The 67,314-nt window shown below is 63.6% G+C and overlaps 2 protein-coding genes and 1 pseudogene across 10 annotated transcripts; 2 read left to right on the forward strand and 1 right to left on the reverse strand.

Moving 5' to 3' along the window:
* The first annotated feature begins 16,032 nt into the window (after positions 1-16,032).
* On the forward strand, positions 16,033-29,059 carry AGPAT2 (1-acylglycerol-3-phosphate O-acyltransferase 2). The gene is made up of 6 exons (XM_032866177.1): positions 16,033-16,292; positions 25,129-25,262; positions 25,718-25,893; positions 26,133-26,228; positions 27,875-27,947; positions 28,787-29,059. Exons 1-6 carry the CDS (start codon positions 16,111-16,113, stop codon positions 28,960-28,962), a joined length of 837 nt encoding a protein of 278 aa, XP_032722068.1. The 5' UTR covers positions 16,033-16,110; the 3' UTR covers positions 28,963-29,059.
* Positions 29,060-29,909: 850 nt separating this feature from the next.
* On the reverse strand, positions 29,910-38,905 carry EGFL7 (EGF like domain multiple 7). 9 transcript variants are annotated; one of them, XM_032866185.1, is made up of 9 exons: positions 38,729-38,904; positions 37,203-37,294; positions 33,553-33,641; positions 33,179-33,295; positions 32,274-32,389; positions 32,012-32,107; positions 30,939-31,003; positions 30,291-30,453; positions 29,910-30,110 (listed from the first exon to the last, which is right to left on the reverse strand). In XM_032866185.1, exons 1-8 carry the CDS (start codon positions 38,765-38,767, stop codon positions 30,330-30,332), a joined length of 738 nt encoding a protein of 245 aa, XP_032722076.1. In that variant the 5' UTR covers positions 38,768-38,904; the 3' UTR covers positions 29,910-30,110; positions 30,291-30,329. The 9 variants fall into 9 exon arrangements, with proteins under 9 accessions (XP_032722076.1, XP_032722074.1, XP_032722073.1 ...); XM_032866183.1 differs by having other exon boundaries at positions 37,203-37,297; XM_032866182.1 differs by lacking the exons at positions 37,203-37,294; positions 38,729-38,904 and adding an exon at positions 31,708-31,872 and having other exon boundaries at positions 33,553-33,802.
* A 3,134-nt stretch (positions 38,906-42,039) lies between these two features.
* Positions 42,040-44,041, forward strand: LOC116872883 (annotated as a pseudogene).
* Positions 44,042-67,314: the final 23,273 nt, after the last annotated feature.

Raw genomic sequence — 67,314 nt, forward strand, 5'->3', positions numbered from 1 at the left:
CAGGGGTCACGTCATCCCCTTCAGACAGGCATTCTGGGAGGGGTGGAGAATGGGGGCCTAGCACATGGTGGGGATGCCATCAGGCCTGGGGAAGGCGATGTCCGCACAGAGACCTAGAAGAGGAGGGCGGGGGTGGGGCCAGGGAGGAGCGGGCTTCTAGGCAGAGGAACAGAGTGCGCGGAGGCCCGGAGACAGCCGCTTGGACCAGTAATGGAACTGTACGCGTTCCAGCAGGGTGTGGAGGGGGAGGACTCAGCTGGCAGCAGTGTCCTGAGGAGGCTTGGTGGGGAGTCTGGACGCGGAACTTCAACCCAGGGAGCCTAGGATTCCGTGGAAACCTGCCCAGACCAAGGGCCAGTGCCCCAGAGGGCTCCCTCTGGCTAGGAAACGAGGCTGGAGCACAGGGTTTTGCCCGAGGGCCGCTGGTAGCCCAGGGCCCCTCCCCAGCAGGGCTGTGCATTGTACGCATGCAGAGAAGGGACACTCTTTCAGTGCGGGGTGCGGGGGGTGCTTCTGGAGAGAAGAGGACGCTTGGGAGATCTCAGGACAGTAGGGGCACCCCTCCAGGCCAGAGGGATGGGTGCAGGGGTTGGGGGGGGTCGGGAAGGACGGGCTGGATACTGTCAGGAGCAGAGGGCCACCTCCCCAGGCACTTGGGGTCATCTCTGTCTGCCCGGGGACAGCCAGGGGTAGGAGTCACAGGGCTCCCAGATGACAGTCCCACTGTGTCCTGTTCTCCTCTCAGAAGGGCGCCGGCTGGGATGCAGGGCCCATCCAGGCAATCCAGGGTTCCCTCCCCGGAGATCCTTGGTCATCTCTGCGAAGGTCACCAGTAAGGTCACACCCCTAGGGGGACATAATTGCCGTGTGGGAGCGTCATTCCTCCCACTACAGGGACAAAAACGAATTGCAAAGCAAAGCCGCGTGTGTAGAATGAGACTGTTTGTTTGTCACGAGCCTGTGTGTTGTTAGTAAATGTGCGTGTGCACGTGTGTGTGCGTGCACACTAGAACACACGTGCACATGTCTGCCCTGGCTAAGGACGGGCCACGAGAAGGTGGCCAACAGCCGTGGCTCCTTCAGGGGACGCAGAGGGCTGCCGTCCCATCTGGAGTAACACACGCTGGATTCAGTATTTCTAAATGATCAGACCTTGCTTGTGTACTTCAGAGAGAGGCAGGCGGAGGGAGGAAGGGCCACCCCCGGCTCGGCTGAGGGTCTCACAGCTCGGCGTGCGGCAGAGCTCGGGTCCAGCTCTGTCCACGACGGCCGCGCCTTCCAGACCTCACACTGGCAGAGACGGCGTCTGGTGACCAGTGATGGGGCAGAAAACCATGTGACCGAGACAGATGGGCGAGAATAAGCATGACCGTGACAATTTCCACAGTGATGACTTCGGTGTCGCCTGGGGATAGACTGGCAAACGTCCATGTGATTGTGGGATTTTTTAGGGGCATGCGTGTGTGTCAGCTCTGCGCCCTGCGCAAACCCTGTCATCATTGCTGCTGATTGCAGCCGTGCTTACTTTTGGTTACTGGGGCTGGATCCTGTCCCCAAATGGACGTGTTGAAGTTCTGACCGTCCCCACGGGATGCTGTTAGGAGGGGGTCCTTGGGGCTGGTGGGGTTAGTGCCCTTGTGAGCAGAGACCGGAGCTCTGCCCCCCCCACCCCGCCCTGTCTCTGTCTGTCTGTCTCCCCACCTATCCCCACCTGTGAGGGCACAGCGAGATGGTGGCCCCACAGCAGGCCAGGAGAGCTCTCCCCGGGAGCCCACCCGGATCCCACGACCTGACTCCAGAACCCTGAGGAGTGTGTGCCTGGGGCCTGAGCCACGAGGCTGGGTTGTTCTGGGCGGCCCGACCTTGGCCAGCGGCGCGCCGGCCTCTCTCAACAGAATCTGAGTCCTCTGGGCCCTTCCTGGGGGCTTGCTGGTCTGAGCGAAGTTTTAAGTGTGTTTTCACCTTGATGGTACATAAAAGAACTTGTCCGGTCGTGGTAACAAAAATAAGCTTCCCTCCGACGCCGGACAGACTAGTTTCTGCCCAGCATCTTGGGTTTCTCAAGGGGCTTCGTGCTGGGCTGTGGCCCTGGGGGGTGGAGGGTGGGGGTCCCAGGGCAGACCCACAGGGCCCCGGAAGACGGGCTTCTCCTATAGAAGGGGCTCAGTTGGTCTGAGCGCCCATTTCATGGGCTGCCCCAGGTTCTGTTGCCTGAATGGATCCTAATTTACGTAACCCATTGCCTCCTGATGGGCATGGAGGGTGGTCTGAGCGTCCTCCCTCCTGAGCGAGGCTGGGTGAGTGGCCTCCTGGCTGAACCCATACCGATTCTGCAATTATTAGCTTGAGGACAGGTCCCTGCGGGTGACATTCTGGGTCAAAGGCTTTATCTCCCTGGCTTCGGTGATAAACAGTCTGCAGAGCCCCCCAGCTGCCCCACTGGGGCCCTAACTAGTCCTGGGGGCGTCCAGCTGGCTGCTCCCCGCCCCCATGCCCATGCCCACCCCATTCTTTGTTCAGTCCCAGAATGCATCTGCTCTCGCCTGCCTCTGAGCTTTTAGGGATGCTGTTCCCTCCGCCGGGACTTCCAGGTACCTCCCACCCCCACCCAACAGAGGTCCTTCTGGTCTGACAGGTCGCTGGGCCCTCTGGATGCTGGGACTCCCCGCAGACCTGCCCCACCCCCACCCACGTCAGGGTCTCCACGGGACTCTGAGCTCCCTGTGCCCAGGGCCGTGTCTGCCTCTGTCCCAGACCTCCTTGGACCTTGGGAGCTCTGGACCTCCAAGACTGATCTCCTCCACCCAGGAGAAGCTCCTGCAACACTGGGGCCGGTGGGGGGGGCGGTGGGTAGCGGTTTAGAGAGGGAGGGGGAGGGGGAAGGGGAGATGGTGGAAGGGAGTGTGGAGGGAACCACGAGATTGGAATAAGAATATTCGCGGGGCAGGCTGGAGGAATGGGACCCCTGGCAGCCGTGGGGGGCGCGGGGGTGTGGGGGGCGGCCTCAGAGCAGGGCTGAAGGCTGGGATGGCCACCTGTGGCCCTGAGGGATTGCTCATTGCCTCTGAGACCCAGCCCGGCCACCCGTAAGGCAGGGAGGAACAGTCTCTTTTAGAGCTCCCTCGAGAGCCGGTCGGGCCGTACGCCAGGTTCTCACGGGCTCTGAGCGCGCAGTCTCTGGGCCGTTACATTCCCACCCAGCCAGCTGCGTGCCCCAGCCTCCTGCTGGAGATCGGTGGTGGCCCCCAGAGGCCCCGCTCTGGGCAAGCGGACGCGCACGTCGTAAGGACCCTCAGGCAGCCCCGCGGGGCAGTCCGAGCGGCCGGGCCGCAGCCGGCACCAGCCCGGGAACGCCCCAGCCCCAGCGAAGAGGACCACGTGCCTGGCTGACCTTTTGTCACAAGGTCAGAGTGACCCCGAGTCAAAAGCACATCACCATCTGCTCCTGAATTCTGGATCATAGAACCCTTCCGGGCTTTAAGCTGCTCTAGCTTGGGGTCAGCAGCGGCGGGTAGGGGTTACAGGACAGTTTTAGAATCGGACGCGCAGAAAAGCATCTTCCATGGGGAGAATGTCCTGAGAAACAGAAGAGCAAGGGACCAAGAGTCCAGGAGGCATTTTATCTTATTTTCTCTAATTTACTTGTTTTTAGAGAGGGTCAGGGGAGGGGCACGGGGAGAGAAGGAGAAGCAGACTGCACGGAGCGCTGACCTGTCACAGGGCTCTGTCTCACGACCCTGAGATCGTGACCTGAGCTGAAATCAAGAGTCCAATGCCTGGGGCGCCTGGGGGGCTCTGTGGGTGAAGTATCTGCCTTCAGCTCCGGTCATGATCCCAGGGTCCTGGGATGGAGCCCCGTGGCGGACTCCCTGCTCGGCGGGATGCCTGCATTTCCCTCTCCCTCTGCTTGTGCTCTCTCCAGCCCCTTTCTCAAATAAATAAAATCTCAAAAAAAAAAAAAAAAAAAGAGTTGGACACTTAATGACTGAGCCCCCAGGCGCCCCAGAAAGGCATTTCGAGAGAACTCCTCAGCACCCGGAGAAGCAGACCGCTGCACACTCTGTGGCAGGAGCTGGCTGCCTCCCGGGGTCAGCCCCACCAGCTCCCACCCCTCTCCACTGGGCCCCAGCGCTGTGTCCCATGCCAGACGCACACAGGACTTTTGGTCCTTGAGAAGCTCCCGCTCTCTTCTCTGGCCTAAAGTTCTCTTCCCCGACTTCTCGCCCTGGTGTTCGTCTGTCAGGCCGGGGAGACCACACCTCCTGCAGGTAGCCAGCCTGGGCTGCAGCGACCGCCTTCCCCCCATCCCGGCACAGCCAGCTGCTGGCCAGGGCCCCTGCCCTCTTAGGCCCACGAACAGTGAGCTTCCCCAGGACCAGCACCAGGCATCTTATGCTCTGGATTCTGGAACCAGCACGGAGAGAGCCGTGAGTGAATTTTCCGGGGCCTCTGCAACGAATGACAAGAAACGGTCACTTAAAACAGCAAAACTGTATCCTCGATGTTCTGAGGCCGGAAGTCCAAGCTCCGGGTTCGGGCAGGGCTGTGCTCCCTTGGGAGGCTCTCGGGAGGGTGCCGCCTGCCTCTGTGGGCTCCCCTGTCTCCTGGTGCTCCTGGGCTCTGGCCTCTCCCTGTGTCTGTCTCTTCTCTCACATCTCCTACAGGGACACAGGTCCTCGCACTTAGGCCCGCCCAGATAGTCAGGATGACCCGCTCATCTCTATATCCTTAGTTCAATGTATCTGCAAAGACCTTTTTTCCAAATAAGGTCCCCTTCCTGGGCACTGGATAAGGAAGCGGACACCGTCCATCCCACTCTAGGTGGCCAGTGTGCTAGACACCCACGAGCCCCTCCCGCTGTGGAACCACTGAACTCCGGGGTCTGGAGCCCAGCGGACTCCTAAGACCTTCTCCACCAAGGAGGGAACAAACTGACGTCTGTCGGAGCAGGTGCCTGGTGGGCGGGGGGAGGCTCCAGCCCCTGAGGGCGGGTGCCCCAGCTCTGTGGGGCTCCCCCACGCCTCGCCCACACGGCTGCCATCTCCCTCAGCAGCCCTGATTTAGATCAGCAGGATTCCCGCAGAGTAAGGTCGGGAAAACCCATATTCCAAGGTGCACAAGCCTGTGGGCAGTGACCCACCGCTCGGGAGAGGACACAGGAAAACCAACGTCAGACGTAGGCCCCCAAGGACCTCAGCCCCGGGGCTGGTGGTCGCAGGACGGCCAGGGAAAGCCCTGCGAGGAAAGGGGGAACCTGGGGGTAGCAGAGCAGCGCCAAGGAGCTCGGGAGATCCACCCCCTCCGGTCCCCGTGGCCCCCGTGGCAGGGGTCTGCCAGGCAGGCCGTTCACAGGGTCTGGGGGCCCCCCTGGAGGAACAGGTGCTGGGTGGGAGGTGTTGGGTGACCCCGACTGACGCTCCCGCGCTGGGAAGCGGCAGCCCCTAGGAAGGGTCTGGGGTTGGATGCCCGTGATTTCCTCATTCATTCAGTATTTACTGAGAACTCCACCATCACTCGGGACCTGGGAATGGAAGGTGAGCGAAACCTCGGCCAGAAAAACCCGCACCTCACGATGTCGCAGAGACAGACTTGAGTGGGTTTGGCTGTGCACGGAGCGATGAGAAAGTGTGAGTCCAGGGCGGGGGGGCAGTCCCAGGGAGGACCCCATCCAGGCAGAGGCAGTACTCGGGGCCTCACCAAGGACTAGGATTCTTCAGGGCAAGGAGGGACCCACGGGCAGGGGACAGCTCCGGGCAGGTGGCAAGGTGACTTGCTGGCATGCAGAGCCCAGGCTGCAGAGGGAAACCTAGAGGTCCCGGTTCCTCTAGGAGAGGAAGTGAGGGGATGTCGGGGGTGAAGGGATGTCGTGGAGCAGGTCGCTCCACGGAGTGGGGGGAGGGCCCATCAGGGAGGTGGCCTGCCCTGCTCCCTCCCAGCCCTGCCAGGGCTCCTGGGACATGGAGAACATGCAGCGGCTGCCCGATGGCCATCCATGCCCCTTGGGACAGAGGGCTCCGGCCCCCTGGCCACAGGTGCACTTGGCACATGAGAAGACAGGGTGAGTGGCTCCCACCTCACCTCGTGCTCCAAAGCCCTACAGGATATCAGTGATCTCTGGTTGGTCCTGGAACTCAGTGCAGTGGTCTCCAAGAAGCTGCTGGCCAGTGCCCGAGATGCAAGTGTGAACGCCACCTCGCCCTGCACAGACGGAGACGTGCAAAACTGTAGATAGGTGAAGGCAGGAAGGCAGGTGTGCAAAAAACGGGGCTCACCTGAGCTGGGAAGCCCAGGGGGGCCTCCTGGAAGAGGGAGCTCCAGAGCTGGGTCCTAGACGAGATCTAAGGGAACTGAGGAGGGGAGGCACCAGTCAGGAATGGGGTCAGCAAAGAGACCTGGCCAGGACACCTTGTCTCTGTCTGTCTCTCTGTCAGTCTCTGTCCCCTCTCCCCAGAGCCACACTCCCCACTCATCCTACGACCTGTCCTCTGGCCTCCCAACCAGCTCCCATCCCCAGGGCTGCCCCAGCTGCCTTGTGGGGAGTGGCGACCCTTGGCCACCGTGTGGGGCTGTCATCTGTTCAAGGTTAACATTCAAGAACGGTGCAGTCACGGCTCGTGCTGATGTAGAATGAACACATGAGTCAGAGCAGATGAGGGAAAGGGTCCGTGTCACAGACCGTCCAGGGCACACACTTGGCGCTGGCATTTCTTAAAAACGACCACGGGTCTACCTGTTTCATTTCAGTTCCCTGCTCCGAGTCCCCCGACAACAGCTGCAGGATCTGCGGCTTCCACAACCGCAGATTGAACCGACCTGCCGGTGTTGAGGCCTGGCTTGGGCGGGGGAGGAAGCACCCCCCCGCTGCCCGCTGCCTTTATAATCACTACGTGTACTGTGTGGCAGCGCACATGCGACCTAGAACTTGCCCTCTTAACTGCTGTTGGGCGCACAGCTCAGGGGCGTCAGACACACTCCTCGCGCCCCTCCCTCCGTCACCAGGACACTCCACCTTCCCAGACGGAGCCTCTGTCCCCTAGGAACAGGACCCCTCCCTTCCCCTGCCCCCACCCTGTATCTGTCTGTCCGTGGGTCCAACTCCTTTGGGGCCTCCTGGGAGTAGGTCCCCCAGTACTGGTCCCTCCGTCCAGCTGACCTCTCTCAGCCTGCCCCTGTGGGCTGCGGGGGCTGACGCTGCCGTGAAGGTGGCCACTCGGGGAAGCTCGAGTCCCGTCCTGTCACCGGAGGTGGATGCCAGTCCCCCTCCCGTGAGCCCTCCCAGCCTGCACACGCCCTGCGGAGCCACTGCAGGGTTTGACACTCACAATGTGGCTGAGATGCGCCCCCCGAGGACTTCTCCCCCCACGCTCATTTGCCATGGAAAAAGGGGACAGGCTCTGTGTCCCGCTGGCTGGCCTGATGCGGAGGAGCTGCAGGAAAATCGGCATCAGGGGCCCCGTGTGTACAAGGGGAGCCGCGGGTGGGTAGGGGTCGTCAGCACCCACGGGAGGCGGTGGGTGCCCTGGCAGCGTCCCGGGGGGGGAGTGGAAGGGGAAAGGGGAAACTTTATCTGAAGGTCTGAAGCTAACGAAACACTATATGTGAATTAATTGTACTTAAATAAATTAAAAAAAAAAATAGACCCTCCCATAGTGCCACCAACTGCAGCCGGGCAAGGACAGGGCTTTCCAAACACAGGGAGGAGTCGCGGCCCAGGGCTTGGGTCTCACCCCTGCGACCAGGCTCTGCGGTGTCTGGGCGCTGCATCAGGCTGGGAGGACTCAGTGTGCTCCCCGAGGGGCCCTGACGAGGGCAGGGGAAGCCCTGGCCCAGGCCGCCTCCCGCCTGCCTGCCTGCCTGCATCAGGTGCCCCGAGACCTCATTCTTTGCAGATGGCTAGGCTCCTTACCCCCAGCAAAGCACCTGGAGCCCTGCCCTGGATGCTGGACCTGGAAGGGAACCCAGGGGAGGGGCAGGCAGAGGGGAGCGCATCTGCCCCCACCCCCAGCCCCCTGCCGGCAGACGCCAGCTTGGGCCCTGGTTTCCAGAGCCACCATCCGTGTGGGGCAGGGCTCATGGCTGCTGCACTGTTGTGGTCTCAGGAAACCTAGGGATCAGGCTCAGGGTCTCCTGGGTGTCAGGCCCCCCCAGGGTACATGGGGAAAGGCCCTCTGCCAGCTAGAGACCCCGTGGGCACAGGAAGCCATGCTGCCGGTCCACGCGCACGGCCAGGGCCTGGCCAGGAGCAGCCTCGGCTGGTGGGACCCACAGATGCTCAGCGCGTGGTGCTTGTGCCAGGCCCAGCTCCACGAGGCTCATGGCTCAGGACCCACGGCCCCAGGTGTTTAGGGGTCCAAAGATGTGTTTTCCTTGTCTTTCAGAAGAGAAAAAAAATGAACTTTTATGGTTGAGTATGACATCCATCTTTGGACCAAGGCAGTCCCAGCGGATACTCTTCAGTATGTCTTTATGGAGGAAGGAGGCCTCCGAGGCCACATCCAGGGCCTCCACAAGCGCCACTGTGCTGGGGCGCCTGCACCGTGGATGGGAGCCAGGGAAGACGCGTCCGTGCGGAGCTGGGACAGAAAGGAGGGCAGGAGGAGAGAGGAGACGGGATGGGCACCAGGGAGCCAGAGGAAGGAGGGCGTGGGGCAAGGAGGAGCTACTGTCTCCCCCGTGCTGGACACTGGGGGCAAACAGGGAGCAAGCCAGCGGCCTCGGTGGCTGGCTGGGGTCTCTGCTGCCCCTGCCTCCAGGCCCCCCCTGCCCCCGGTGCCAGCAGCCCCGGCCACCTGGGGGAGCAGAGGGGCAAGTGAGAGATGTCTGTGCGGAGGGCCCGTGGGGCTGGGCGGTTCAGAGGGAGGCCATGAAGCTCTAAACAGGGCAAGCTCCTGCAGAGGCCCCTACCCCCAGTACCGCACCCATCCTGGCCCTTGGAGGCCCCTTGGCAGTCTGGTCCAGACAGAGCTCCGAGGGTCTGCAGGCCAGCATTGAGCACCATCTGGGGCCTCTGGGTGGGTCCACCCTGCTTGCAGTCCAGGGGTGATGGGTCGGGGCTGCCGGCCCTGGGCGGCTGTGGGGCTCTGCTTTACCACCCAGTGTGTGTCCCCTGCAGGCAGGGGGCAAGAGCCCCGGGAGCGCCTCCTTCCACTCTTTCCCTGCAGCCTAGGCTCCTTCCCCCTGCGGCGGTCTTTCCACTAGAGGGCAGGCTGGTTGGGGTGGGGGCAGCGAGAGCGGGGACGTGCATGGGGAGGACCCAGGGGTGGGCACAGGGGATCCGCCCCTAGTCTGGGGAAGGGGTCACCGGATCCAGTGCAGGACGCCCAGTTTGATTTGAATTTCGGGTAGACAACAAATCACATTTTTTAGTACAAATACGTCCTAACTATCACAGGGGACACACTTACGCTAAAACGTATTCCTTCTTCATCTGAAACTCAAGTCTGACGCTGTCCTGCATTTCTGCGTGCTGGATCGGTGACCCCACCTGGGGGCAGGGGGACGGCCGGGTGGAGGTGGCCGGGGTCAGGGCGGGGCTGCCGCTCTGGCTCCGAGCTCATGAGCTCAGTGACTGGGTCTGACGGCGCCAATGCAGGTGGGTGTTGGCTGTGGTGCTGGCAGACATCCAGGCAGAGGCAGGGTGCAGCAGGGTGGCTCACGCTGAGCTGGGGTGCCTTGCTTCTGACCTCTGGGCCCCGTCTCCTAGACTCAGGAACTCATTTGTCAGGGCCTCTGGCTGAGGAAGTCTGTGGCGACTGTCGAAGGCCGGAGAACAGGTCAGCTTGCTCGGGAAAGGGTGGCCCCAGCTGTACTTGCTGTTGTTGACAGATCTAGACTGGGGCAGTGCACAACCCACATAACTGTGCCCAGCGGTCCCAAGCAGTGTCTCTGCTTCTCTCTTCACCCAGATTCCCATCTCTATCTGCCAGGCTTCCCCACCAAGGCCTCTGTGTTTCTGCAGGAGTTTCCTCCATTGCGAGTTCACCTGGATTTTGCCTGGTTCGTGGACGGAGTTAGGCTCTGACTCACTTTCCACCCTGGGGGTCTGCTATTGCCCCAGGGCTATCGGGCCCAAACCCACTGTCTCATTTGAGCAAGCCTGCGTGTGCACGGGCACAGAGGGCCAGAGACAGAACTCGGACACCCCACCCCACCCCCGGGCGAGAAAGTGGAGCGGGAGGGAGACGGGTACCCGAGACCTGTGTGCGGGTTGGCTGGGCCCCTTCCCACGACGGCTGCATTCCTGTGTCTGTGTATCTGTGTCTGGATACACAGACTGGATGTCTGTGTCTGGATGTCCCGCTGCGTGCACAGATGCATACCCGCCGCTCCTGCTGGGGGCCCGGACCTCCAGACTTCCTTGTCCCTTTCTGCGGGCAGTGTGCCCACTCGGCTGCGCAGGCGTCCGGCGGCCCCGCCTGGGTCCTGTGAGCCGACTCTCTGGGCAGCTCACGCGCCCTTCTTCCAGACCCGGGGGGAAGGCTCCCTTCATTCCTTCACCTTCTCTACCATTCATTTGTCGCCAAAGACTTGCGGGAGCCTGTCTTGGGCCTGAGGCCCCAAGGCCCTGGGGATGGAGGGGGAGCTGCGCAGACAGGCTGAGGCTCCAAGGGCCTCAGAAGTCGGGGCACCTGGGAAACCCAGATCCCCCCAGGACAATGGCTCTGGGACTCAGAGACAGCAGCAAAGGGACCCACATGAGGCGGGACTCTCAGTCCCGTGGTCAGAGCCTCGTCTCCTGCGTCCCTCATCGCTCCCCTTTGGCCAGCTTGGACCGGGGCCCACAGACGGGGGCCCCAGTGACGGCGGGCGGAACTCGGGCCCGGCTGTCTGCGGAGCTGGGCGCCCTCCTGCCCACTCCCTGCCTCATCTTCCTGATGGGCAAACCTGAGAAAGGGGGAAACTCGCTCTCTAGTAAGTCGGCGAGCCTGAGCCTCCAGCCTGCCTTTGCCGAGGTGCCCCCAAAGGCCCGGACCGGCCACATCACTGGCCGCTGGTGTGGCTCATGGGGTAGACCCCAGCCCCCACAGTCAGGAGGACGGGAGAGGACCCCGTGAGCTCTCCAGGGTTGCAGGAATTCCTCATGGTCATGGGAAGGTGAAGGAGGCCTGGCTGGGAGGCCACCACCCTCCTCCCTCCAGCCTCCTCCTAGCCAGCCTCCCTGCCCCCACCCCAGTGCTGGAGGCAGGATGCTGGCCTTCACAGCGTACGTAGGGCTGCCCCTTCTCAGGCCCTCATTGCCTCCTCTCTCTCCTCCAGTGGGAGGCAGGAGAGACAGGGTCAGGGAGCCTCCAGGGCCCCTTGACCCACAGAGGCAGCCCCTGAGCCAGCAGCCAAAGCCAGAAGTGGATGGGGCAAGGCCTAGGGCAGCCAGCTTGGCCCCAGCCCCGTCGACTCAGTGCGCTGGCCAGGGAGTGCTGGGGCAGCTGATCTGGTCCAGATGCCAGCTGGGCCAGGGGTGAGGTGATCAGAGGGCAGCCTGCCTGAGAAGGAGCCGCTGGCAGGCCTGGCACCCCGCACACGGCCTACCCCCTTTACCCTCCCAGGACCCTAGGGGCCCATCCACGTCCCCTCAGCTCAGACGAGGAAGCTGAGGCCCTGTGAGGAAGGGCTGCTCCCGGATCCCCCAGGGGGCTCCTGCTCCATCTTGCTGGCTGGAGTCCTGGGGCTGTCCTCTCTAGGACCCCGTGTTCCTGTCTATCTAGTGGGGGCTGGGCGAGGCCACCTCCAAGGGCACATCTGGAACCCAGGGTTCTGGTTGCCATTAGAGCCTCGGTGAGCGTGCTGATGCAAGCGTGGAGGTCAGACTGGCGTGCCATGGGTGCGAGGGGTGTGTGGGGGGTCGCCGCGTGGGGGGCCCAACTCTTCTGTAGAGCTGGACGGGCCTCAGCCCCAAGACCAGAACCTCCAGGTCCAGTTCCCTTTGGGGCCTTGTCTCCCCTCTTCTGCCCCATGGTCCTACTTACCCATGGGTCCGTTGCTCCGCCCCTCCCAGGCCCTCCTCCCCCCAGCCTGGGATCCAGTTGCTCCAGAGGGCACAACCAGATGGTGACTTTCCATTGGCCCCTGAGCTCAGGGCCACATGTCCCAGGCTCCGTGTGCCCGGGCCAGCTCCATCCTCAGCACCCCAGCCTGCCAGCCCTCCCCCTCCCTCCCTCCCTGCCTCCCTGGGGAGTTTGTGGCCCGGACACTGCCCAGGGCAGAGACCTGGGAGTCTGCCCAGAGGCCTTACCTCATCTATTTTTAAGCACAAGCCCATGAAAGATTCACAGGCTGCTTTATTTACAGGTGGCGGAGGGCCTGGGCCATGGAGAGGTCTGAAGCCCTGTAGGCCTGGGAGGCGCCGCCCCGAGGAGTGCGCCTCTCCCCCACCCCCACCTGCCAGGCTCCCTGAGCTTCCTCCCTTCCTCCCATCCAGCCTGACGCCTGTGTTCTGGGAGTCTTCTCCCCAGGTGGTGGGCCCCCTGGAGATGCCCCCCTCCTCCCTAGAGGGAGCAGGGGTCATAGGAAGCTCCCCCCACCACGCCCGTGCCCAGCTGTACAGTCGGCGGCTCCCTGGCCCGCACCCTGATCTCGCAGAATTGCCCAGAAGCCCTTCCTGAGCTGTCACCGTGCTCCTGTCTCACTTCCTCCCCGGCAGTTTCCACGAGAGAGGAACCTACCTCCACAAGCCGAAGGCGAAGTCGGGAGAGGCCCTTGCCGGGCCAGCCTGGGCCATGGCCCAGTTCATCCCAGCCTGGCTGGGTGAGTTAGCGTCCCCGTTTTACAGACTAGGAAGCTGAGGCAACTGCACTATGAAGCCACATCTTGGAACATCAGAGGCTGGGTGCCCCAGCCCTGCCCCAGGTGCCACGTGACAGGGAGGGTCACTCAGTGCTCACTTTATCTCAGCTTCAGGCAGGGACAGCCCTGGCCCTTCCCTTCAGACACGCCACCCAAGTGGAGAGAAACCTGGAGAACACAGGGCCCCACCCGGGCGCTGGCAGGAGGAGGCCCTGGGTGCATGGGCAGGTGGGCTGGTCAGCCTCCAGCAGCTCTGCCCATGGGAGCCAGCTGGTTTCCCATGGCCCAGCACCCGGCACCTGGCATCCAGTGATGGTCCCTCTCCTAGGCTGTGAGCTCCTATGGGCCTCGGGAGGTGGGACGGCTCAGCTTCATTTGTGTCTGCTGGCGTCTGGATGAGCCCAGGAGGGCCCAGCAGGGCTCTCGGCTCTTACCCGGCAGGGACTGGGGCCAACATAGTCCGGAGCTCCCCAGCACGCTCCCAGGTCATCGTAGGGACCTCAGGCCCCTGGCAGGGTCAGACAGGACACTGTGCATCCCTGCCCATCGGACCAAGGCTTCCCCATTCTGGGGTGGAATCTGAGTGGGGCCATGCCCATCCCTACTTAGCTGAGAATCACTGATTTAAGAGAAAATCTCTCTCCACCAACCCAGAAGATTCTCCCGGGCTTCACTTTCTAGAGACAAAAAGGGTTTTGTTAGCTTTCCAAATAGGACTGGGCGGTACTGAGTATTTCTTTCAGACCAGACCACACCCGGGGAGTTGACGCCCCCTGCCAGGGGCATGTCCCCAGCCCCCAACCGCCCCATCCCATCAGGGAAAGAATGTTTTCTTTTCTTTCAACATTTCCCCAGGAGGAAACTGGGGAAGAAGGTGAGATTGGGTAACAGACTTTCTGTCTGTATGAAGACACCGCAGTGATCCCAGAACTGCTGCCCCTGGGAGCCAGAGGACAGGGCAGGCCCCGGCCACTGGCCACCTCGGGCAGCAGGTGTGGACACAGTGACCAGGCTCGCCCTGTCACTCCAGCAGGGCGACCCTCGGACTCTCGCCTCTGGGAGGTTCCACCTATAAAGTGGGGGTACACTTGCTGGGGAGTACATACCCACCGTGAGCCAGGCATGGGTCTCAGCGCTGGTCGTGCCCCTGTGAGCAGGACAGACCCGCCGGGTCAGGGGGGCTCAGCACAGGCCTACAATCGCATCACCCGAGTCGTAGGAAGTGCTGGGAGTAGGGGCAGGGTGAGGCGGGGCAGGGCGGGGGAGCTAGAGCTGGAGGGGTCCCCTTGGATAGGGCGCTGCTCAGGGACCAGAAGGATATCCCCTCGGATACCACGGCCCCTTCAGCCCCGCGTAGCTGGTGAGACCCGCATTCCGTGCACCCTGTCGGGACCCCTGAGGACTACATCCGCAGGCATTGCTAGCAGCCGCAGGGAAGCCCGCTGCGACCCAGCCCCCTCCCGACTGCGGCTGCAGCCCTGTGTGGTGGCCACCCACGCCCACCGACCCATGGGCTCTCCGGTCTTGCTGCCGTCTGCCCAGGGGCCCAGGGATCTGACAGCCTCCCTGGAGGGCTCCCAGCTTTCCCTGGAGGGGCAGCATGAGACTGTCGCAAGAATGGAAAGAGACCAGAGCTGTACTGATGGTGTGACCCAAAGATGTGTCCCCACAGATGCACGGAGACGGAGCCAGGAGGCTCTCCATTGGTCCCACGGAGAAACACCATGCATGGAACTCAGGTGAAGCAATCCTCCCATGGGGACACGTCAGGAACGTCGTGAACAGCCTCTACACCCACTCCGGGAGCCCACCTGCCCAAGACCAAGAGGTCTCCTTGAGCCCAGGAGCGAAGCGTTTGTATCTGGGGGTGCACAGATCCGCTCTGAGACAGCAGCTCGTTTCCCACGGCCCTGTCCCTGTGCTTTAACAAAACCACCATTTTGCACCGAAAAAAGAAAATAAAAACAGAAAAGAAAACAGATTGGGGCGCCTGGGTGGCTCAGTTGTTTAAGCGACTGCCTTCGACTGGGGTCATGATCTTGGGGTCCAGGGATGGAGCCCCACATCGGGCTCCTGGCTCAGCAGGGAGCCTGCTTTTCCTCTCCTGCTGCTCTGTCTGCTTGTGTCTCTCGCTCTGTCAAATAAATGAATAAAATCTTAAAGAAAGAAAGAAAGAAAGAAAGAGGAAGGAAGGAAGAAAGAAAAGAGAAAAAAGAAAAGAAAAGACAAGAAAAAAGAAAAGAAAAGAAAAGAAAACCAGGCAGTTTCAGGGCTGTCAGGAGAGCATGTCAGTAACAGGCTGCTTCAGCACCTGAAAACCCCAGAGACGCACGGATACTTCCGGACAGGCCGGGCCTCCACGGGCATTCTGGAAATCGCAGCAGACCCAGGACCTCAGCCAGCCAGAAGAGGCCAGGTGCCACCTCAGTCTGCTCTCTGGGACCCCGAGGCTGCCCCTGCAGCTGTGACCCGGACACCCAGCCATGGCCCTCCTTCCACCCGGGGCCAGCTGACGTTGGAGCTCAGGTGTGAGCACAATGGCTGGATCTGCTCCTGGCCATGGTGACACACTGTCCTGGCACCCAAAGCGGGCACCCCCAGCCGCGCCCAGAAACCCGCCCCATTCCTGCTGCCTCCACCCGGACTGTGTGTGCCCATCAGGCCCGCAGAGTGAGGTACCGCAGAGTGAGGTACCCCAGGGCCAGCCCCCTCTCCCTGAAGTTGCCCCAGGGGACCGGAAGGAGCAGGTGGCCAGGTGGCAGTCCCTCCGGGCGTGGTTCAGGGGCTCCTTTGCGTGGCGACCGGGCTGCCAAGGAGGTCGCGTCCTTGGGTAACTTTGGAGCTATGCTTTGGGATAAGGGGCCGCGGGGATGCGCGGAACACAAGGGGGCTAGGGGGCGGGGAGGCCCCGAGCGCGGGGGAGCGGCGCCAGAGCCCCGGGTGACTGGCCGCGTGGCGGCCAGGCTGGGACCGGGATCGCGCCTCCAGGAGCTAGGTGACCCTGCGGCAGGGACAGGGGGAGTGTCGCGGGGCGGGGCGGGGGCGGGGCGGGGCGGCGCCCCGGATCGCCAGGCGGCGGGGCAGTCGCGGGGCGGGGCGGGCCGCGCCTCACCTAGCAGCTTCCTGGGCGCGCTCGCTCCCCTCTCCGCCCCGGGCCGCCCCGCCCCTCCGCCGTCGCAATAAGGGGCACAGGCGCGCGGGAGGAGGCCAGCCGTCGCCAGCCCGCCGGTCGTCTTCGCGCCGGTTGGAGCTTAGCGCTGCAGCCGAGGCCCGCGCCGTCGGGGCTCCCGGGACGCCGCCGCCGGGGCGCGGTCCGGACGTGGCGGGGCCATGGAGCTCTGGCCGTGGCTGACCGCGGCGCTGCTGCTGCTGCTGCTGCTCGTGCAGCTAAGCCGCTCGGCCAGGTTCTACGCCAAGATCACCCTGTACTGCGCGCTCTGCGTCTCGGCCTCCATGGTGGCCGCGGTCGTCTGCCTGCTGCGCCACCACGGCCGGACAGTGGAGAACATGAGGCAAGGGGACCTGGGCTGGGGGTGGGAGGACAGCGCCGGGGCGGGGCGGGGCGCGGGGGACACGGGGACCGCGCCGGCGGGGGGACGGCGCCTGGGCGGGGCGGGGCGCCGGGGACACGGGGACCGCGCCGGCGGGGGGAACAGCGCCGGGGCGGGGCGGGGCGCAGAGCGAGGCCGCAGCCCGTTTCCGCTTTCCTAACTTTCTACTCTCCCGTCCCTCCTTCCTGCCCCGCCTGGGGATCTCGGGGCTCCCGGGCGGCGCGGCGCGCGGCGGGCGGCGGGCACGGGTCCGCGAGAGCCCACGTCACAATGTCTCCGCGCCCCGGTCCCGCGCGGACACCGAGGGATTTCAGATGGCCTCGGTCTCCAGCGTCGCCGCGTCCTTCCGATCCTCCAAGGGCCCCGCGGGACGCTCAGGGCGTTCTGGGCGCCGGGCGGCGGGTGGCTGAGCGGCCCTGGGCGGGGAAGGACGCTGGGCCAGCGGGGAGGCGCCGTCCCGCTCCACCAGCCGGGAAAGAGCAGGTGGGACCGCGGGGCTTGCAGGGGGGTGGGGGGGGGGGGCTTTGCTGGAGCACCGCCCCCGCCTGGAGGAGGCGCACGGGCGGGGGGATCCCGGATTCCGGATCCCTGATCCCTGTCCTCTCTGCACCGCACCCCCCACCCCCCTCTGGCCTGGGTGATGAATGCACCTGAGATGGGTCCCGGGATGGGACTCTCTTTGCTTCCTGGCCTGTCCGCCTAAGGAGGTGGGAGGCTCCTGGAGGGGAAGGGTGGGTTTGACCCCTGAGGTCCAGCCTCAGGGTGGAAGGAAGGGAGGGGTGGCTGGAATTTTTCTGTGGACACCTCTGAACTGGGCAGTACGGTGGTGTGGGCTGGTGGGCATGGGGTAAGGAGGTCAGCCCAGCTGAAGAGTGGTGGGCCTCACTGGGTCAGAGGCTAAGGGGTGGGGGCTTCTTCCTGCCCTGTCTCCCTGTGTCTGATCCCAGGAGGGCTGTTGCTAACGTTTCTCTCTGTGGCTTTTGCAATGGCTTCTTGGCTGTGGCCTGCCGTGAGGATACTGTGGTCCCTGCCCCCCGCCCCCATGTGGTTACAGGGCAGTGGGCGAGGGTTGCTGACTTGTCCATCCAGGTGGGCCCATGCTGCCGGGACTGGCCCACACTGCATGGCCCTCCAGGCCCTGTCCTTAGGGATTTGTGCCTTCATGCCATACCCAGAGCAGAGCATGCTCCGTGGGTCTCTGGTGGCCCCGCCTGCCACCAGCAGAGCCCAGATCACCATCCCAGGGAGTGCGGACCCCAGGGACAGCCCTCTGGTGGCCCTTCTGGCATTTTCCCATGTGAAGACCTGTTCCAGGGGCTTCCTCAAAGCTGGGCCCGCACCACTTGAGGGCAGGGAAGCCGGAGGCTGTGCACCTCTCCGAAGGCGGGCCTGAGGTTAGGGTCCTGGAGTCCTGGAGCCCCTGTGGGCAGCAGGAGCCTCCCCTCAGCCTTGCTGAGGGCTGGCCTCCGAGCCAGAGGAGGGCATTGGGTTCAGGGAGCCACAGGCTGGTGGGCTACTTGGAGGCAGTGCTGTCCCCCCACCCCCGGAGCCAGGCCAGGGGATGGCATGTGTGGTTCTGAGGTGGCAGGAGGGGGCGCAGGAGGCTGGCGGAGAGCTGGCCCCAGAGCAGTCTGCAGCAGAAGGGAGGGAACCAGGAGTTGACGGTCCTCGTCCCTCTCCGCCACAGGTATCATCAGGAAGCGTCTGTACCAGCAGCTTCCTCGCCTGTTAAAGGGACTGACTCACACTTCAAAGCTGCTTGCCGGGGTCAAGTCAGAAGTCACCAGTCTGCTTTCTGATTTGGGGGCTAGTCACACTCGGCCTTCCCTTGGCCTGTTGGGGCTTGAGATTCTGGGCAGCTAGGCTGAACCCCTGGGGACCCTGGAGGCTGGGCCAGTACCGGGTGGGGGCTTCCTGCTGCTCTCCCCTCTCCAGGGCAGCCCCCGGACTCAGGCTCTGTGAAGGGGCCACCCCAGGACGCTGGTAGGGTAAGAGGAGGTGCTCTGCTCGCCCCAGGGAGAGGCCACAGTCTCCTGTCCCAGACACCCCAGCCCCCGAGGGTGGGTCATGGTGATGGTGCTGAAGACCCCCTAGCCAGAGCTGAACTGGGGGTATGGGCGGGGCCTGCTGGGAACAAAGATCCCCCCGGAGGGGTACGGCCTGGGGAGACAGATTGGGGGGCTGCTGCATGGCTCCGGGATCCAGGACAGGACCCAGGAGCATGGAGGTGAGGGGCAGGGATGCGCCCCGTCCTCACCCATCAGTTTTTCCTGGACCCCTGGGCGCCCTGGGCATCTGGCTGCCCTTCTCTCCAGCCCTGCTCTGACTTCTGGAAACTGTCCACCTCACTGGACACTGCAGCGTCCGCTCCCATCTCTGGCGGCTAGTGGAGGTGCCCCCTGTGGGACAGGCAGGGCTCCGTGCCTCGTTCCTCTGACGGTCTGAGGCGCTCCCTGAAGCCAAGGCCTTGGGAGGCCCAAGGGCGGGTGGGAGGAGGCCGTTGCCTGGGCTCCCAGAGCTAAGACGGGGCAGAGCTGGGGTGCAGACCCCCCACAAGGGCCACCAGAGTGCATGTTTTCTGTGTTCCCTCTATGCCCACCGGCACTAGGGGCGGCGGCAGTGCTGAGAACTGGAGACCCAAGCTGTGGGTGCCCGGAGCTGGGGCGGGGGGAGAAACCCTGCCCTGCCCGCTCCCTGCTTTCCTGCCTTCCCCCGGAGCAGCAGCGGCCCCTCCCCACAGGGCTCCAGGCCGCAACCTAAGGAGGCCTTTGCCTGTTAGACTCCAGTTCCGAGTGTGCAGGGAACAGTGATGGGAACAGAAGAGCCAAGGAGCCTCTGACCCCCTGGGGCCCAAGACCCCAGGATCCCTCCCAGGCTGGTTGTGCACGGTGGAGTCCTAGGCCCTGTTCGCTCGTCCCAGGAGGCAGATGCCCTGGGAGATGAGAGTGAGGCCCAGCTGTGTGATGGGAACACAGTTTGCAGGATCGGGAAACCCTAGTGACGGCGGCCTCACCAAGAGACCACTTTTTCCTTGCATCGAAGGAGACCAGAGCTGGGCGGCCCATGTCCTGCAGACGAGTTCCAGCCTCCATGCTGTGGCTCTACCACGATGGGGGTACAGTGTGCATACACGACCTTGGCAGGGCCTCTGAGGGCTGGAGCACATGCTTCCGAGTCCATCTGAATGGCCAGGTCCTGGGTGGCGCGGCTCTTGGCTTCATGGGAGGTGGGGCCACGAGGCACTCGGTCTGCTGCCTGCTGAACCTCGAGGAAGGGAGAACGGGGTTGCTTGGGCCAGAGACCTGGGGCTTACTGATGCCCATTAGGATTTGAACCCAGGACAGCCCAGCCTCTTAGCCAGCGCTCCCAGCCACTGTGTGGTCCCAGGGGGCGCACAGGTGGGGATGGAGTGCATTCGGGGGCCCCGTGGCACGTGGGGGCTGGCAGGGAATCCTGGTTTTGCAGGAAAGTCTGGCTTTGTTTTTCTTGGAGTAGGATGGCCAGGGGCGGACTCCCTCCCTGGGACGTGCGGCTGCAGGCCCAGCTCCCTGGAGCCCCGGAGATCCTGGGTCAGGACCAGGGGCTCGCGGGGGGGCACCAGCTCCCAGCCCCCTGCTCTTCACCCCATTCCCCACAACCCCTCCTGCGACGGACCTCCGGGCTTCTGGGCAGGCCGGAAGCCCCGCCCCACCCCGCCCCGCCCCGGCTCCCAGTCCCTCCCACTCTCCTTCTCTCCCTCTCTGGGCTCCCGCTTCAAAGACACTTGTTGGAAAACATTCCTGCTCTTGCCAGATGGTCACTCTGGGGCCTCCTGTCCCCGAGCAGATCGCTGGCTCTCTGTGGCCTTTCTGACAGCGCTGCCTCAGGTGGGCCCCACCCAGACCCCTCACTCCCTGGGGCAAACCCAGCGGGGTCTAGCTGAGGACTCTAGCCGCCCAGATCTCCTGGGAGCAACCTAGTCCCCGGCTAGGGGCTGAGGGCAAGGTCCACAGGTGGCCAGGGCCTGGCCTTGAACTCCTTCCAGCCGGGGCACATGCTGGTGGGGGGAGGGGCCGGGTGGGGGCTCTGTGGCTGCCCTCTTTGGATTCTTCTTATCTGCTTGTGACGTCACCAGTCACAGTTGTCACCAGTCACAGTTGTCGTTGTTCCCGGGGTCGCAGCCTCTTGGGCACAATCTCCACGCCCTTCCCCTTTCATCAGCAGGAGTGAAAGCTTCCAGGGGTGGGGTCAAGGGCAGTGCCCAAGGTCATGGCTAGAGAGCGGGGAGCCAGGATCTGATCTGTCTCACCCAGAGCTTGGGAAGGCCCCCGGGGGCGGGGGGGTTTCCTCAGGCTGAACACAGAAGGTCCAAGGATGCTGGCTGGACTCCTGTGGGCGCTGGAAAGATCTGTGGTGTTTCAAGCGCTTGGGCGTTCGGGGCAGTTCCTGTCTGGGGTTAAGTCGAGGGCTCCGTGAGAAAGATCGGGAAGGGCCAGGACATCCCATATCTGCTGGAGGAACAGCCCTGCTCCCGGGGCCTTGAGGTGGAAAGGTGGCATCAGTCATCCCACCAACTGCTGGTGGGTGCTTCTGGAGTGCTGCACCAGGCACCCAAGGCATCCCAGGCCTCCTGGGCTTCGGGTAGCCTTGGCTACACTCCTGCCCACCTCCCCTGGGGGTCTGGGGGCTAGGGAGGGAGGGCAGCAGCCAGAGGTGTATGCGCATGTCCCAGGGCCAGTGCCAGGGACACCTGCTTCAAGCTTTGGGATCCTGACTCCCGAGGGGCAGCTCCTGAGCCCTGCGGCTGGTGGAGGGGCACTCGGGTTAGGTGGGCTTTTGGCGCAGTGGGGCTTGTGCTCAGGACGGGGTGCTGCTGTAGGCCGGCCAAGGGCACGGCCACCTCCTCCAGTCCTTCGGGCGTTGGGTGGCATCCACAGAGCCTCGGGGAAGGGATACAGACAGGTTTGCTTTTGCAATCCTGGAATGCCATCTCCCAATCCTGGGTCTTCACCCCACCCCACCTCCAGGGTGCCCTTTGCCTGGCAGTTTTCATGTGTTTTCCAAAAACCAGGTAAGGAGGTGGTTCCGGCCCATCCTGGGTTCCCTGCTGCGTGACCTTGGGCAAGTCACTTCCACTTAGCCCAGACCACCTCTGAGTGTCCCACCCCGTGGGTTCGCTACCTAAGCCAAACGGGAGGCTTCCTGCCACGCCCTGGCCCAAGGCAGGTGCTGTGCGCGCCTGGACGGTGGGCCTGGGTGGTGCGCTGTGCGCTCTGCTCTCCCGGGTAGGGACCCCTCCCTGGCTTTCTCTCCCTGGAGCTGCTGCAGAGCCTGGCTGGCCGCCTTCTGCACTGAGAAAACTGTGAAAACAATAGACGTCGTCACCACTTTCACAAAAAACCTTGATACTGTGTGGCATCGGGAAGAGGACAGGTGGACAGGCATCCACGTGCGACCGGCGCCTGTCCTGTGGCCCGTCCACTGCCCGTTGCCACAGCAGCAGGTGCACACGCTTGTCCCCCTGGAGGCCGCTAGCCGAGGTCTGTGAACAGCATCTCCCACAGTTCCAGAAACCCCATCTGTGGTCAGTCCCTACATTACGTGCACCAAGAAGTGCAAGCAGGAGGAGGGAAGAGTCCCGGACACAGAGGGTGGGGACCGTCGCACAGCACCGAGGGGGCATTTCATGCTACTGAACCGGATGTTTAAAAATGATTAAAATGATGGGGGCACCTGGGCGGCTCGGTCGGTGAAGTGTAAAGCGTCTGCCTCGGGCTCAGGTCGTGATCCTGGGGTCCTGGGATCGAGCCCCACGTCCGGCTCTCTGCTCAGCAGGGACCTCTCATGCTCTCTCTGCCTCTCTCTCAAATAAAATGTTTTAAAAATGATTAAAATGATAAACTTTATGTGACCTGTATTTTGCCACAATTTTGAAAGAGGAAGAGAGAAGCCTGCAGACGCCTCCAGCAGAGAGAACGCGGTTCGCGTGCGGATGTGGCCGGGGTTCTCCGCGGCCGGCGGGGGGCGCTCGCTGCCAGCACCTGCAGCACGTGCGTCCGGGTCTCCCCGTGGCTGACCGGGTCGGATCCGATCCCCACCTCGCCTCTCCTTAGCAGGGGACGTTCGCATGGTCTCGGACTTTTCTTTTTTTTTTTGAAAGATTTTATTTCTGAGTAATCCCTGTACCCCACGTGGGGCTCAAACTCAAAACCCTGAGATCAAGAGTGGCAGACGGCGGCCCTCCCGGTCTTCGAACCAGACCACACTTGAGGGCTGCAGGCCTGCCTCTTGCAGCTCACTGCCTTCCGGTCAGACCCTGGGAGAGGCACCAGATTTCTTTTCTTCTTTCTTCCTTTCCTTCCCTTCCCTTTCCCCTTTTCCTTTTTTTTTTTTTTTTTTCTTTGTTTCTTTCTTTCTTGATGTATTTATTTGAGAGAGCACGCACAAGCCCGGGAGGGACGGAGGGAGACGCAGACTCCCCACCGAGCCTGAAGTTTGGGCTCAATCCCATGACCCTGAGATCATGACCCTGAGGCAAACCAAGAGTGGACGTTTGACCGGCTCCGCCCCCACCCCCGGGCGCTGCAAGACCAGATTCCACGCGGCTTTGCCCAGGTGCTACTGGCCTGTCCGCCCCAAGCAGCCCTGTGAGCGGCTGCGGGGCCGTCCCGACATCCCGGCCAACCCCTCGTGGAGTTACTGGCCTTTTCTTCGGTCCGGGCCAACCTGAAGAATGAAAACGGGGCCCCCGTTTCAATGTGCGTCGCTTTGACTTTTAGTGAGAGGGAAGATTTTCCATGTTTCTTGGACCTTTCTCTTTCCCCTGGGTGAAGTGCCCGCCGTGTCCTCTCCGTGTCCCCTCGGTCGTCCTAGTGGTTGAGAAGTGGTCTCTGTAGATCAGAAATGGTGCCCGCGGACATGAAGCAGCTGGTCAGCCGCTCAGCCTGTGTCCAGGGCCGGCTGGGACTCAGGTTTCTGAGCGGGAGGGGACAAGGGGGTACGTCTGGCCTGAGCCAGCCAAGACTGTCAGGTCCAGGGAGAAGGATGGCCGGTCTGATCGTGCAGACAGCTGGGGCTTTGTGGCCGCACCTCCCTGAGCCTCAGTGTCCCCATCTGCAGCATGGGATGGTGGGAGAGCGGCCCTCCCATGGGATTCTGTTCTGCGAAAGGGCAGTTGAGTGAGAGCCTGACTTTCAGACCCAGAGGGCAGGTCCCCAGGCATCCACTCCCAGAAAGCCCGAGAGGAGAGGAGACGGATCCACAGACGCTGGGGGCAGGGCCGGGGGAAGGGGGTCTGTGTGCAACAGGATGGAGTCCAGTCTGGGAAGGGCGCGTTCTGCAGGGAGGGAGGGACAGACGGCTCGGTGGGAGCGCATTGACGTCCCCGAGCTGTGCCCAAAACAGCAGTTCGGAGGGTGCGTTTTAGGGCTCTCCTCTCTCGAGGACTGTCCCCGGGCCTTGGGCAGCTCGTTACTCATCCCTGTGTGTAAAATGGGAAATCGCTCCCTCGCAGTGGGCGCTGTTGAGGGGCTCAGATGCCTGGGGGGCTGTGGGGGCTGCCTGAGCCTTCTGTGAGCAGTGCAAGGGTCCTGGGTCAGTGGTGGGTCAGCCCCCACCGGGGATGGGAAGGTCCGGGCCCTGCAGGGAGTCACAGGATGCTGAGCCTTGCCCCGCAGGCTGACCCCTACCAGAGGCCGTCCCAGGTAGGGCGCTCGTCCCTGCCGTGTCCTCCAAGGCCACAGCGCCTGCGACTCATCCCTGCACCCACAGCCATGCATGCCCACTCTCAAGGTCCCCGATGCCCTAGGGCAGCCCCTTCAGGTGCCGCGGTGGGGGTGAGGGTGCCAGCCCAGCGTGGCTACTGCCCTACTCTCCTCATGGGGTGGAGGGGCACGTCCCCTCGTTCCCGAGCAGTCCTCAGCCCCTGCGAAGGCCTCCCCTTGATGTGGGCACCTTCTTCACGGTGTGGCCCTGCCCTAAGGGGACGGTTACGTCCCCTGCCAGGTTTTTCTCCCCAGAGCCTACAGGTGGGGGCCCACCTTTGCAGGGAGCAGGGATCCCTCTCTCTCTGTTGGGTTTTTATTTTATTATTTAAGATTTTATTTATTTATTTGACAGAGATCAGAGAGGCAGGCAGAGAGAGAGGAGGAAACAGGCTCCCTGCTGAGCAGAGAACCCAGGACCCTGGGATCATGCATGACCTGAGCCGAAGGCAGAGGCTTTAACCCACTGAGCCACCCAGGCGCCCCTCTTTTATTATTTTTTAAAGATTTTTATTCATCTCTGCACCCAACATGGCCTCGAGCCTGTGACCCTGACATCAGGAGTCCCTTGCTCCCTTGACTGAGCCGGTTGTCTGGTTGTCCGAGCCCTTCCACACAGGTCTTTTAGATGCTGATGCGGCTGAGAACCACACCCAGCCCGGCCCTGGGGGCTCTCAGCCTCCAGTCCCCTTCCAGCTGCCCCTGGCTAAACAAGCAGGGGTGTGGGGTGAGGGCGGGGCCCCACAGCAGGTTCCCCCAAAGCAAATACACAAGAGGACAGCCCCCCCTTTGCCTGGTGCCGAGTCCCCAGAGGCTTCACTCCTGTTCCCGCCAGGGAGACAGGAGACCCAGCTGCACTCGCTGACCCCTGGAGGGACAGGACCCGAAGGCTCTTGGAAGGGAAGGCGAACTCAGGGTCCCGCCAGCAGCCCGGGAGAGGGCCCGCTGGGCTCCGTCTGCTGTCTGTTCCCGACAGCCCTTCCCGGCTCCCGGCCAGAGCCCAAGATGGGGTGCAGGGCAGGGGGCCCCTGCTCAATGACATTATCCCCTCTCAGGATCATCAAATGGTTTGTCTTGAAGTTCAAGTATGTGTTCGGCCTTCGTTTCGAGATAAAGGGTCTCCAGAAGCTGGAGGTGGACCACCCCTGTGTCATCATTTCTAACCACCAGAGCATTCTGGACATGATGGGTAAGCCGCAGAGGGGCTGGTGGGAGAGCTGGCCCTTCCTGGCTGCAGGCACAGCCCAGGACACTGCTCTGGCCTCTGCGGGATGGGGGAAGGGGGACGGGGGGCTTCAGAGAGGTGGAGCCTGGGCCAGATGACTGGTGGGCAAGGGGGGTCAGCCCAGGCCAGGGGGACCTGTGCCTCCCTCCGGCTGCATGACAAAACTGTGTGTGCCTGAGGCTGGGGACGGGGCTCTGCTGCCTCACTCTGGCAGCTGGGAGCTCTGCCTCACCCTCCCTTTACAGGCGGGAAATGGGCCGAGAGTCCACATGGCTTGGCCGGGTAGCCCGTAGGAAGGCATGACCTGGCCCAGGCCTGCTGGTGGTCGAGGCCCAGGGCTGGCTCTCTCCTCCCCGGGGAGGTGGCCGCCCGGCTCTGAGCCCGACCCCACCTGCCTGGTGTCCCGTGGCCACCCGCAGGCCTGATGGAGGCCCTGCCTAAGCGCTGCGTGCAGATCGCCAAGCGGGAGCTGATCTTCTTGGGGCCCGTCGGTCTGATCATGTACCTCGGGGGCATCTTCTTCATCAACCGGCAGCACTCCAGGACCGCCGTGACCGTGATGGCCGACGTGGGCGAGCACATGGTCAGGGACAACGTGAGTGTGGGGCCGGGGGCTCGCTTGGCTGGGCGAACACCCCCGCCAGCGGCAGGTGCCGGACGGCACGGCTGCCCAAGGGCACCGGCGAGGTCGGGGGCTGAGCCCGCGCGCTGGCACGCTGGCACGCGGGCGCATGGGCAGGGGCGGCCTCAGCTGAGAGGCGGGGCTCCTTAGGAGGGGGCGGCCCAGGGCCGTGAGGGATAGTCCGGGACAGCAGCCGCCTCTCTCCCCCGCAGCTCAAAGTGTGGATCTACCCTGAGGGCACGCGGAATGACAACGGGGACCTGCTGCCCTTCAAGAAAGGCGCCTTCTACCTGGCGATCCAGACCCAGGTGCGCTGGGGCACTGCCCTCCTAGCGGGGCGGGGAAGTGGGTCCAGGTTGGCTTAAAGCCCAAGGTGAATGCCTGGCCGGGCTGGGGCCATTGGGGCTTGGGGACCACCTTCCACTGGGCAGGCGCCAGGCCTCCTCACCCCTCAAGCAGCTGGCTTCTGGCTTGCTGGGGGGGCGCCCGTCTCCCACTCTGAGTACCAAGGCTGGTGCCCATGGGGCCCGCACCCAGTTTCGGTACCCACCTTGGTCGCTGGCGGGCAGGGCCCCAGGGAGGCAGAGGCGGCAGGCCTACTTGTTGGGTTCTTCAGTAGGCCAAGCCCTTGCTGGGCCCTGCTGACTGTGGGCGGGGCCGATGAGCAGGGCCTGAGGCTGGGGGTGGGGTTGGGGGCCAGTGGCGCGGGCCCTGGACCACGGGCGACCTGGAACCCCGCACTGGGCTTCAGCTTTACTCGTCCTTGAGCTCCAGGGCGCGGTCTGCCCCAGGAGTGACCCCTGACAAGCTGGGGTACCTCCAGCCCCGGGGCAGCGTCTCCTGGTGGGGCAAAAGTGGTCTGGCCCAGTTGGTGTAGGGGATAGTGGTCGTCTGCAGTCAGGGTCGGGGCTTCCGTGCTGCCCTGGCTGGGCAGGGTCTGCTCCTGGCACCCCGCAACCCCTGCACAGTGACCTCCAGCATCCCCTGGTGTCTGGCCCTGAACAGCTAGCCCTCCTTGCAGAGGCTCCAGCTCAGACCCCCGGGGTGGGGGGAGAAGCAGCTGGTGAATGGGGTGGAGGGAGAAGCCCAGGCTTTGAGCTCTCAGCCCCGGGCCTGCGGCCCCTCCAGCTGGGAGGTGGAGGGCACCCCTGCCACACGCCTGGGGCTGATGTCCCTTCCCTTTGCTGTTGACATGGGAGAGAGGACCTCGGGGGAGAGGGAAGAGGACGCCGAGGGGGCCCTGGTGAGGCTGGGCTAGTGCAGCCTCGGCTGGGAGATGGGACACCATTCCCTGTCCTCTCCGCTCCCCTCCCCCCGTCTCCTCCCAGGGCTTCCTGGCCTGCAGCCTACCTGTGCTCCAAGCCTGCGCCCTGCTGGTATCAGGGAGAGGCTCCCTGACCTCCAGAGTTAACCATGACCCCCAGGGGCCATTTCTGACCGTGCTGTCTTCCAGCAATACCAGCAGAACCTGTCCCCTCCCCAGCAACAGCTGCCCCCAGTCTCCCTAGGACGACCTCAGTGACCTCCAGCTGAACTGTGCAGGGCCCTGCACCCTGGGGCAATCTTAGGACCCAGTGAGGGCACAGACGTGAATCGCAGGGACATGTGCCAGCCCAGGAAGGCTTCCTGGTGGAGAGGGTGCTTGAGTGCGGGAAGGGTTTACGGAATGCTGGGGGCAGGGCCTGCTGGTATTCCTGGAAGCACCCGGGTCAGAAAGAGCCCCCGGGGTAATCATTAACAGGGCATGGAAGGTGTCCCAGGCCAAGGGGTCAGTGCCTTGAAGGGCCCTGAGGCACGTCACCTTGCCTGTTTTGCAGCCACAGGGACTCCTGGGACCTCCTTAGGCAGAAGGCAGGCAGGTGGCAAGGCTCCCCCCACTAGCTCATCCTGGGGCTCAGGGGGGCTGGGGGTGGGCTCCCTCGTGTCCTCAGGCACCATGGCTTCCTGTCTACAGGTGCCTATTATCCCCGTGATATACTCCAGCTTCTCCTCCTTCTACAACCCCAAGACGAAGCTCTTCACCTCAGGTATCAGCCCCCCACCTGCGTGTGCCCCCCGACCTGCGTGCCCCCCCACCTGCGTGCCCATCCCCCACCTGCTCACAGCCTCGGGCATGGCTCATTCTCAGTCCTTGGGACAGACACCCAGGCCCTTGAGGGGGTAGTTCCATTTCAGGGAGGCTGCTGTAGGTCAGTGATCCCTTGGTGAGGAGAGGAAGGAGTCTGGAATCCCGAGGGGGTGGGTTCACACACACACACAAACACACACACACACACACACACACACACACACACACACACAGGCCCAGGCCGCAAAGCAGCCTCCCAGGTGTCCTGACTATTCCCGCCCCGATCCCGTGCCCACCAGCCATGGAGCTCGGGGCCTCCCGAATGTGGGTGTCTGGTGCCTGGGCAGGAGGGGTGGAAGGTTGATGGGCGGGGGCCGGGAGGAGCTGGGCTGCGTCTCCCTGCCCCCCGACATGGGAGACTCGGGGCCCGCCTAGACCAGGGTGGAGGATGGAAGTGGTGGGTGTGGAGCGGCCGGGAGGGGGTGGGGGCAACTTCAGGGGGAGAGGAATGTTCTGGACCTCGGTCAGGGCTCACGAGGGCACATGGTTGTGAGCACCTGCGGAGTGCGGGGTCCGGAGCTGCGGGTTTGCTTGTACTCGTGACTCGCACTTGAAAACCAGCTGCCTGAGCCCAGGGTGTCCGGGAAAGACCCCAGCCCTGCCTTGGGCCCTCGGGAGGCGCCCCAGGGAGGCCAATAGTTGGCCGAGGAGGAGGAAGAAGGGGGTTCAGCTGGCGCGGGAGCGAGGACCAGCTGCAGCATGGGCCCCAGGTCGCTGATGCTGCTCCGCTCCTGACAGGAACCATCAAGGTGGAAGTGCTGGATGCCATCCCCACCAGGGGCCTCACGGTGGCCGATGTCCCCAAGCTGATGGACACCTGCCACCGGGCCATGAGGACCACCTTCCTCCGTGTGTCCAAGACACCCCAGGAGAATGGGGCAACCGCAGGGCCTGGTTCCCAGCCAGCCCAGTAGCTGAGGCCTGGGCTGGGGCAGGACCTGGGGACAGGACAGGCTGGGCCAGGGGCAGGGCCTGGCTGGAGACGGGACAGAGGGACATCTTCCCTGCCCTGGTTGCTCAAGATCACTGTGTCCCCGAGGGTCCCCCCGCTTTCATCCAGGGATCTGGATGCAGGAGGCTGCCTCTTGTTGTTGGCCTCGGATCCAGGCCTTTGATGTCTCCCCAAAAGGAGAGCTGGCTGGAAGCTCCCCAGGAAGCCCACACTGGTGCCTCCTGGACGCGGGAGCAGGCCGGGGACCAGCTGGGTGGACAGGCAGGGCTGAGCTGCACGGCCTCGGGAGACACTGCACCCTCCTGCCTGAGCCTGCGGGGCGCAGAGGCAAGGCTGGGCGGCCCCCACAGCCCTCTGGGAGAAACAGGACTCTGCGGGGGGCGGCCGGACCCCCGGTCTCATGCAGCCTGGGTCTCAGGGAGAGCCACGGAGCAGAGATCCCTGCTCCACGGGCCTTGGGAGCAAGCTGCCCGGTGGGCACTGCACTCCGTCCAGGTTTTTTAATAAACGAACTCTTGGAAACACCTGGTAAGTTGTGGTCACTCAGGTGGCGGGCACGCTGGGGGTCTGGGGAAGGAGGAGACAGGTTTGTTCTTTGTCTGCCGGCAGAGGGGGAGGGGGGCCAGTGGAGTGAGATTGTCACTGAGAAGCCATTGTCATTTTCCCAGAAAGCACTGGCTGTAGCCCCTTTGGGAGAGGAGAACCAAGACCCCATGCCGCAGGAAGGCCCGGTGTGGCTGGAGCCCCTTCTGTGCCCCACGGCTGCCCCTTTGCCCTCCTGACAGCCAACGGCCGGCCCCCCATCAGAATGCCCTCCAGAACCCACCAAGGACACAGCAGCTCCTGAACCTTCATTTTATTTTGACACAGATGAGCAGTCCCCCAACATGCTGCCCAGCGAGTGAGACCCTCATGCCTCCCCACCCCCAGCCACGGGCCTGCTCGCTGCTGCTGGCCCGGCTGCGGCAGGATCACACCGAGGAGGACCCCTCCTCCCACCCCGCCTTGGCTCGAAACCCCCCTCCTGCCTGACCCAGCACAGTGGGCGAGGCTCTCAGTAGCCAGAGCCAAGGACGCGGGCCACCTGTCACAGCTCCTCCTTGCAGGAACCTGCGGACAGACGAAGGGCTGAGGTCAGGGGTCACCGTTCCCCACCGCCTTCCCCCACTCCAGGCAGATCCGCTCCCTCAGACTATGGCTGCCCTGCCCCAGTCTCTGGTCTCTGTGGGCACAGGCTGGGCGCAGGTCCCATGCTCCCGGGGAGCTCTGTGGGGAGGGGGTGGCACTCACAGGACCCCAGCTGCTCCTCCAGGAAGGAGATCTGCTCGCTCAGAGAGTCGATGCGGTCCAGCTGCTGGAAGGAGTGAGCCAGGAGGCTGCTGGGGTCTGGGAGCCCATGCTCCAGGGCCCTCGAGGCCAGGCTGTGCAGTGGGGCAAGCACGAGCTGCAGCTTCTGTGGGCCAAGCAGAAGAGACCCTCTGTCCCACAAGGTTTTTAGGGACCTCTGTGGCCAGTAAAGGCTCTGCAGGGCCCTGGATGTCCACCAGAGGGAGTGTCTGTGCCAGCAGAGCCAGGTGCATGGGCAGACGGACACCTTGGGAGCCCGCGGGGCAGTGGTCTCCAAAGCCTGGAGTCCTGGGTCAGAGGAGCTGGGGCGGGGGGGCGGGGGGGGCTGTGCTAGAGCTTCCAAGGGGTTATCAGGCCAACGGCCCCCTGGGCTGCAGGAACAAAGGTAGGGGTAGGAATTCTGTGCTGCTGGGGGTGGAGGCACGGCCAAGCCAAGCCCCTCCTCTTCTGGGGCCCCCAGGCCTGCTCGCCCTGCCTGGCCTGGGCTGTCAGTACCCAGGAGGCCTTCTTCCCGGGGCCACCCCCACGGAGCCCCACAACCCCTGAGGGCCTGAGCTGCACCACAGGAGACAGTGTGGGGCCAGGCCTCACCTGCTCCAGGATGTCCACCCGTGACCGGAGTCTCTGCACTTCCTCCTCGACGGCGCTGTCCTCGCCTGGGGAGAACCCAGCCCTGAGTCAGGCAGGCCCGGCTCCCAGGCCCACACCCCAGGCTGGCTTCTGGTCCCCATGCCGAGGCCTCTCGGCCTCGCAGAGTGTGGCGGCACAGCCCTGGAGAGGGGGCAGATGGGGCTCGAGCCCTTCCCCCATCCTAGGCAGCTGGGGCGGCCTGAAATCTGGGGGGCGGCCCTGCCCCGTCAGCACCCCAGGCAGCTGTGCCCTGCCCCTCTGCACCAGGGTCCCTGCCACGCTGAGCCGTCCAAGCCGAGGTCCACAGGGCGCTCCTGGTGCCGAGCTGCCGACAGCGCATTATTACTCACGGTACGAGTTTGAAGTGTCACAGCGCGTACCAAAAGTAATAATGTCCCGTCGCCAGCAGAGGTGTGGCGTCTCCTGGCTGCGGCGGCAGGATGTGGAGAAGACCCCGGGGCGCCGTCTTCTACTCTCTCGGCTGAGATGAGGCCCCCTCTCGGCAACCCTCCCCACAGTGCCCCCCAAGAATCACTCCCACCTCTGCCCTGGGGAACATCTCCACTTCTGCCCAGGTTGGGGAGATGGCCAGAAGCCCAGGGCAGATGGCCTCCCGCAGTCCCCAGTGTGGCCAGTGCCAATTGGCAGGATGAGGCCCACCCCCTCCCCCCGCCCTCCCTGACCCCTTCTAAGCAGAGCAGCAAGGATGGGGGACACCTGGGAAGTTTACCTGTTGTGGGGTTCGGGGCTACCCTGGGGGCCCCTGTCTTGGGCAGGCAGAGCGCACCATCTGCAGACCGGCCGTGCCCTTCCCGACACTGACACCAGTAACTGCCCACAGTGTTGACGCAGTACTGGGGACAGGTACCCTGTCCAGCCCTGCACTCATCCACATCTGCAGGAAAAGGGGCGTCCGCTAGGGAGTGGCACCCACACCGATCCCCCTCAACACGGACCCGTTCGTGGGCCACCCCCGAAGCCCGGCGAGGGCCCCGGAGGACCCTTCCCCTCCGGGAGGACGCAGGCAGCCTCACCTGTCTGGCAGGTGTCACCCTGCCATCCTGCAGGGCAGTGACAGCGGCCTGGCTGGACGCAGGTCCCTCCGTTCTGGCACGGTGGCCGGCATATTGCTGTCGAGGGGAGGGCCCGTCACAAATGGAGGGAGGTCCCCAGGGCGCCACAGGGGGGCAGCCAGGGAAGGGGGGCTATACAACAAGGAGGCAGTCTGCTCAGATGGAAGTAGCAGGTGCTCTGCCCAGGTCTGCGGGGCCCCAGGGACAGCCGTGCCCTTCTCACCTGCTCCGCAGGCCCTGGGGAGCCCGCTGGTCCTCTTCCAGCCCGGGCAGCAGGCGTAGCGGGGCCTGGGGGCAGCCGGCCCAGGGCTGCGGCGGTAGGCAGTCCTGTAGATGGTCCTGCGCGGTGGGTGGGGACAGCGAGTCAGTGGCAGCACCGGTGGTCTCCCAGGTTCTCCACCCCGCCTTTTCTCCCTGGGCACTGGGCCCATGGGTGCTGAGGATGCCCCCTACCAGCACAGCTCAAACCACAGCCTCAGAGTCCCGGACTCCCGGACCCTCCCCTGAGCAGGTGGGGAAGGGGGACCCTCACCAACGGGCCCCTCCTAGGCCAGCCCGCTCAGTGAAAGGGACAGGGAGCAGGGTCCCGCCCCTCGCTGGGCCCCACCCACACTGCCCCCACCTTCTTGGCCAGTGGAGGGGTGGGATGTCCCACAGGAAGGGCTTTGAGAACCCCACAGACCACAGACAGCAGAATCTCCTTAAGCCGCATTTCCACAGCTGAGTGCCGGAGGACACACCCCTTGTACAGGAGGTCAGCCAGGGGGTGACCGTCAGGAGCCATCACGGGGAGAGGGGTGCCCACCGGAGCTCGAGGCAGGATTTGGCGAGGCAGGCATCATGGCCAATGGATAAGAACTTGTAGCCAGCACCCCAGAAGCAGAGGGCAGCAGACAGGATGGTGAGCCCCCCAGAGACGAGGGTGGGGGAGCAGAAAAGGGGCTGACGTCTGAGGTTACTACGGCCACATCCTGAGACCAAGACTGCCCGAGTCAAAACAGGCATCAGCCTCCGCCATCACTGGGACGTGGGCCCAGGCTTCCCACCTGGGGTTGCATAGCCCTCCTGCGAGGGCCTGGGGGTGTTGATGTGTGGCGGGTGGGGGCACTGCGGGGGCAGGGCGCTCACCTGTAGGTGCTGCAGGCTCGGTGCCCGTCACAGGTGGTGAGGAAGGGCTGGTACACTCGCTGCACGAAGGACTCTGACTCAGGGCCCCTGGGAGCGCCGACGGCACACACCCTGCGGCTACGGAGATGAGGGCGCTGGCCAGTCAGTCCCACAGCTCCCAGCCCAGAGCCCAGAGCCTTCTAGCCCCGGAACCAAGGGAGCCAAGAATCTGGGGAAGGGGCTTCCCAGCGTGCCCACGGGAAGGACCCTCATCAAGAATGACAAGGAAGAGCCATGCCCCCCACCCCGGTACTGGGGGTTGTCCTGAGGGCTCCTGGCTGCCCGCCCTCAGCACCGCAGCACCCAGAGGCCCGGGCCCCCCCGCTCTGACTCACCCAGGCCGGAAGACGTGCTCAGTGCCACCCACCACCAGCACCAGGAACCACAGCAGCAGCAGCTCCCTGGGGCTGAACATGGCCCGCGCCTGCGGGTGGGATGGCTTTCTCCTCAGGGGGGCCTGGAGCACAAGGCATACCCCGTAAACCCCTCTGTAGATCCCTCCTGGAGCCCGTTCCCTGGCTCTGGGACACCTGCCCAGCTCAGCCGCTTTGCTGGGACTTCCCACTGCAGGAGAGCCCCCAGGGGCAGTGGCAGCGGCAGCTGCCCCCTCCTCCCACCCACCTCAGCGAGGCAGGCCAGCCCTCTCCCCAGCACAAAGGGCCGGGGACTATAGAAGGGCCCCGATGGCAGCAACAGAAGCCGGCCCTCTTTCCTGGGGCCAGAGGCGTCTCGGTCTGGGTGAACCTGACGGCAGCTGCAGCTCCAGCAGCATTCACTTAGGAAGGTGGGGGCCCAGGGGGGAGCACCTGGGCTGGATCTAGTGCCCTCGTGTCATGGCAGGGGAGTCCCCATCCCGGTCTGCAGACGGGGTGGGAGTGGGCAGAGCTGGTACCCAGGCCAGCTGGCTTGGTCCTTCTGGCTTTCAATGTCCTCACCTGCTGAATGGGGAGCCAGCCACGGGGGGGTGGACTGGGAGTCTAGGAGGGGTCAGTGTGAGGAGCCATATGGCCCTGCACAGAGTGGGGCAGAGCCTGCGTGGGAGGGGGCACTCCTGCCCTGGAGTCTGACCAGTCTGCTCCAGGGCTCCCAGGACAGTTGTGTGTGTGTGGGGGCGGGGACTGGAGCTGCCCTCCTCACAGGCCAGTGGAACCAAATGCCATCCTTCTCTTCTGGGGAGGGATGCCAGGGACCCGGGAGAGCATTCCTGGGAATGTGAGAAAGCCCAACCCTGAATTAATGGTCTGCAACGAGCCCAGGGGCCTGTGTGGTGGCGGGGAGGGGGTGGCTGTCCACATGTGCGGCAAGCACCCGGGTAGACGGGGCCCTCCAGACACCCCACCGAGGCCCCCAAGGGGCTGGGTTCTGGCCAGACGGGCAGCCCCTGGCCCTGCAGGGCATCCAGCAAGAAGGACATGGAAGATATCTGGACTTCTGTGTGGCAGGAGGTGGAATCAGGGTGGGGTCATCCCCTTCTCTGGGACTCAGTTTCCTCAAAGACACCACGAGGGTCTTAGAGACCCCTCCTCTACCTGACAGCTGGTCCCATACGGAGTGACCACCATGAGCCACTGCTGAGCACTCAGGCCTGCCAAGCTTGACCGCAAGGGGAGAGTGATGCCGTGACAGGTGACACGGTCTGCTGGGAGTGGAGCCCTCGCCCTGGCCCACGGCAGCCCATAGACCCAGGTGAGGCAGAAGGCAGCTGGAGGAGAGTCCTTCCCGCACCCCCTGTTCTCTGTGGGGGCCCAAGAAGGGAAGCCACGGTGTTGGGACTTAGTTTGGGGCAAGGTCATGTCCTGTGAGCCAGTGTGGGAAGAGGAACTCTGGGAGTGGACCCTGGGGGGAGCGCACTCTTGGGGGCATTCCTGGGGGTCTAGGCAAGAATTGAAAGGATGGGAACAAGTGGGCCCTGGGAGCTGGCCCTGGGAAAGCAGAGGTGACCGCAGGGCCCAGGGGCTGGGCAGGCGCACATGAGGGTCCCATGGAGGTTGTGCCTGCCTGCCCGAGGTAGGGGGAGACTCGCCTCCTGCAGATGTAACTGGACCCCCCATTCCCACCCCATCCCCGCCCCCACTCACTGACAGCCGCTTAGACGTCGCCCGGGCTTGTGACAGAGGAGACTCAATTCTCCAAGTCAGGCTTTCTCCTGGGCCCCGGAGGCCGCCGGCCAGCCTGCGCTGGGCCACAGTCTCATTTCCCTTTGCAGCCCATCTGGGGCGGGGGAGCCCGAGCGGGGGCGGCTGCGGCGTCTCAGGTGGATGAGCGGTCACATCCCGCCCTCCCCGAGGGTCAGCAGCAACCCAGCCCGCCCCCCTCCCGCCCACCTGCCCGCGCCGCGTCCCCCGCAGCGCCCACTGGGAGGGCTGGGGCCGCAGAGGGAGGGGCCAGCCTCGCCGCAGAGCGGCGCCCCGGGGGGCCCCCCTTCCGCCGGGAGGGCTGCCCTGGACGTTAGGACCCTGGGAGGGCGGAAAGGCGGGGTGACAGGCCATGGGGAAGCGTCCTCCCCGCCGCCGGCCCCAGCTCCCCTCCCCCTGCGCGGCAGACTGCGGGGTGGGGGTGAGGATGGAGAGAGGCGCGGGGTCTGGGGCCTGCGAGGCCCTGAGGCAGGCCCTGCGGGGACGCTCAGAGCCCGACGCGGGTGAGGGGCTGCGGCGTCCCCCGGCCTCTACCGCCCCCCACCCCGCGCGGCCCCGCTCGTCGCCTGCTACCGGCAGGGGGCGCCCTTCCCGGAGACCGCTGGGCCCATTCTCCCGACACGGCACACGGCCCGGCAGGGCTGGGGGTCGCGCCCCCGCGCCGCAGCCCCGGCGCCCCCGGCCCGCTCACCTCTCCGCTCCCCGCGGTCGCGCTGCGTCGCCCCCCGGCTCCGCGCGCGCCCGGGCCCCCAGCCTCCCCCGCCCCAGCGCGCGGCGAGAGAACCCCGCCCTCGGCGCCCCCCGCGCCCCTTGCACCCCCCGGCCGGGCGCCCGCTCCCTCCGCACTCACCGCCCGAGCCGGGCGCGCACGCGCCGCCGCCGCCGCCGCCGCCGCGCCGAGGGGCCCCGGCCCCGCCCGCCGCCCCGCCCCGACCCCGCCCCCCCGCCCGCCCCGGGTGGGCTCCGAGCCCCCGCGCCCGCCCCCATTGCGCAGATGGGGACACTGAGGCCCGCGGCGCACGGCGCCCCGCCGGCAGGGCAGTGAGTCAGCCCGAGCCCGGGACGCCCGACGCGCACCCGCCTGAGCGCGCCACCGCCCCTCCCGGGCCCGCGTCGACCCCGCAGCAGGACGCGCGGCCGCAGGGGACGCAGGACTGGGATGCGGTCAGGTGTCCGGGGCCGCGTGGGGAGCCCTCTCTGGTCGGGGGAGGGGGAGGCCCTCGAACTCCCAGGCTGGGCACCAAACCGTGCAGATGGCCATCGCAAGGGGGTGGCCAGCTCACTAGGCAGCAGGCACGGACTAAAGCTGACCGTGACTTTGCAGTCACCCATAGGGTGGGCAGAATGACCCCTGCGGCCCGGGCACCCGTATTTGCACGAGGTCACACGGAGAGCTGTGGCTTGGTGGAGCCTGGCCAGAGCCTAGGTGCGACCTCTCAACCAGCGTGTCAGGTTCGGGGCTCAGTGGGACTCCCACTGGGTTAGGGTTAGGGTCAAGACCACCCCCGGCGGCCCCCCTCCGCCCAGCCTCCTGGGCTCCATTTCTGCACGTGTCAGGTGGGCTAAAGCAGCCCTTCCCGGCAGCAGTGCCCACCAAGGGAGGGGGCCGGAACCAGGAGCAGGCACGCCCCACCTGCCGGGAATTATTTGGTCACATCGACACCACGACTCTCATGGCCCTCATCGCATGCCAGGCTCAGGGCCTGCTCCCCTCAGCCGCTTCTGCCCTTGAAGCAGGGCCTGGACCCCAGTCACCTAAGTGACCTAAGCATGTGTGTGTAGGATGTTCCCAGGCCCAGCTGGACCCCCTGCTCGTGCCCAGAGCATCTGAAGCCTGCTATGGGACTCACCTGGAGAAGGCGGCTCTGTCATTCCCCCCGGACAGCGGTGGCAGCTGCTCTTCCGGCAGGCAGGGGTCCTGGTACTTCCCTCCAGCCGGACTCTGCTGGTCAGAGCCATAGTGTGGGTTAGTGCCCAGCCTTGGTCACCCTGATGTCCAGGGGCTGGGATGGCGGCGACAGCCAGAGCTGAGTGGGTCTTTCCGAGTGTTGCCTGTGGCTCACACCCTCAGCCTCCAGGCAGAGCCAGACTTGCCTCGGGTCCCAGGAGATGGGGATGGACAGGCTCCTGGGCATGACTGCAAAGCCCAGAGCTTCCCCTTCTTGGGGAAGGGGAAGGCTTCTTGGAGAGCTAGTAGCTTGGGGTGTCAGGTTAGGGCCCACTTTGGTACATGGGAACTAAAGGACAGGAGGGGACCCCGATGGCTGGACAGAAGCCCCCAGGATGAGAGGGCCCTGGGAGCCCCTGGCAGATGGTCTGAGGGCAGCTGGGGTAGCTGCAGCTGCGACGCTTGTAATCATGACAGGCTCCTGCCGCTGAAGGACTTCAGGTCCCCTGGCCCCTGAACCTGAGCAGGGCAGCCCTCACTCAGACCCAGGCAGGGAAGAGTTAAGAGCCAGGCCTAGGAGAGACCTTCCCCACCCAGTCCCCTGCCCCCATCCTGTCCCTGACCCTGCTGGGCCCCTGGCCCTCACTCAGCTGCTAACCCTGGGCCGGGCCGAGGCCTCGTGTTCTGCTTCTTCATGTGAACTACGGGGCTTCCCCAGACAGACCGCAGCCATGGCCGTGGGACCACGGGAGCAGCGGAAGCCGGAGAAGCCTCCAGTGGGGCCGGGGGTCTTGGTTGGGGACTTGGGCACTCTGGCTGGAGGAGGGGAGAGGGAGAGCAGGGGCTCCCCTAGGGACCCAGGTGGACCGTCCCTGTGCCTGAGGACCTCACCCATGCCCCCGAGGCCAGCCCAGCAGGACGTGGTGGGCCACTGGTGTCCGCTCAGCGCACCCAAGGAGCCTGGCCATACATCTGGCTTTGGGCTTCCTCTGCGTGAGGCCAGAGCCCCCTCCACCTGCCCTCCCAGACCCACGTTGGGAGAGCTTGCCCACGCTTGGGGGATGGCCCTGGGACCCCCGGCTTTGAGAGGAGAGCCCAGCCGACCTTAGGAGCTTCTCCACGATGGCAGTTGGCCGGGAGGGCGTGTGGAGGGGAAGGCCACAGGCCGCGTCGGGCTTCTCCTCTCAGGGGTCACAGTGGCTGCTGGACCACCCAGGGCTCAGTGTCCCAGCCAGGCCGGCCAGAGTCGGTCTAGACCAGGCCACCCACAGCGGGTGCCCTTGGCCAAGGGGCCTGAGTGGCCCTTGGTGGGAGTGGTGGGCATGGCACCATCAGGGAGAAGAGCGAGATGGTGCCCGGAGGCCAGGGTGCGGAGCTGGCGGGCGGGCACCCAGCCGACAGGTGCCTTGGCCAATAGGTCGGTGGGAGCCAAGGGTGTGCTCACCCCGCTTGGCCCGCTCCCTGTCCCCGAGGCCACCCCTGCCATACCTGATACGGCCCGGGCCCGGGCTTGGCCACGGCCCCCATCGCTGCCCGCTCAGGCCAGAGGTGGATCCTCCCCTGTCTGGCCGCCCCGAACGCCTCCGGAGGCCGCCTGCCTGGCCTGACCGTGGAGCTCTCAGCTGGGCCATGCGGGGCAGCCGTCTGCGGGCGGGGAAGCTTCTCCCGGGGCAAGGAAGGGTGGCTTTTTATGCTTCATCCCGTGTAAATCAGGATTGGGATGGGCCCTTCCCGGCCGGACTTCCTGTGTGTGTTCCTCGCTGATAACAGGGAGCGGCCAGCGAACAAACAGGAGGCCCTGGGACGGGTGGGGGCCATTCAGGGGGTGGCCTAGTCGGATTGTGGGCAGGGGTGGGGGAGCGGTCCCCTGGGATTTCAGAGTCTAACTCTGAAGCAGCCGGAGACCAGGCGCAGGCCTGGCTGGCAAGCCTGGGACCCGCGGGTCTCAGAGTGTGACAGAGGAAGTGGCACACTGGGAAGCCACCTTCTGGCCCCATCAGCCATGTTACCAAAGTTCCACAGGAGGGACTGTTTGTGCTGACCCTTGACTCTCCCCAGGCCAGGCACCTGCACCCCCAGATGTGTATGCCCAGCATGGAAATCTGGAGGGACCCCCGCCCTGGGAGGGGGCCCCCGGCCGGAAGAGACCTGGGGATAGGCAAGGTAGACTGGTGGTCCGGACACAGCCCCTGAGGCCCAGAGTGGCTGAGGGGGGATCAGGAAGGGCCGTCACCAGCCCAGAGATTCGGGCCTTCTCCAGGAAGGGGCTACCCCGGGGGGCAGTGAGCCCCCTGCTCCCGGAGGTGCACCCACCGGGGTCCTCTCCCAGGGGCAGGCAGAGCACATCCCCCAGCCCTCTCCCCTCCCTCGGCCTCCAGCAGGCAGAGGAGTGCCAGGGCTGGGCATGGAGATGGAGGAATGTAGGCCTTTGGGAGACCACCAAGAGTGCTTGGGGGTGTGCGCCCCCAGCCCCTGGACTGACTTCCGGTGTCCTCGTTTAGGTGGTGCTGGGAGCCCGCAGGCTGGACCTCAGTTGCTGGGATCGTGGGTGGCTGGAGACCCAAGGGGACCTGGGCAGCTGCTGAGGACGCACCCGGACCACACAGTTGGCCAAGGGTCCCTGATCCAGCAGGGCCATGCCAGACCTCTGCTGGTTGTCCCCGGGGTTTGTGCCCTGCTCCGGGATCAGCCCCTGCCCACCCACTGCCGGAACACCCCTGCTAGCCCTTACCTCCCTCTGGCCCCACGTAGCTGGGTGTCCTGGCCAAGAGGGAGGAGGGGGAGCCGCTTGGAAAATCCCCCACGGGAATGCTGAGAGCAAGAGGGACCAGCCTCCTCCCCACCCCCACAGCCTGCAGGTTGGGGGTCTGCTGCAGGCACAGGGCTGGGGGCCTCGCTAGAGGGTAGGGTCCAAGCTGGACTCTGCCCCCGCTGCCCGCCCCACCCAGACCACACGCAGAGATGGGGTCTGGGCCCCTGCAGACACCAGGGCCGGCTGCAGCCAGCCTCTTTTGTGTACAGACAGGGAAACTGAGGCCTGGGAGAGAGAAGAGACTTGCCCCAGGTGAGCAGCGAGGCAGAGGGCTAGAATGGGTCAGGATCAAGACAGCTGCTTTTCTCAGAGGGGGCTCCCTCGGAGGCAGCCCCCAGTCCCCCGACCTTCCCTGCCAGGGGCGGGCTGACCTGGGAGTAGCTAATGAGCCAAACAGTGGATGGTGAATGTCTCACCCTCCCTTTAAAGCTTGGCCGTGTGAGGGAACTTTCTGGAAAGACACTCCAGAGCACAGACGTGCAATACATACATGGCGAGAGCGAAGAAAGTCAGTCTCCCCAGCCCCTGGGAGCCGGCCAGGGTGGGGCGCCTGCTCTGCCTGCTGCCCTCGGGCTCTGTGAGCCTCCCACGGGTCCGCGCTTGCCTCCTGACCGGCTCTGCCCTGCCCCCAGCCCCTCCCTGAGCGGAGATCAGAACCGATCCACGGAGAGCAGGCTTTGGATCAGGGCGTCAAGGGATGGCCTCGCCCCGACTTGCCACTCACCCCGCCACCAGGCGCTGCACTCAGGCTCCTAGAGTCTCAAGGGCCAGTGCAGGAGGAGGCCTAGGGTCCTGCCCTAAACAGGGCTCAGCTCCTCAGGGTCCGCCCTGGGGGTGGGGTACAGGTGGAGGACAGAGGTGGAAGTGACACTTTCTTGGACTCCAGGAGGTCCCGGGGCCCTAGAGAGGGGCGAGACGTGCTTTATGCCCCACAAGCCCACCCCAGGGTGCTGGGACGGTAGAAGGAGGCTCCACCTGGGGCAGGCTGGGACCACCCTCCCTCCCATGAGAGGCAGGGCCTCCTCCCACCTCTGATGGTCCCTGTTTAGGGTCCGGGAACACATGGCTCGCCGGCAGGAAGTCCTCACTGGAAGGAGTCTGACCTGGGCCTGCATCCCCTGAGGGCACGGTGGGCCCCGGCAGTCCGCTGTCCACACCTGGGCAGCTCGGAGACCTGTGCTTAGAGCCTGGCCAGCTTCCGGCATGGCGTCCAAGGCTGGGGGAACTGGTCCCAGCTTCGTTTTCTGTTGCTGGAGGCTCTGGGCCTCAGTTTCCCCATCCACCCCGTGGTCAGTAGGGCTGGATGGTCGCAGCTACCTCCCCAGCTGTGAACGTTCTGAAGTTGTTGGAAAGGGGTCTTGCTGCCTTACCTTCCCTGGGCGTGCTGGTCAGGCCGTGGGGCGTGGCAGAGATCCGCCAGGGCCTTCTCGGTCCTCCTGGGACCCCCCACCCCTGAGCTTTGGGCCTCTGCAGCCCAGGAGGGGGTAGACCAGGCCCCCAGCAGAGGCCGGCTTGAGGCCGAGAGGCCCCAGGCGAGGTGTGTGAGCCGGGCTGCAGGAGGGAGCGAGAAGAGCCACCGGCAGAGAGATGGGGCTTCCTGTTTCCCCCAGAGCAGCCGCGGCCTCAGGACAGGGTGGCTCCGTCAGCCAGGCTGGGCCCGGCCTCTCACCAGATGTGCTGAGCCTTCACCAAGGGGTGCGGCCGGCCCAGTGACCGTCTGCAGCGGGAGCTGGCTACCCCTGGGCCAGGTCTGCATCTGAGTTGGGTGAGGTCCCAAAGGGAATCAGAGGTTTTCTACGGAGCCTGGGGGTCTTCGTGCTGCATCGTCTCCCCCACTGCCCACTGCCCCCTGCCTGGTGCGCCTGCTGGAAGCACCCGGGCCAGGCTCTGTGCACGGCACTCACGAAATTACCTTCAGGTGATGTGACTGAAGCCCCCAGGGGAACGTGCTCGTCCAAGGTCAGCCAGTGGGAACTGGGAGCCGTGGATGGGGAGCCTGGGGGTTGAGGGCGAGCAGCGGGAGACCCTTCTCTGCGCTGCTTCCCAGACCTTACCTGCTGGGGACTGTCCATGCAGTCATGACAACCTTCCCATTGCTGGTCCGCCACTGCTCCGGCCGGAGGCCCAGGACACAGCCTTCGCCCTGTCTTTGTGTCCCCATGGGCTCTGCCTCCAGAGCGTGTCCCACCTGCTGCTGTCCCATTCTGGTCTGGGCACCATGCTTCCTGCCTAGGGGACCTCCTCCTCAGCCTATGGGGCACCCCTGGCCGCACCCCAGTTCTTTGTGAAGGTGACATCAGTTCATGTGACCTCCCAGCTTCAGCACAACTGAGGGCTTCCCACGACACTGGGGACCGCGTCTGATCCCTCACACTTGTGGCCTGAACCCCCTTCCTGAGCACCAGCTCCCTGGAGCAAAAACAGACCACATTTGCCTCACTCCCTCGGGGACAGAGCTGGCCCCTAGCAGGGGTGCAAAGGGCCACCCGCCACCACCCCGCCCAGATAGGCGCCGGGCCCAGAGGCGGTCCCATGTGCGTGTTGCCATGAAGTTGTGCAGGGGGGCGTGGGGGGAGGGTGAGCGTGCATCCCCCCAGGGGATGCCCCCATCCCCGCCCAGGTGCCCGTGCCCCCACTCGCACAGCATGGTTCATCCGCTTTGAGTTCTAAGTATGGTGCGGCGCGGTGTGCCCGTGGGTCCGGCCTCTCCCACTCCAGGCGTGTCTGCGCACGCTGGGTGCGGCTGTGTGGCTGACGGCGGCTTGCCGGTCCTCTGGGCAGCTCCGTCTTCCACAGGGAGGGCAGGGCCGCGCACACACTGCCGCTTTTGGCTGTTACCAGCGTGCTGTTCTGAACATTTTTGTGCCGGGGTGTTGGCATTTCTCTTGGGTGCCTATATCTGGGCCTTCTCCAGGAGAATTACTGGTCCCAGGAGACACATGACATCAGGGACTGCCCAGGTCACACCCATGTTGGCACCTGCTACTGCCTAGTGTCTGATTTCAGCCATGCTGATGACTTTGCAGGGCTAGCACCGCACTATTCTTTCTGTAACGTGGGGAGAAAGACTCATTTTATAGACGAGACACCTGGGTGGGCTGAGAGCCAGCCCACGTGGGGGGCCACGTGGTCCCGAGGGTGCCGAGTTCTGGGCTTCAGCTTGTCCGAGCAGCCTGCAAGCTACAGGCCCAGCGAATGTCCCGGGGTGTTGGGTCTGGGCAGTGGACAGAGAAGGGGCCGCCCACTGGAGAGTGAGCTGAGGGGGTCCCCCTGTGTCACTTCTGCTGTGAGTGTGTAGTGCGTCCCTGCCTACCGGGGGCCTCCAGGAGACTCCCCTCCACTGTGCCGGAGCTGTTGGTCAGCTTGAGGTTGAGGTGGACACTGGGTCCTGCTTGGAAGCTCCGGGGGCGGGCGTTTATGGTCAGGCCAAACCCTGCACCACCACCACCACCCCTGCCCACCCTGGAGGGTCACCTTCAGGGTCCTCAGCCCCAAACCCCCAGTTTGTCCCAGTGCCAGCTTCGCCTGGAACCCAGGCTCCTCCAGGCTGTGGAGGCCACCCCCACCCCCTTGGGGCTCCCTCCTTTGTTGGGGCTGAGGAAGGGGGATTGCCCTCCCCTCCTGGCTTCCTGGACGGAAGCCCCACTCAGAGTCGGGCTGCAATTTGCCAAGCCTGGAGGATGGGGCGGCCATCCATGTGGACGGGGAAAAACACTTTATCTCCTGGGACGGAAAGGGAAGATCATGCGAAGGGGGCAGGGTGGTGGAGTGGGCGAGGGTCCAGCCCTGCACGAGGGGGCCATCCTGTCCCACCGCCCTGCCCACTGGGGGAGAGCTGGGAAGCTAACAAGAGAGACACCTAGGCCCGTCAGCACCATGCTTGTGCTCCCGCTGCGAGCGAGCCTGGGGTCAGGATCGGACCCTATTTATGGAGGAGGAATGACCTCTCGGGGCCACAGAGATGGTCACTGGCAGAGCCTGACCTCTAACCCAGAGCCAAAACACTCCCGGCCTCTGCAAGAGACATGGGTGGGGGGCGCGCCAGGCTTGGGGGACAGATGAGCTGGTCCCTGTCCCTCAGGCCGGCTGCGGGCACCCTGTCCGTGACTGCCTATCATTCCAGCGGTCAGTGGAGGCTTGGGCTACTGACAGGGTCACGGGAGTCCCCTCCCCAGGGAGACTGGCTGACACCCTTGGGGTCGTCATGGGCACCAGTGAAGTCAGGGGCATTAGGAGCCGGAAGACTTCCCTGTCTCAGTTTCCCTAAGTATCAGATCAGGGCATGGAGGGTCTGGGAGCCCTGGGACAGGTCCAGAGGCCTCTGAACCCCAGCACGCCGGGCAGTTTGTGCTGGGGCTTTCCTGGGGCGCAGGGAAGAGGGATCCGAGACTCCACCAGATGCCCAAGGGGCCTGTGACCTCAAGTACAGAGCCTGGGGGAGGGGCCCTGAGGCGCCCCCAGGACCCCAGTCCACAACCTCGGCTCTGCAGCCTCCTGTTAGTGTCATCAGCTTTCAATTTCCTTACAGGCACAGAGAGAGAGCGGAAAGGGGCCAGGAATCTCGGCTTCCTCTCGGCCAGGAAACAGGAAGTGAATGTGCCGGGTGATTGGGAGCCCGGCTGCCAGAACAATGGAACCCCCCCCAGGGGAAGGGGAACTGCGTCAGGAGGCCAGGGTGGGGGCTGAGCCTGACCTCTCCACAGCCCTGCTCCGGCCCACGCATGAATTTAGTCTGGGTCTTTCCTGATGAAAAACTCACATGCCCCACTGCTGGGGGAAGGGGGCACAAGGCCCACCTTGGTCCCTGGGTGGCTCCTGGGGTCTTAGGGTCCATGGGTACATGTCTTCCTCTCCCCTGTGGGTACGCTGAGGTCCAGAGGGGAGGAGCCTGGCCCCAGGGTCCTGGGATGTGGGGAAGGAGCCCCCCTGCCTGCCTGCTTAGGGTCACAGATCCTTTCCAGCAAGGCCCACTTGTATGGGGGACAGAGACCCCGCACCAGGCCCAGGACGCCAGCGGAAATGCCTCCCCTTGTGCCCCTTTGCCTGCTGGGCACCCTACCCCAGCGCGTCACCCTGTGCCTCTCCGTTTAGCGAAAGCAGGGCTCCCAGAGGCAGGAGGGCAAAGGCAAGCCGGGCACTGTGCCCAGCCTGGCTCGGTCCCCATAGCGGTGTGACCTTAGGCGGGGCTCCAGGGGGGCTGTGACTCCGCAGAACCAAGATGCAACTGCCGGCTTCTTTCCAGCACCGGGCAGCTTTCTGGGGCTGGAGCTCACCCCGCACCCCGTGCGCCCATTTCCACCGTGCAAGGCAGCGGCTCTCAGTCCAGTGACAGAGCCCAGCGGCCAATGTCCCGCCAGTTTGAGCATTTCCTTGCTTCAAAAGCACCCCGAACCTCTTAGCGGTCATTCCCCTCCCCCTCGGGTCCTGTCCCCACCCCCAGCCCTAGGCCACCGCTGTTGTCCTGCCTCTGGACGTGCCCGTCCTGGAATGTCACGCAAGTGAGGTCCTGCGCTGTGCGACCCTCGGCATCTGGCTCCTCTCGCTCCGCCTGCTGTTTTGGAGGCTCGTGCCCGCCACAGCGTGTGTGCGTGTGGGTCTGCGTGTGCGCGTGTGCATGCGTGTCCGTGCGTGTCCACATGTGTCCGTGTCGGTCTGCCTCTTCCTGTGTGCTGGGCCCACAGCTGAGGGGCATTTGGGTTGTTTTGACCACTGGCTGTTGAGAGCCCAGCCTCCATGAGCGCTTGTGCAAAGTTCTCTGTGGACCCGTGCGTTTGCCTCTCCCAGTGACGTGCCTGGCAGTGGGTTCCGGGGTCGGGTGGCAGCTCTGTGCTTGCTTGTCTGAGCAGCTGCCCCAAACTCTCTCCCAAGCCAGTGGTCTCTGATCACCCCCTGCCCAGCCCCAGGACGGCTGGAGGGGCCACTCCGCTCCCGTCGGGACCCTGGGATAGAATAGGAAGGGCACAGGCAGATGCGGACCTTGTGGTCTCCTCTCGGCCAGCTTGGAGCGGAACTGAGGCCCCAGGAGGCTCTCTGGGGATGTCACGCAGCCTGTGGGCTGTCTCCTCTCTGCAGACTTGGAGTCAGAGGTCAAATCTGGACCCCACGGGAGCTTGTCCCTGCCCTGGATGTGGGACTCGGCCGTGGAGCCCCTGCGAGGTGTAGGTTTCCCCAGCAGTCCCTCGGAACGTCCTCTGGACGGCCCTGCCTACGTCTCGCTGTCCCCTCTCAGAGCCTGGGAAGTGTCTCCAGCCTCACTCCCTAAGCTGAAGCCAGGACAGGAAGGCAGGGCCCCTCCACCAGCTTGAGGGCAGCTGGGGTCTGGTGTGTGGCTGTGCGTTCAGGATCCTTGGGTCCAGGGCAATCCTGGGCAAGCCCCCATCCTCTCTAGCACCGATGTCCTTCGTCAGCCACCCTGTGGTAAATCTTAGGGTTCCTTCTTGACCCCCACTGTGCCAGGAGTGGGCTGAGGTTCAGAGAAGCAAGTGTCCCCCAGGTTGTGTGGCTCACGGCGGAGCTGGGATTAGAATCCAGGCTACCCTGGGCCCTCCACACAGAGGGAGCCCACTCACTGTCCTCCCACCCTGTTCTGGAATCAGAGCAGTCCCCGGTGAGCCAAGCCGGGTGCCTGGTGCTGGGTCCCCACTGTCCTTGACCCCCTGTGTATTCTCCACCAACACCCCATCCCTGTTCTGGGGAACAGCTAGGCGTTCCCCACTTGCCCCTGTGTATGACCCTGTGAAGGTGTCCCCGTGCCCTTCTCTGGGTGGGGGAGGGGAAGCAGGGCTGTCCTGTCCCCAGTCCCACAGTTCTGCTTGCAGCATCCAAGCAGGCGACAGGTGAGGGGGTCACTCCAAGTCTGGGGACTGCCATCCCGTCCCAGATGACGCCAGCCTGCCTCTTAGCCAGGATGCCCCAGAGCCCAAGGCAGCCCCCCAGGCCCTACCTGCGGATCTCAGCTTCCTGAGCCAGCCCTGCTCTGCACAATGGCCGGAAACGCCTTGCTCAGGCCATGGTCCAGGCGGCCACGTGTGGCCCTGGGAGAGGTGGGAAGGCTGCTTTGCGGGAGCGCCAGCCCTCCTGGTGGCCCTGAGGGCCCTGCTGGCTAGCCGTCTCTGGGTGGACCCCGGCACCGCCCCATGGGAGATGGGGCTGGCAGGGCGATCAGGAAGCAGGCCACAGCCGTCCATCATGCCCGAGGCCCACCCTCACTCCGTGGTCAGGGAGGGATGCCCCCGCTCCAGCAAGTCCCGGCCAGGAGGCTCCACCAGGTCCGTGGGGCGAAGCTCAGAGGGCTTGGAACTGTCCTCTGGGGCCACGCTGGGGAGGTGTGGGATGGTCCAGCTCAGGACGCTTGGAAGCGCCCCAACCCTCACCCCTTTCAGCTCCCCCCACTTTAAAGAAGCCGAATGGAGAAGGAAGACATGCACCTCCCTCCCCGGGCTGATTCCCCGAGGCCAGGTGCTGCTGGACCCCAGCCTCCCCGCAGAGGGACGCAGGCCAGGGGTAAGGCTTCTGCGCTGGGGAGTCAGCTGGACCCTGGTTGGGGGGGACAGGAAGGCCTCTCTGGGCTGGGGGTCCCTTATTTAGACAGTGTTTTGCCGTTCCAAAATGAAAGGAGATTCTCTGTGTGTTGTCCGGGCTGTGAAGTCATGCGAGCAGTTTTCGAAAGAGCCAGTGCGTTCGGAGCACGGAGGCACGCGCGAGGAACCACGTTCTCGGGGCTCCTGCACGCCCCAGCGCCCCGCCGGGCCCAGAAGCGAGGGCGCTGGGTGCGCACGGCAGCTCCGGCCAGGTCCGCGGCTGACGGGAGCTGCTGCGGCGTCCTCCAGGTCCAGTGCACCAGGCTCCAAGTCACGTTCAGCGCTCACAACCAGACGTGGCACATTTTCTGGTCGATCTGACTTTCTACAGCAGTTTCGGGTTCCGAGCCATATCGAGAGGAAAGCGCAGAGTGCCCGCCGACGCCCCGCCTTCCCCCGCTGGCTGCCCCCATCAGCGCCTGCCACACGCTGCACCACGACCCCGCAGGGCTGCGCGGTCACCGCCCAGAGTCCAGAGTGTGCACGAGGGCTGCTCCAGGGCGTCCACCCATAGGTGTGGGCGGACGTGTGGTGGCACAGACCCGCGTGCTTCCTGCCCAAGCACCCCGAGAGGTGCACGTGCCCAGTGCTCGGTTTCACGACTCTGGTCAACGTGTTCCCCCAGGGGGTCCCCTCCCCCGGAATCTCAGGACATTCCCGGCCAGGCCCGAAGCCCCCCACGCTCCCTCAGACTCACTCTGCTCAGAACTGCCCCGCAGAGCCCCCCGCTCCCTCGGCGCCTTTGAGACCATCCGTGCTGTGTGTGGGTCTGGGCCGGGCTCCTGCCCAAGGCCGGGTGGGACTCCCCGGGCTGACCATGGTTTATAACAGATGCACTCGAAAACCAGTGGCTCACTTATGGTTTCTCCAAGAGCAAATGTTGAGTTTCCATCTGACGCGGCCGTTCTGCTCCTGAGTGCGCACAGAAGGCGCTGGGAGCGGGCGCTCGGGCAGGCTCGCGGGACACCTGCTGCCTGCGGGGTTCACCACAACCGAACGTCAGTCCATGGGTGAGCGGGACTGGGGCCTTTCCATACCGTGGAACGTTATTCAGCCATGAAAGGGCAAGACATACAGACCCTCGCTACAGCCAGGGGCGGGCCTCGAGAACCTGCAGAGTGAGAGAAGCCAGACACGGGGACAAACACCGTCTGGTTCCACTTACAGGAGCTGTGGGGCGGAGGCAAGTCCGTGGAGACAGGAAATGCATTCGTGGGGGCTGGGGACAGGCCCTGGGCACTCAGCGTTTGAGGGGTGCGGAGTTTCCGGCTGGGGAGAGGATAGACTTTTGGTCCTGCTGATGGCCTGGAAGGCATCTGGGGATTGGCTCTTACTAACCCCATCAGATGTGGGGGCATGTTCAAGGGGACCTCAGCACCAGAGGGCACATCTTCTGGGCCCAGGCCCTCTGTCCTGGCTCCAGAAATAGACATCGGGGGCATGGTGTGTCCCCGGCTCTCCGGGCTCTGTCTGCAGCACCCATGCTGCCCACTGCCCACTTCAGGCCTGGGTGGCCCCCAGTTGAGCGTGACCCCTGGAGTCTGCGGGGTGAAGAGACCCCTTCTGGAGCTGGAGGATCCCTCCCTCAGCCCGGCTCGCCACACCTGCTGTGTGGCCAAGAGTCGTGGTCTCTGTGGGCAGTGGGGGTACAGCTGATGATCCTCCCTCTGCCCATCGTCAGACTCGTGATGACTGGGTCGTCTTAGGCCAGGTGGCAGGTGGAGTAGCTTGGGGGGTGGGTCCCGAGGGGGCAGCACACGGGCTGAGCCAGGCCCAGGCTTCGCTGGGACCCCAAGCGGGGACATGAGCAGCATCTGTACTTGAGGGCCCCTGAGACAGGCCTGAGTCACAGGAGCGGTGAGCTTAGAGGGGCTGGGAGGGCTGGGGACCCACTCTGCCGCTTCCCGAGAATTGGGAGAGGGTCCTGGCCAAGGAGGGGGGCCAGGCAGGAAGGAAGCCTCGGTGGCTGTAGGCAACTTGTCCAGGTGCCCAGCCCCAGGCCTGGCTGGGCCTGGAGCCCTTGCCACCCGGGGCCTCAAACTCCCCCAGGCCTCTGAGCACAGGGGTGGAGAGGAGGGGGAGGAGGGGGAGGGCCACTACCGGGCGCTGGTCCTCCCGCCCTGGCAGGAAAGGCTGACCGGGGCTGGGGACAAAAGGCGGACGTGCGGCTGGCCATGTGGGCCCTTATCAGGCCTGCACCCGCCGGGCTGCCGGGTCTCTGCGGAAACGCTCCTCTCTGCCCGCCTTCCTGCCTGCGCCTGGCCACCCCTCCAGGCACTGGGCAGGGGTGAGGGGAGGCTGGCAGGGCTGATGCAGTGGGGGCGGCGGGTGCAGGCCACCTGGCCTCGGGGGTTCTGGACGGTGATTCGAGGGAGTGTCAGCGTTCTTCACACTGCCCCCTGCGGGAGAGCCGACAGTCCCCCCTCCCCGCCCCCCAGCGGGCAGACGAGGAAGCTGTGGCCCAGAGTGACAGTGACCAGGCCAGCAGAGCCTCAGCAATCCTGTCGCTGTGGCTGACGAGGTCCTAGCTCACGCTCTGGTCCCTCTGGGAATATGCAGCAGGGATGGGAGGGGATCAGACAGGGGCTCCCTTGGGGAAGCTCGCCGCCACAGCCCACCCCACTGTACACCTAGGGTCTGCACATTCTGTTTTATTTTAAAAAACTATCATGATTGGGGCACCTGGGTGCCTCAGTGGGTGAGATGCTGCCCTTTGGCTCAGGTCATGATCCCAGGGTGCTGGGATCATGTCCCATGTCGGGCTCTGTGCTCAGTGGGGAGCCTGCGTTCTCCTCCCCCTCTGCCCCACACCCTGGTGCGTCCGGACTGACACACATGAGGAGGTGCCACAGGTATCAGGTGTTGGGGGCTCGGTGGGGTTTCCTGCAAGGACGCAGGGTCAGCTGTGGGGGTCGGGGGACAGGCGGCCGGCCTTGTCCTGCGGACCCTTCGTACTACCCTGGGAGGGCAGGCGCCATGGGCTCCATTTCATAGAGGAAACTGCAAGGTCTCAGCCAAGCCAGCCTCCTGCTGCAGGCCCAGCGACCCCACCCCAGGCCCCAGCTGCCCTCTGGTGGATGCAGGGTTATAGTGGGTCAGGCTGAGGCTGGGGCTCCTGGTGGCTGCATCCATACTCCCTCCCCCTCCCTCCTAAGTTCAGATTTTCAGGATTTGGGGCTGATGAGGGTGGGGGTACCCAGAGCAGCCAGGTCTTCTGGGACCTTCTGCGCATGGGGAATGGCATGAAATCTGCCGGGGGACTGCCCACCCTGAGGTGGGGTGGCCAGGCCCAGCCTTAACCCCATCAGCAGAGCTGTACCCCAGCTGCGGCAGGCTTCCCAGTGAGCCCCCATGTGTCCCACCCTAGGCAAAACCCACAAGACCCTCTCCCTCCCCACCACTGCCTGGAGGACACAGGAGCAGGTAGGGACTTTGGAGGAGACACAGCTGGTCTTCTGGGCTTGTCAGGAGTAGTACAATGGTCCCCCGCATCTCCCCAGCACATTAAACTCAAAGTTGGGGGTGACTGCTCCCCAGCACCAAGCCCTGGGTTGGAGGTGATGTTGCTCCGCCCCTCCCCCTACACACCTTCCGGGGCCTGGTGGCTAGGGTCTCTTGGGGTTCCCCTGTGGACGGGCTGAGGCCTTGTCTGAAAGGTTCTCCAGCTCCTATGCCCTTTCATGGTGTAAACTGCAGGGGGCTAATCATTCCCATTTCCCTAAGAAACCAACCAATTACAGAGAGATTTCTCAGTCCTGCTGCCTGGGGAAGCTGACCCTAGGGTCAGGGGCTGGGCAGTGGGGGCTTTGGGAGCTCCTGGAGGGTGCCCGTGTGAGGCCCAGGGGGGAGTCCCTGTCTTGGTGGGAATGGACGATGGGCCTTGGGGGACGGGACAAAGGTAGTGCACAGCCACGGACAACAGGGTCCTGGTGGCTACGCCCCAGGTACCCACGCTCACGCAGGCTGTCCCAGTGACACGGACTTCAAGAAGGCACCAGAGCCATCGGCAGGAGCCCCGGATGCTTCTCCTTCTGGGCGACAGGGGCAGGCGGGTGGGGAGGGGCCGGCCAGTCACTCGAACATGGGGAACAAAGGGGCCTGGTCCGTGGGGCTCACGCCCTGCCTCTGCTGTGGGATGTGACCTCCGTGACCTCACCTAGGATCAGGTGACAGTTGTGCCCCTCTGTGGGCAGCGCTCGGCCACTGCCCACTGGGTGGCGGTGTTTCACCACGTGGGCAAGACCCCAGGCCACGGAAATGTCCAAGGGCCGGTTGGCCCAGCCAGGGCCACTCTAACCCTGGACAGGGTTTTGGGCAGCCCTGGGACCCTGAGTGTGGAACACGTATGGCTAGACACATTCCCCTGACAACCTGTGCAACTGTACAGGACCATCTTCTGTGTCCTTTCTTGCCAAAGTTACTCAAGACGTGTGTGGGGGGCGGGTGGGGAGGATGGCAGGGGTCCAGAAGGCCAAGGCCAGTTCCTTCTGCTTGTGAGAACCTGCCCTTTGCACGTGGGGCTCCCCATCTACACTGAGAACGGCCAGGGCACCCTCCCAGGGAGCTCACCTGAGGCTTCACCCTGGAGCAGTGCCAGACCACCTGCCTGAGCCGATGGCCTCTGCCCGAGGTCCTGCCACCCGAGAGTGGCCAGCGGCTGGATCTCAGCATCAGCCGAAGCACATCAGCCTCAGGCCTCAGGGGGAATCCCAGGGCCCCAGCCCTCTGGCGCTGGGCTACGCACTCCCTGACCCCGCCCCGTGTCTGCTGGCCCTGCCTGGTCATAGGGCACCTGGGGGGAGCAGCAGGGCAGGAGGCGGACCGCACTCCCCCAGAAGAGCGAGGGTGTGGCTAGCCGAAGGCTTCCCGCTGTGCTGCGCCACCAGGGTGGGGGGGTTCCCACAAACAGTGGCCCCGCACCCGGCCCGTCTGGCTCTTAACTCCCTAACCCTCAGCGGGAGCGCACAGGGGCCTCCCCGCGATGACGGGAAACGTGGGCTTGAACAGCGGCCCGTGCGGAGGGGACAGGGGACCAAGGGCTCCCGGCGGCGGCCTCCTGAGGACCACGCGGCTTTGGGCAACGAGCCGGGCAAGAAGGGCCGCAGGTCTTGCTGGAAGTCGGAGGCCATTGCAGCCGGCAGGCAAGGTCGCGGTCACAGGGCCATCGGCCTCTGCCGCAGCGTCCCTCAGGCCCGGGCGCTGGCGGCCGCAGCGGCGACTTCCGGACCCGGCCCGCGGGCTGCGCCCTGCGACCCTTCCCCGCGGGGCCCAGCTGCTCCGCGCGCGGTTTGCGGACGCAGCTTTGCCGTCTCCCTGCTCCCACGCGCACAGTCGGGGCGGCAGCGCTCCCGCGTCGGGCACCGGCCGCGTCTGCCTCCAGGACGCGGCCGTCTGCCCACCCCGGACTCTGCCCGGTGGCACACGGACCTCTCTCCTCCCCCAGCCCCCGCACACCTTTCCCTGCCCCGGGCCCCCACAGCTCCTCCCCGCCTGCGCCGCAACACCCCCGCCCCGCCCCGCCCCGCCCCCGCCTCGCTCGGCCCCGCCTCCTCCTGCAGCCCCAGGCCCGCCCCGCCCCTCCTGGCCCCTCCCTCAGAGCGGCCCGCCCCCCTCCCCCTCCCTCGCCCCGACACGCTCCGCCCTCTGCCCCCCCCCCGCTCGGCCCCGCCTCCCCCTGCAGGCCCAGTCCCGTCCCGCCCTCCTGGCCCCTCCCTCAGTGCGGCCCCGCCCCACCCCTCTGCCCACGCACCCCCCCGACACGCCCCTCCCTCAGCCCTGCCTTGGCCCGCCCCCTCCCTCGGGCCCCCTGCCCCTTCTCTCCCCCCGCCCCCCAGCCCTCCCTCAGCAACGGCCCCGCCCTCGGCTCGGCCTTGCCTCCGCCCTCAGCCCCTCCCCGCCCGCCACGCCACGCCCTCAGCCCCGCCCCCGCCCCTCCGTCGGGCCCGCCCCCTTCATCTGTGGGTCTACGACTCGAGGGCGGTCACAGTCAGTTTGTCAGAGAAACAACCAGCCGAGGTGGGCAGACGACACACTTTTCAAGCAACTGGCGCAGGCAGTGAAGAAGGCGCACCAGCCCCCCGATCTGCAGGAACAAGGCGCGGGGGGGGGCGGCTTTCCTGGGGGTCCGAGGCAGGAGGTGTCCCCGTTAGGGCGGTCAGGAAGCAAGAACGCTCTCGAGCTCAGGGCGTCAGCCTCCTTGTTCTAGTCGGGTCGTCTGATCGGATGCGGCCCGCACATCTGCGCCACTCGTCCGCTGAGCTGAAAGGATGCGTCTCGTAGAAACAGCTGGACACTGTCTGGCCGAATACTGGGCACCCGTGGCCCAGTCATGGTGACACACAAATTAAGCGTCACACCGATCGTGAGCAGAACCCTACAGGATTTGTCCTTTTGTGGCATATTCACTGGGCACAGCGCCCGCAAGTTTCATCCACAGGGTGGCAGGTGTCTTAAGTCCCTTCCTCGTTAAACCTGAATAATTTGTCATTATTATTATGTCATTGTTACTCATGTATTATATTATTGTCATTGCTACCGTTACTGCTACAGTGTTGTTATTGCTGTCTGGATGGACCACGTCTAGCGCAGCCACTCCTCCATCGACGACTGCTTGGGTTGCTTCCACATGGTGGCCGCAGTGAGGGACGCCCCGTGGAGCTGGAGGGTCTGTGCTCCTGCGTGCAATGCTGCTGGTCATTTACTCAGAGGTGGCATTGCTGGGCCACACGAGCTCAGAGTTTTGTCCATCGAGTACCACGTGTGGTCACTGCAGCACCAGACGTGGAGTATCTTCGTTACCCTAGGAGACTCTCTTCCAGCTGGGATGGAGAATTTACCCTCCCACCTGAAACCCTAAACAAAACCAGACAAACAAACAAAAAACATGAAGCAGCAGCTTCTAAGGCTGGATACTAGGTGACACGTGATGGCGGCCCCTGAGTTATGCGGGCAGGAATGGGATGCGCCATACCCCTGTCCCAGCTCACTGCCTCGAGGGGGTTGCCCTGGCCTGGGACAGACCCTTGGGTGACAGTCTGGGGGTCAGGTGGCTACAGCTCATATGAGGGAGTGTGAGAGGGGGAGAGCCACACAGAGCGCTGGCCGTCCACAGCCCCCAGTGGAGGACTGGCCGGCCTGACCTGGGAGGGCGTGCCCGGGCGCAGGGGAGGAAGCATCTGCCTTAGAGGGAACCATGCCCCAACCCAGCACCGGCTCCCAGTGGCCTCACCAGAGACTCTGCAGGGTGTAGACTGAGCTCTCAGGAAGGGCTTGCCTCTGTGGTGCGGAGTTACTGGCCCCCAACTGGGCACCTACCCAACCAGAAAAGCAAGGGTTGGAAGGACACACCGTTCCCAGGTAGTGCACCTGCTTCCCCAGAACCAAGCTCAAGATTGACAGAAATGCAAAACACCGGCACCCGACAAAGCAAAATTCAACGTCTGGCATCCAAGCCAAAGGAGAGGACGTGCAAAGAAGCAGGAGAAGATGACGCACAGGGAGAGGGACCAGCCACCCCAGAGCAGCCCAGAGCTGACGAAGGTGTCCCAGCCGGTCAGCACCGGGGGCTGTCGGGGCAGTTATGAGACCTGGGTTCCATACCCTCAAAGTCAAGTAGAATCACGGTGACACACCACTCCCGCCCCAGGAGGACGGCTACTGGCAAGACTCAGAAACTCAGCGGTGGCAAGTGGGAGCCCTTGCACGGTGGGCAGGTACAACCAGGACCGCGGTGGCGGCTGGGGCAGAGCGTGCAGTATCCTCAGAATATAAAAATCAGAGTTACCAAAAAAAAAAAAAAAAAATCAGAGTTACCGTACGACCCAGCGATTCCACTCTTGGGGTCTGCACGAAAGAATTCAAAGCAAGGTCTGGAAGAGATACCCAACCCCCACAGTCACAACAGCCCAGAGGTAGCAGCAGCCCAGGTGTCCATCGGCGGGTAAATGGGCAAGCAGACGTGGTCCATCCACGGCGTGGAACGTGGCTCAGCCCTAGAAGGTGGGAGCCCACGCGGTGCTCCATGAAGGAGGACACCGCGCTCTGTGAGAGCAGCCGGACGCAGAGGGACAAATGCCACAGGATCGGCCCCCGTGAAGCTCCGGGACCGTGGGACCCACAGACACGGGGACGGAAGCTGCTGTCTCATGGGGACCAGTTTCCTACTTGCCTGAGGACAAGTCCCGGAGGTGGCCGGTGGCCGGTCACTTGGCACCACTGAACCACAAAACTTCAAAAACGGTCAAGATAGCAGACGCGATGTTGTGTTTCCCGCAACACAGGGAGAGCGGGAAGAAAAAGACTCAAGAGGCGGAGAGCAGGCGCTGGGGCTGCGGACTGGGGGAGGGGCGGGGGCTGGGAAAGGGGGCCCGTGCGTACCGGGACGCAGTCCAGTCTGGGCAGAGCACCACGGTCTGGGGACGGACGGAGGGGACGGACAGAGGGACGGCACACAACAGTGTGAGTGGCCTGATGCCCCTGGACTGTGCACTTAAAAGCAGTAAAGATGATAAATTTTGTCATGTGTATTTTACCACAACTAAAAATAATTTTTTAAAAAGTGAAGTGGACACAGGGAAGGCATCACCCGAGGGAGGGGTGGCCTCCACCACGAGGAAGACCGCGTGGGCGCCCCCGGCTCCGGGGCCTGCGCCGAGACCAGGCAGACTGAGGACTCTTCCGGTGTGACCCAGGAGGACAGTTTGAAAAGCAGCCCCGGGGGGCACCTGGCCAGCTCAGCCCAAAGCACCCGAGCCTTGATTTCCACTCGGGCCTCGATCTTGGGACCTGGGACGGGGCCACATCCGTGAGTCCTCCCTCTGCCCTCCGGCTTGAGAGCTCTTTCTCAAACATACAACTAAATAAAACATTTAAAATAAATAAATAAAATAAAACCAGACCCGAACCCTGTCCTGAGCATGGTTAGCAAGAAGCCTGTGGTGCGGTTTCATTTTGACGTTTTTGACCCAGAAGCAGAAACTTTGAGCTGCTGGGAGTGCAGCTTGGATTTTAAGAGTCTGACCTGCAGCCTAGCTGCGGGCAGGGCTAGACTCACACAAAGCCGCAGAACAGTGAGGTGCTGAGGTCCACATATCTCCTCCCCACGTCCGTTATTAGCACCTTCCACTGGTTTGGTGCACCGGGTAGACCCGACCCCTGAATGTACATTGTCATTCGCTCTAAGTGTGTGCTCTGTTCAGATTTTCTTCTTTCCAGGGTCCCCCCGCACCCCCCTGGATACACACCCCCTCACATTATTTGGGGGCCGAGCACTTCCTTACTTTCTGGCACTGAGACGTTCTAGGTTCCCCGCGCGGACTTCCCGCCTCCTCACGGGGTCAGCGCTGCTTCAAGGAGCGCCCCCCACCACCCGCCGTCCCTCCCGGTGGGGGGCGGTGCTGGACACCCAGGCCTGGATGCGGGTGTGCTCGCTGCCACGGAGAGCCACAGCTTCCAGACGCTCTCAGCGGGTGAGCCGGGCAGTGGATATGCACCCAAGGACCTGAGTGTGGACACTCGTTTCCACAGGGGACCCCCCCCCAGCATTTATAGGAGTCTAACATGAGCGTCCTGTGCCGACCTTTCCCCATGTGGGGCACGCCAGCTCCTCTCCGCTGTGCTGTCAGTCCTGCTCCAACAGAGACCAGCCCGCCTCCTCCGGCAGCCGGCCGATTCCCTCCTTGCTCCGGGTTGCGGCGTCGTGGGCTCAGAACTGCTGCCTGTGCTCCCGTGGGGAACAGTCCTACCCCTGCACTGTTCTCGGTGCACCTGCAGGTCCTTTTAGTGCTCGGTGTAGCCCCGGACTCAGGCAGTCCTTACACCGAGCTGCCCACCCGCCCGCCCACACTCGATGGGTTTCCGTGTTCTGGCTCTTCTGAATGAGGCTTCCCGGAACATTCTAGTACAAGGTTTTTGGTGACCCTGGTAGGCCGATTCTAGGACCGGCCCTGATGATCTGGTCCTTGTGTCCCCTCTGTGTCAAGCATGGTGGGACCTGTGAATGCCACCAGATGCTACTCCTGCCCCAGGTTGCCGCACGGGGCCAAAGGAGATTGTCTGGGTGAGAATAATCTAATCACACAATTTTGTTAAAAGCAGGTTTTCTCCGGTGGAGGTAGGGAGGGACTCTGTCGCCGGCTTTAAATATAGGGATGCATCTGCCAAGGAGTGAGGGTAGCCCGTAGGCACAGAGACAACCAGCAAGGAAATGGAGGTCTGGGTCCTGCAAAGCAAACACTGGATTTGGTCAACAACCTGGATGAACGTGGGAGCCAATTCTGCCCTGAGCTTCCGCAGAGCCTGACCCCGCCCTCCATTTCAGCCCTGTGAGAGCCAGCCCAGATGGGACTTGTGACCTACAGATCCCTGAGCGGACCAGTGGGATTGCACTAAGCCGCCAAGCTGGTGGCGATTTGTTACCCGGAAACAGATGACAGAGACACATGTTTTCATTTCTCCAGGATGCATACCCCATCGTTGAATTGCTGGGGTTTAGGGCAGATGCACACTTAACTCGGGAAACTTCTCCCATGGAGTCTGAGTGGTTGGATTGTCTTAGCTCCCGTGGGCAAAATCCGCGCGCTGCCCATGCTGCAGGTCCTTACCACTAGTCGGCGCTGTCAGCCTGGACTTCAGCCCTTCCAGGGGTCCCGTACTAGTGTCTCACTGTGATTTTCCTGTGCATTACCCTGACCTCTGTAGGTGCTGGGCACCTTTCCGTGAGTTACTGGCCATTTGTGTGTCTCCTTGTGAAATGCTGATTCCAATATTTTGTCTGCTTAAGAAAATTGGGCTTTCTGTATTTTGTTCATTGGCGCTTTTTACATCTTCCAACACAAATCCTTTGCCAAAGACTGTGCTGTGAATTTTCCCCCGCTTTCAGATTTCCTATTCACCTTGTTAGTGGTATCTTTTGGGGAGTACAAAATTTTTACTTTGATGAGAACCAATTTATTGATTTTTCTTGTATGGCTGGTGCTTTTGTGACCTGAAAGAGATCTTCGCCTACCCTAAGCTTGAGAAGATTTTCTCTTATGCTTTTTTTTCTAGAAGGTTCTGGGTTTCATGTTCAGGCCTATGATCCACTCCAATTTCGTTTTGGGGCAAGGAGGGGACTGAGAATTAAGGCCCAATTTTTTTCTGTGTGGATATCCAGTGGTTCCAACACTGTTAAAAAGATTTTCTTTCCCCACTGAGTTGACGTGGCTTCTCCAAAATCAGACGGCCCCATGTTTGTGAGTCTGTTCCCAGAGTCCTCACTCTGTCTTCACGAACCCCTTCATCTGTCTTCTGCCAGCGCCATGCTGTCTAGACAAACTTTGCTTGGTGGTCTTTACGATGTAGGCCCTTTGACCTCGTCTACTTTTTCAGAATTCTCTCAGCTGTCCTAAATCCTCTGCAATTCCAATTCCAGTTAGAATCATCTCATTGAAAACTTTGTTTTTAATTAATTTATTTATTTTAGAGAGAGGAAGAGGGACAGAGGGAGCGAGAGAATCCCAAGCTGACTTCCCGTGGCACGTGGTGTCTGATGTGGGGCCCGATGTCAGGGCGCCAAGATCACGACCGAAACCAAAACCAAGAGTCAGCCGCTCAACCGACTGAGCCACCCAGGAGTCCCTCTTCGAAAACTTTAAAAATCTGATGAGATTTTGATAGAATTTGCAGTGAGTCTACCCATTATTTCAGAGAGAATCAATCTCTTAGAAATACCGGGTTTTCTAATCTCGCTGAGATCTCAGGCCTTTCGTGGTTTCTCTCAGCCAAGTTTCCTGTTTGAAATTCTTCTCTGCTTGTTTTCCTCGTTATTTTGGTTCCTATGCATGTGATGTCTTGATGTTATTGTAAAGTTTTTCAGAGGTCACTTTCCAGTGTTTTGTTATTAGCCAATAGAAATGTAACTCCTTTTTCTAAATTGGATCGTCTTGTTTATTCAGCTGTTGTCGTGATTTTAGGAGGATCCACCCATAAGATCATGTCTTCTATCCCTGTTCTCGCCTTCTCGCCATGGCGGGGAGAGCTCACGTCCTCACCTTTCTCCTGGCCTTGGGGGCTGCAGCTTCTCACCACAAACGAGACTCAAGCCATCAGTTTTGTACAGAAGCTCTCAGCATGTTAGTGAGTTCCCTTCCCTTCCTAGTTTGCTAAGAGTCCATACCACGCATGGTGCTGGATTTTGTCAAATGCTTTTCCCCACCCGTGAGAACATCATATGGGTTTTCTTGGTGAGGCCGTAGAGTGGTGGTTTACACGGATTGGTTTGAGGATGTTGAACCAGCCTTGCCTTCCCGGGGGAAACTCCCTGGTCAAGGTGTAGAAGCTCTTCTGTACCTTGTTGGACTAGATTCCCTGTTTTGTTAAAAGATGTCTGTGTCCATGTATTTGAGGGATATTGGTCCCTAATTTTCTCTTCTTGGGATATCTTATCTGGTTTTGGTCTTGGGATATTGTGGCCTCGTGATATTTAATTTTCTTTTAGAGTCTCCGTGGAATTGGTATTTCTCCCATGAGCGTGTGGTTGCATTCACCAGGGAAGTCTCTGGGCCAGGAATTTTCTTTGTGGCAAGGTTTTAAGTTATATATGGAGTCTAAGTAACAGACGCAGCTAGGTTCTGGTTAGGTGTGCCTTCTGCGCCTGTCCTCGTCATTTGTGTTTTCAAGTTTTTCCCTTCTTCCCTTTTCCCACCGGGAGGTGGGCAGCCAGATGTGGCTGCCCAGGGTTCCCCATCCCCACCTCAGACTGTCAGAGAAAGGGGTCCCAGTCTCGCCAGGCTCTGCGCTCACCCAGACCTTGGGGTCTCCATACCCCACGTGGCTTCCACCCCCAGGGCAATCCTTGGAGGCCCTCTGAGATTGGGCCGCTGAGTCTGAGCAGCCCATCATCAGGAGTCAGGGGGTTGGTGGTGGGGGAGTAGGGGATGGGGGGGTAGGACTGGGCCAGGAAGAGCTGGGTGTGTGTGTGTGTGTGTGTGTGTGTGTGTACTGCCCAAAGCGCTCACAGGACTCCTCTGATCCATCCCATCTAGGCCCCGCCCCTCCTGAGCACCCTCCTCACCTGAGCATCTCCCTGCCTCAGCCCCTCCCTTCCTAAATCCCCTCATTCCTTCTCTCCTGAGCCCCTCCCCCAAACCGCTCCCCTCCCCAGCGCCCTCCATTCCTGAAGCCCTCTCTGCCGGAGCCCCAGCAACACCTACTTGGCCCGGCAGGTGGCGTCAGGAGCTTGGGAACAGATCCTGCGGGCAGGTGCAGGGGTGGGATAGGGGAGGACTCTCTGGTAAGAGACTGGGGACTGCTTCCTCTGAACGGGGGGGGGGTGTGTGAGGGGGGGCTGAGCCCCAAGAGCTGGTCTGAAGTGTGGGGGTGCTTCCAGGCCTCACTGAGATGTTTTCCCATGCCATAGTCTTTAACAAATCACCCTGGGGGGGGGGCTGGGGGAAGACTGGGAGGAGTGGGGCCTGGAGACAAGGACTGGGGGTGCACCTGCCAGGTAGGAGTCTCAGACCCCACCAAGTGGTCTCCCAATAGGGACAGAGCACAGGACCTTCCCCCTCCTCCGTGCTGGGGTAGGGGAGCAGAGGGACCTGCCCAGCCAGGGAGGATCAGGGCAGGGGAACAGGGAGGAGTCTGGGGGCTTAGGGCTCAGGAGGGGCAGGGCAGAGCATGTGGGGACCCCACTGTGCTGTGACCTGGGGCTCAGTCCCTTGGGGAGGGGGATAAGTTGGGGGCCCTGGGGAGGAGGCCACACTTCAGGGAGCCAACACTTGCCCTCCTCTCTCCAGGGCTAGAGCAGGGCAGCGTATCCGCTAGACTTAGCTGAGCCGCGCCCTGCTAATGTTGTGGTATGGATCCCACCTCCCAGGCAGCCAGGGAGGGAGCTTGGTTGGCTGGGGAGAGTCTGGGGGTGTGGGAGCCCTGAGTAGGGAGGCCTCCACAGGCTCAGGAGAGCTTGTGATGTGTGCAGGTGGGCGGGTGGGGCACGCCGGTCCCCACTGTCCCAGCCCAAACAAATCAGAGCAGCAGCATATGGTCAGCAGGCCCTTTGTTTGCCCAGAAAGAAGCTGCTGGAAAGCTTCCGAGGTCTTGTCCCGGGGGCCGGTCTCCTCCTGGTCGTCCAGTCTGTGCTTAGGGTCAGGGATGCCACAGGTCCTGGTAATGCCCAGGAAACTGAGGTACAGGGTTGGAAGCTGGTTAGGGCAGTGCCTGGGCTAGGGTCCCCCTAACAGGATGCAGGGAACCCTGGAACACACGGCCTTGAACCAGCACAGCCCCTCCCTGCCTGTCCAGCTCCCCAAGCACTTGTCAGTGGCCCCATAGTGTCCCCATCTATCTGGGGTGTCTGGCCCTCTCCCACCTGTGTTCCTCTCCTCTGCAGGCGCAAAGCCAAGGGGAGGCAGGTCTGGGAGGTCTGTGCCCTAGTTTTCTCATCTGTCAGACGGGATGGCAAGTCCAGCTCAGGGTCTGCAGAGCCAGGATCCTCCTGGGAAGTATTCTGGTTGAGGGCTCTCCCCGGGGTTAGCAGGACAGAGAGCTATCGCCTCCAGGCCTGGGCAGCCCTGCCTTGGGCTCCTTGAGGGGCTGCTGGGTGCCTGTGCTCCCCTGAGTCCAGTGGGAGGCGGGGCAGGCAGCGGAACGTGGGAACGCGGAGAGCGGCAGGTGTTGCCAGCCTGATTGATGGCGGTTTGGCCAAGGGATCCGGACGGGTGGGGGGTGGTGCTTGTTGGTGGAGGCGGGATCCGGCTGGCAGCCAGCCCCAGGAGGGAGGGCAGAAGGCGGCAGAGCTCTGTGTCTGGGAAGCCTCAGTGGGGAGCCGCCCTGCCCCCACCCCCCCATCTTCCTCCCGGAATGCTGGGTGAGGACCCCTCACCTGGAAAACTTCCGCTTTTCCCCCTAGGGCCACAGGTCCTTCCACGGCCGCCAGGAGCCTCCCTGGAGCCCGTCTAGCCCGACGTTTCCTTGTGCAGGTGGGGAAACCGAGGCCTGGGGCAAAGTCAGCCTCCTGCCCACTCCCTTTCCTGCTGGGACCCCTGTGTCTCCTCCCACACCCCGACATCAGGCTGTGACTTCAGCCTCCCACCCTCACCTCACAGCCTCCCCCACGTGTCCAGTAGTCTCCTGCTTAAGCCCGCTGGGCCCCCGTGTCATCACACAGCACCCACCCAGCCCCAGCCCCCAGGGAAGAGGGCGGCTCCCTGTGTCCCTCCTCCTACAGGCCCCACCCCCTCCTTACCTGGAGGCTGCCCCCCTCCAGGCTCTGCCCAACTCTAGGAGGCCCCCCTTTCCCCTCCCCCCTCTCCCTGTCCCTAGCTGGCTCCTCCCTAGTCTGGGTCCCTGCTTTGGTGTCACATCTTCTGAGCTGCTTCCCTGACCCCCAGCCCAGGTCAGGCCCCTCCTTGGGGCCTCCAAGTCCCCAGGGCAGACTCCTTCATCATGCCCAGGGACTAGGGCCCAAGAGACTTTCAGGGGCTCAGGGTAATCCGGAGAGGAGAGGGGCGCCTGGGGGGGCTCCGTCGGTAAAGCGTCTGCCTTCGGCTCAAGTCATGATTCCGGGGTGCTGGGATCGAGCTGGCATTGGGTTCCCTGCTCGGCGGGGAGCCTGCTTCTCCCTCTCCCTCTCCCTCTGCTGTGCCCCCCTGCTTGCACTCTCTCTCTCTTCTCTTTCTCTGTCAAATAAGTAAAATCCAAAAAATAAATAAATAAAAAATAAAATCGGGAGGGGGCGCCTGGATGGCTGGGGCGGTTTGGTGTCTGACTCCCGACTCCAGCTCAGGTCGCGATCTCGTGGTTATAAGGCAGAGTCCCAGCGTCTCCTCGCCAGGTCTTTAAAATAAAGCCAGGAGGAAAAATATGAAGCTTTTAAAACGAGAAAGTGCTTTCACATATAATATTAATATATTTGTCTTTAGACCAACACAGCCATAGAGTCCTACCTTAACTGTTTTTGTCTTTTATGGAGGTAGGGACCCGGGAAGGCTAAGTGCCCGGGCCCACCCCAGCCCATGCTGGCCACATGGGCTCCCTCACCTCTGGCGGGCCTGCCTACCCAGACCTGTGAGCCTGCCCCGGGCTCCACACGGCGCCCACTGGACCAGCGGAGGCCCTGTGTGGGTCCAGTAGCCCCCATGAGGTCGTGAGCTTGGGGAGCCTTGCGGACAGCTCCCTTGGGGCTAGAGCCTGTGTGCTGGGCCCCCTTGGCCTCCAGGAGCGGCAGGCAGACACCCATCGCTGGGGGCCCAGGGAAGGTTGAAGCAACCCAGAGGCCACGTAAGCCAGGTGATGGTGATTAAACCCCAATAAACCCAGAAGGAAAAGTAGTCGGGGCGTGGCTGGGTGCGGCCGCCAAGCACACCTCGGGGCAGGGCGGGCTGAGTCCCACTCACAGGAGGGGGGCCGGGGCAGCCTTGGGGAGGGAGATGGACAAGGGCCCGCTGGGCTCAGTCTCCCTACACCTCTGTGATGCAGGGCCCCAGGGACCCCATTTAGCAGCTGGGAAACAAGCCGCACAAGATCCATGCGGGGCTTTGGAACATCCCAGCACCGTAGCCCCCAGCGCGCGCCGCCTCCTTTGGAAGAGCTGGGAGCCCTGGCTGGGCCCGGCCTCCTCTGGGGGCATTGCTGGCGGCAGCCCAGGGGAAGGGGCCAGGGCCGGGGGTGGATTTTCCCATCAGGCAGGTGTGGGCTGGGGCGGCGCGGGGTGCAGCCATTCCTCAGTGCTTTCCTATGAGAACGGCCCCTCTAGCCGTGCCCCAGCGGACGCTATCGGAAGCCAGCCTTCGAGCCGGGCAGTGTCAACACCGAGGGCTCACCACCTGGCATCTGGTGCCCGAGGGACATCCCTCCAAGCCAAGACGCTCCTTGCTATTTGTCACGCCGCTGGGAGAAGCCGAGCAAATATTGTCAGCCCCTCCCCACACCCCCTGTGACCTCTGCCATGTTTGAACTCTCGATGGGCAAATAGGCAGAGATAAGGCACAGAGATTAGAGCGGCAAATAAGAAGCCCCCCCCCGCCACGCCCAGCCCAAGCACAGGATTCCCAGCCTGGACCCCGGGAGGCCCAGGGAGCTGGAGCTCGTGGCTGCAGGGACCTGAGAGCCCAGGCTGAACCCCCGCCCCATCCCGCTGGGACTGGGACTTCCCAGAGAGGGGTGTCTGCTGCACCTCCCTCCCCTGAAGGCACGCCAGCCTCCCCAGCAGTCCCTGCTCCACGCGGTAAGCGGCTGACCGGCCCAGCTTCGGGTCACACTGAATGGGGCCATGTGACAATTGCACAGCACTGACCCTGTCACTGACCCAGGTTCCTCTTCCACAAAGTGGGGCGGGCACTCACCACCTTTCAGGGCTGGCTGGGAAGACAGCCTGTGGAAGGACATGCTGACCCACACCGAATGCTTAGCAAACAGCGGGTCCCACCAGGATGACCCAGTCTCCCACCTGCACACAGGCCATCCCTGGCTCCCTCTGCACCCAGCTCCTGCCCTCTGGTCTCCCCTCTGCACCCCGCTTTAGCTGGCCCGAGTCCCCTTTGGAAATGCAGGACCAGGAGGGAACACAACACCCAGCAGACTGTACGGTCACCTTCCAGGTGCTGGGGCTTGGCCTCTGCTGATGCTGCCCAGGGAGGTCTCCAGCTGTGAGAAGACAAAGAGCTGGGCTGGGGCCATCGGAGCAGCCTGAGGTCTGCAGACATGGGGCTGGAGCTCTGCTTGGAGCCAGAATCCATCTGTACCCGGGAATAGGAACCAGTCCGCTGGGAGCCAGGCTCAGTCTACAGCTGGGATTAGGGATCAGTCCATGACTTGGATCAGGGCTCCACTCAGGCCGAGGTCAGGGCTCAGTCTGTGACAGGGATGATGAGTCAAATTGTACCCGGGACCAGGAATCAGTCCATGGTTATGGTCAAAGCTCAGTCTGTTCCTGGGGTGGCAGCTCAATCTGTGGCTGGGGTCAGGGCTGGCTGGGGTTGGTCTGTGGCCGGGGTCGGTGGGGGCTAGTTTGTGGCCGGGGTCGGGGCTGTCTGGGGTTGGTCTGTGGCCAGGGTCAGGGCTGGCCAGGGTCAGTCTGTGGCCGGGGTCAGTCTGTGGCTGGGGTCGGGGCTGGTCGGAGTCAGTCTGTGGCCGGGTTGGGGCTGTCTGGGGTCGGGGCTGGCCGGGGTTCGTCTGTGCCCCCAGTGGCTCTCGTCGAACTGCCGCGAGACGTTTTGCTTCCTCTTTGGATCTGAGTGTCCTTGGCTGGCGCCCAGCAGCTCATTCCCGGGGGAGAGACCTGCCCCCGCCGGTCACATTCCCACGCCTGCCCGGGGAGTTGCTGGGGAGCTCTGGGGTGTCGAGGGGCTGCCTCCCAGGGGACCCGCGCCTTGCCCTCCCCAGCCTCTGACGGCAGCCCAAGACTGTGGCAGAAGCAGCTTCTAGCCTGTGGGGTCCCTTGCCCAGAGCACCGCACCCTGGCGCCCGCCTTCCTGCCCAGCAAGGGGGCAGACGAGATGGGCGCCTGAGCACCAAGGCCAGAATGGCCAAGTACTTCCCCAGGGGGGCTCAGCCTGTCTCCCGGACCCCGCCGGGGGCCTGCACTGGCCCGGGCCTCAGTTTCCCCATGTGACACCAGAGCAGGGAGGGTCTGTCTACTGCATCCTCCAGCCTGCCCCGTGACCCACCACAGCAAGTTTGACAGCCAGGGGCTCACGAGAGCTGTAGTGGGGGTGCCCAGAGAGGGGCTTGTTGGTCTTTAAAACCACGGACTCCGCCCCTCAGGACCGGGTGGGATGCAGAGAGACCCCTGGGCTGTCCTGACCTCAAGTGCAATGGATTTGCTTGGGGATCTTGGTCCCTCACCAGGAGGGTGGGTATCTTCGGAAGGACCGGCTGTTGAGTGGGGCAGGGCCCCTCAGGTGGGGCCAATGCCACCAGCTCTGGCCAGATGGATCTCACATCTCAGCCTGGGGTTGGATGAGGCCCAGGAATCGGGGGCTACCTGCCTCTGCCCCCCACTCCCAGCCCATCAGAAAGGGGCCCTGAGGATGTCCTTCCTGCTCCAGAGGCACAGCCAGGAGTGCCAGGAGAGTGAAGGCCTTACACACATGGTTTTCTTCCTGGAGTGTCCCCACAGCATGGGTGACAACCCCAGCACCCCACTCTCCGGAGGGGAGCTCTGAGGTCTGCAGGGTGAGCCCAGCACAGGCTCTGTCGAGGTGCCAAGTCGGGGGCCTACATCACCCCATGGAGGTGCCCAAACCACTCCGATGAGCCTCAGTCTCAAATGGGAGAAACTGAGCCCCGGAGAGGGTCAGGGCCTTGGCCGGTGTCCCTGCATCCGATCTCAGAAGGATGGGAACTTCTCCCCCATCTGCCTCCTCCCGTGGCTCGTGGGGGTGGGTGTCAGGGCGGGCCAGGGCAGCTGCTAAGCCGGTGTTGCAAGCCGGCCACCCCCCGCCCGCCCCAGGCCGCGTCTGGACTTGCATCGGCCCCTGCCCTTGGGCCCAGAGGAAAGCCTCGCCCACCTTCCTAGGATCGGGAGGACAAGTCCCAGCCTGGCCCGCTCCCCCATGCCAGCTTCAAGCGTGAGAAAATCCTGAGCCGAGGAGGCCGGTGTGGCAGGTGGCCGGGGTGTGGGTCCCAGCAAGCCCCCACCCTCCTCGTGCCTGGAGGAGGAGGTCAGCCCCAGCCCTGGCCCTTCCTGGAGCTGGCCTGGAGAC

Source organism: Lontra canadensis, unplaced genomic scaffold (assembly GCF_010015895.1).
Source record: "Lontra canadensis isolate GAN:19392208 unplaced genomic scaffold, GSC_riverotter_1.0 scaffold30, whole genome shotgun sequence".
NCBI lineage: Eukaryota > Metazoa > Chordata > Mammalia > Carnivora > Mustelidae > Lontra > Lontra canadensis.

What these genes read in the sequence shown, in the direction of transcription:
- EGFL7 (XM_032866180.1), bottom strand. Translation starts at nt 33,632, where the DNA reads ATGTTCAGCCCCAGGGAGCTGCTGCTGCTGTGGTTCCTGGTGCTGGTG. An exon ending in CGAGCCTGCAGCACCTACAG is followed by an intron (nt 32,390 to 33,178) that starts GTGAGCGCCCTG and finishes CCCACCGCGCAG; the next exon opens with GACCATCTACAGGACTGCCT. An exon ending in GGGTGGACATCCTGGAGCAG is followed by an intron (nt 30,454 to 30,938) that starts GTGAGGCCTGGC and finishes CTTGGCCCACAG; the next exon opens with AAGCTGCAGCTCGTGCTTGC.
- AGPAT2 (XM_032866177.1), top strand. Translation starts at nt 16,111, where the DNA reads ATGGAGCTCTGGCCGTGGCTGACCGCGGCGCTGCTGCTGCTGCTGCTG. An exon ending in CGGACAGTGGAGAACATGAG is followed by an intron (nt 16,293 to 25,128) that starts GCAAGGGGACCT and finishes ATCCCCTCTCAG; the next exon opens with GATCATCAAATGGTTTGTCT. An exon ending in AGCACATGGTCAGGGACAAC is followed by an intron (nt 25,894 to 26,132) that starts GTGAGTGTGGGG and finishes TCTCCCCCGCAG; the next exon opens with CTCAAAGTGTGGATCTACCC.